At 40.1% G+C, this 54,418-nt stretch overlaps 1 protein-coding gene across 1 annotated transcript; it reads left to right on the top strand.

Moving 5' to 3' along the window:
• Window positions 1-7,343: 7,343 nt before the first annotated feature.
• TENM2 (teneurin transmembrane protein 2) lies at window positions 7,344-47,329 on the top strand (the record flags this gene model as incomplete). The annotated part of the gene is made up of 16 exons (XM_009573777.1): window positions 7,344-7,554; window positions 8,576-8,695; window positions 10,207-10,468; window positions 11,193-11,460; window positions 12,551-12,694; window positions 14,290-14,539; window positions 17,518-17,538; window positions 21,506-21,738; window positions 23,262-23,416; window positions 23,911-24,785; window positions 31,546-31,721; window positions 33,305-33,540; window positions 38,251-38,547; window positions 39,452-41,066; window positions 44,088-44,218; window positions 45,443-47,329. Coding segments are annotated over 16 exons (5,756 nt in total), but the record flags the coding sequence as incomplete, so codon positions are not given.
• Window positions 47,330-54,418: the final 7,089 nt, after the last annotated feature.

The following is a 54,418-nucleotide window of genomic DNA, read 5'->3' as shown; positions in this document are numbered from 1 at the left end:
TGATTCATTATGAACCTGTCTAGGGTCGCCATCGTGCGTAAGCTACTTTGCTGAAAAAGCTTGAAAGTCTCTTATTTAATTATTTATTTGTATATTTATTTATCTATCTGTTTATTTATTTTTAAGCCTAACTGAAAGGTAAGGGTTTTCTGGCATTGATTCACTTTTAAGATCTTTTTTAATTGGAAAATGCTTCTGTTTTCCAAAACGTGTTTGGATTACATAATTTACTTACTGTGGCCACTTCTAAATCTAATCCCTTTCCTTAATCAGTCCCTCAGTAGTCTAATAGTTATTAAGCATCTTTTGGAGGGATTAGAAATAGCTTTATTTTAAGACCTATACTTGTGATTACAATGTATAATCCCCCCAATAGACATGTATAACCCATTTAATTCACCATGGATTTATTTTAGGAAATTAAGGGATTAGAAATTATATTTTGAGGAATGGGAGAAGGTACATTACTTTTTAAGTTCATATTTCTTTTGACATATTGCATAAGGAAATTACTACAGGGGCTATTTATACCCATCTTTTTACAATAACTATTTTATAATAGTTTAGTTGTTCCTAAATTGCAAAATGCTTTTAATATCTTGGAACAGTCTTCATAAATTGTGTATGTTTAACTAGATTTCACCTTAGACCTTACAGTGCTTCCAAGTAAAATGGACAATGTAATGCATAGAAAACGTCATATTTCTTTTCTAAAGAATAGTTTCATTAGATGTTGGATGCAGTTGATACCAGCAGCTCATGTTTGAGGGGGCTTTGTCCTGAATTCTGTGGGATAATTTGGGAGAGATATTTAAGAACTCTGGCTTCTGCAGAAGCAGCCCTGACAGGAGTCCCGTATCACCCACTTGGGTTACTCTTTCTAGGCTTTTCTTTTCCTTCTTTCTCTCTTCTCTCACCTTTTGCATCCTTTCAAACTTACTCTACTCATGTTTATAATTTTTATTGACAAGACAGTTAAATGATGTAATCTCAGAGAAAGGAATATAGCCAAAATTTTGCTAAATTGATTTGTTTCAGATTTGATCAGGATGGAGAGGGCAGGTGCCGGCAGGTTAAAAAAAAAAAAAAAAGCTTAAATGCAGTCACTGCTTATATCACTTCACAGATCACATTTCTCCTCAAAATGTAATAATCTGGACTAAAATTGGGGGGGAAGGAAAGGAAGCAACCCATAGCAGTATAGAATACTAAGCTAAATAGAATGAGGAATTCCTTATCTGTTATGCAAAGTGGGACATTCTTTTTAAAATATATTTTAATTTCTTTCCACTTAACTTTCCAAAGAGAGTTGTACATATCTCAGAAGGCAAATTTTGCCCTTCAGTTTGTAACTATATAGCTGTAACCCCACCAAGAAGTACAGTTGGCGGTAATTCTGTTTGGCACAATACATTAAAGATAATGAATGAGAGAAAGCCAGCTATCTGCTCCAGTATGAATTCTCTTCAATTCATGAGAAAAATACATTTCTAGAGAAGTTCACTGTCAGGACAGTGCACTTGACTGATTGAAAGGCTGTTTATTTGAGTTGTCTTAGAAAACTCATCTCTGAAATTAGACAGAAAGAAAATAGAAAGAAAAGAGAAGTGTCTTCCTGCAATAAACATTTAGAAAAAAATTGCTTTTAGAAAATTACAAATCCTGTAACTTGATACTGCATCAGGCTCATGACATTTAAGATAATACAAGTATTTCACAGCACAAAAGCAAATCATGTAATTTAGCTTGCCTCAACAAGCATTGCCTCAGCAGGGGTCTCTAGTTCAGCAGAGACAAAAGATTTTATGAAGTTCTCAATACAAATACCCAGAATACTCTTGGTGCAGAAAATACCTTTCCAGAGCCTGTACAATAGTCAGTTTTAGAACATTAAATGTAATGAGTAGTTGAAATCTATTGTGGATGGGGGCCAGAGTGAGTCATGTAGGCTCGAGTACAAAATCTGTATCAAAACTAAACATTATGTAAGTTTGACAAAAGCTAATGAGTGTGCTTGTATGTGATTTTGTAAAAACTTCATGTCAGCCTCTAATTGCCTTTACACACATTAGCCAGCTTATCCTTACACTGTCCCTCATGGGATATGTTACTACAGTAACATGCTCTTATAACCTATGGAGAAGCGAAAGCAAGAAATTCAGTCACTGCAAATTCCATGATCTGAAAGGCACTGGTTGCTGCGGAGGTATCCATGTGTACCCTGGAACTGAACAAACATTTTTTTCAAGATTGTTTTCATCTTGAGCCCTCTAGGTCAACTCTGCTCTAAGCGATGTGTGGTTTGAAGTTGGAGCATCAATAATCCATCGGTATTCAAAGGTTCTCTAGGAGCACCACGCACTCAGTGCGTAGCTGGAGCTACACCTGCAGTAGCTTTTTCCAGCTGGTGCTCTTAGGGATGGGGCTTTTCCTGACTGCCAGAGCTCTGGGCAGCACAGGGATCCTGAGTGGGCAAGTGGGGCTGTTGCTCTACCAATGTCATATTCCAGGGTACTTTAAAACCTCATTAGGGAGTTTTTTGGGCATTCAGAGGCACACACAGCTTACACAGAAGCCACGTTTATTCTAATTTACCACAATTTGGGATTTACGATCCAGCTTTTCCTGAAAGGCAGCTTTGGTTTAGGTTTATCGTTCTGAAAATACTCTGTTGTGCTCACAGTTTGTTATAAAAGCCAGTGGTATGATGGATATCCTGACAGTTTACAGAGAGGCTTTCCAGTCTGGCTAATTGAGGAACAGGGCTGGAACAGGATTAGAAGCATTTCCTTTCTTGTTAGCACCAGGAACTTCTGAGGAATTATTTTGAATGATGTATGCTAATGTAGCTAACAATAATTAGATCAAGCTACAAAAGTGAAAATTTGAGTTAAATATTAGATAAAACCTCCTGGTAATAAGGTATACTGGGCTGTGGAATAGCCTGTCTGTGGAAACAGTTCTGCATGCAGTTTTAGAGTTCAATTAAAACATTTCTGTGTTGGCAGAGAGAAGGCCTACTCTTTTGATAATCTGGTAGAGCATCTCTAATTCTTTCACCTTGGGTATATTAATACTACACATAATTAAAATCGGATCATGATAAATTAACTAATTTGCCCTTAGAGTGATCAAAGGCCCTTTTGCCCTCAGGGTTCATAGCAGCTGCTGTCCCCCCCACCTCCCCGCCTCCATTTTAATCATCAGTCTGAAATGTTTATTGGAAAAAGAAAAATTTCCAGGGGTTATGCTCTGAAAGTCACCAGCTCCTGAAGCTAGTGAAGTGTAAGGATGCCCTCTACTGAGTGTGGGCTCAGAGGTTTTGTTTTGGAAACAAAATTGTCCCCTGCTGGGTACAGAAAGTATTTTCTCAAGCAGCTGGATGTCAGGTCAAAGTTGACTCATTCTAACGTGCATCATGAATTGAACCTGCAGTACAACCTGCAAGTATTTGATGAAGAGTGGAAACTAAAGATAATTTACTCGTAGGAGTTAAAAAAAAAACAACACAATAGCTCAAGTGTCAACTTTCCAAAGCACAATTCTGGAATCCAGTCACCTGAACGTGATGAGAAATATATTCAGTGGTGAAGGAAAACTGATGATGAGAGGTTCTAAATACATTAGCAGTAAAATATATCACTGTTTCTACTGAGAGCTTTCTAGGCCTTGTAACGATGTTTAGGAGGAACACGATAATAAGGCCATCTTAATATATGGCGTGCATGAGTAGATTATTCTACTTACTTGTAACACTTCAAAATTTTCTTTTTGCTGTATAGTTAAGTCTGCCAAAAAGCTTGTGGAACAGTTCACGGAAAGTCAAGAAATGTGTGTATCCATTAGCAGAACTGAAGTCTTCAAGACAAATACCATGTCACTTGATTTTCTGACAGATTTGGGAATTCAGAAGAACTACGAACAGCAATGGAGAGCTAATCCTGTGCTGCCAGTTTAAATCACATCAGAATTTCCTATTTCTTTCTTCTCAGTTAAGGCCAAGTCAGGACTTCTTTTGGTCTCGAATTGTTGGAGGAGGTTCAACGCCATCTTAACTCCCTCCGCAGTCTCTTCCCTTTAGCATACAGAGTCTCAGAGAGCTGCTAAATGACCACTTTAGACACAGATGTGTATGCTGTGAAAAGCAGCAATAACTTGGTGAGGCTAATGGTGAGGTTTTTGTCATTGAATTTACCATATAAATAATTCAGTGTGCCTGAGGAAATCTGGAAGACCACAAGCTCTGAAATATATATTAAAAAACAAAGTACTGAATTCTAATTAAAATTCATGCTTATGGCAGAGTTTTCTTTTACAGAAGGTACATTTTTTTCTAGCCCTTGTTTTAATCAACTGAGTCTAATGCAACTAAAGGATTCTGTAACAATTTACTTCAATTCATATGTAATGGTACAATATGGCTGGAGAAACGGGCTGATAGGAACCTCATGAAGTGCAAGGTCCTGCAGCTGGGGAGGAACAACCCCAGGCACAACTGTATGCTGGGAAAGACTTTTTTTGTCGTGAGGGTGACTGAGCACTGGAGCAGGTTGCCCAGAGAGGTTGTGGAGTCTCCATACTTGGAGACATTCAAAAGCTGTCTGGGCATGGTCCTGGGCAATCAGTTTTTGGTAGCCTTGCTTGAGCAGGGGGGTTTGGACCAGATGACCTCCAGAGGTCCCTGCCAATGTCAGCATTCTGTGATAATACGCCCGGACAGCAAATTAGGCAAACATGAACTAGAAACAAATATATTCTGACACTAATCAATACTCTTTCATACGTAGAATCAGAGATTTCAGAGCAACAAAGTAACTAATAGCTGCAATGCAACTATGAAGCAAACAGTATAGCGGTATATAAGCCTTTGACACCAAAGAGCAATGCCCAGGTTCTGGCTGTGAATGCCGAACAGATCCATACCTCAGTTCTGCAGTTGCAACAAGCTGGATCAACTAGCTGGCATAAGGTAGAAATATCCTAACTCCCGAATCCTGCCATCTGGGAATAAATTAGTACAGGGGAATATAGCCATATACTATAAGTGATAATGTTCCAAACAAGTAAATCTTGTATGTTTATGTTACAGTATGTGCCTGTCGTTTCTAAATATTCTGGTAAGCATCTGAAAGTGTGCAAGTCTGAACTCACATAACTGCATAAAAACCTTCCAACATGAAAGGAATCATACACAGGTTTCTCCCTGGCATTGAATGGAGATGTTTCTAGCCTCCCAGGTCCTGAGCTGGCAATTCAGAGCAGTTTGATTGCCTGCTTGATTGTTTGTGAGATAACGGTGAGATTGGCAGTGACAGGGTAATTTACTGAAGATTGCAATGTCAGACTATATCCAAGGGGGCTTGCGAGCATGAAGATGTGATTCGCATGACTGACAGGACGCTGAGAGATTGATATGCCAATTGAAAGTTCATGGTGTCATCAGAAGTGTTCGGACACAGCATCCCATAATCTGCTGCATGATGAGGTCATTACAGTCATAACATATGCTCACCTCTAATAACAGGTGTAGAAAAAATATGATGCAGCTTGAACAGGTAAATGTAAATTTGTCAAAGGGAGTAATTTATATCCTGTGTTTTGCTTCTGTTATTTCTATTGTGTTGATAGGATTCTCTTGACTGGTGGTCGTCTGAATAAAAGAACTGGGCGGACTAAACAGTGGGCAGCTCTAAGTTCGTAGTTGTAGAGGTGTCACAAACTGAGAAAGAACGCAGGATGCTGAGAAAAAGTTCTCAGAGCTTAATAGGAAAACTGCCTTGAGTTATCATCTGAAGCTAATGGCGTCCTTGCAATGATTCTATAAAGTGGGTGGAAAATGGACTGTAGCAAAAAAGAAAATTCCTACCGCCACGTTGGAAGGGATTTCAAGATGAATGGAGCTCTTAATGTGACTAGGCGACTGACCTTAAAGCAATGTATAGCTCTTGCAACAAGGTAGTTTGTCTAACTTAAATTTCCTTAGAGGGCTGAATGAAACATTGTCAGCATACTTTGGCAATTTTGTTTTTAAATGAGAAACAGGCATTTCAGGCGCACACAATCCGTTGGAAATACAAGGCTAATTGTAAATTAAGAAAGCTTTTTATAGGTTTGGGTTTGGGTTGGTTTTTCTTTTGTTATTGTTGTTTTTCCAATTATCACTGCGTAGGGTAATGGTGGTCTGTTGTACATTTGAAAATCTTGAAAATACATGAGTCATGATCTTACTCTAAGGTACTTTTGTCAACTAACCTACCGGAATGTTCTCTCTTGCGTATGATATTCAGTATGTGCCCAGGCCATATTTGTATTAAAAAATCAGATTAATATGCCTTGGGGAGTCTCTGAAAGTTTACAGACCTAAGTAGATTGCAGATTGAATGCCTGATTCTAGCCAGAGTAGATGAACAAAAGTTTCTAAATTGTTAGAGATTATAATATTTTAAAGTAAATGGTTATTAATTTCTAAATTGCAGTAGAACTCCATTGAGAGAACATATTTCAGTTAAATGATGATACCAAAGGAAAAGATGATGCTAGAAGTTGTTACCGTATGTGCTAAAAATAGTCAGTTGTGATTTATCTAAGTATACGGATCGATCTCCCCATTGAGGATTCCATTTTAATTTCTGGTGTTTAAATTCTAATTTTTCTTAAAAATACGTCTTAAGAAATATTCTTGATGGACAACCTAATATGTAATATGATGACTGAACCCACCAGCTTTGTGACTGATCCTTCCTTATCCAATTATGCAAACATGTTCTGATTCAGATATCTGTGGGAGGTGGGAGTCCAGCAGCACTTCCCTATGAATTGCCAAAATGGCTACAACGTAATTTTTATTTTACTTAGGTAATGGTAACTTACTCTGTCACCCCCATCTCCTTCCCTCATCTCCCCAAATAGAACAAATGAAATAAACCAGCACAATTCTCAAGACTCTTATAGCCCAGCAAGGAAATCTAAAAACTTTGTAAAATAAACTGTTGGAAAGTTTTAAAAAAAAAACACAAACCAACCAAACAAAAAACCTGAACAAAAAATCCTGTACTCCTTCCACTATTCCTTCTTTCTAATTTCAACCCTTAACAGATTTCTTTGGGATTGATTCTCATCTAACACTGGTTTAAATGAATTGTAGCAGTAATGGTGTTTAACCAGTGTACCTGAGAAAGTCTCATCCTCATTGCGTTATTGGTTCAATTCCCAGTTTTATGGCATAGAGATGTTATGAAGAATAAGCATCAACATTTTTGCCCAGTGCCTTAAGATGTCCATTAAATATTATTGCTTGATAGCACTGTGCAGCTGGCTGAATCTTGATGATTCTTACCTTTCAGATGGCTTGGTTGACTGCCTAGACCCAGACTGCTGCCTCCAGTCTACTTGTCAAAATAGCCTGCTGTGCAGGGGTTCACGTGATCCTCTTGACATCATACAACAGAGCCATTCTGGTTCACCAGCTGTGAAGTCATTCTATGATCGAATCAAGCTCTTAGTGGGGAAGGACAGCACTCATATCATCCCAGGAGAAAATCCCTTCAACAGCAGGTAGCAGCTATAAATATGACACTGTATCTGTGCAGTTGCATTGGATGGGAAAACTTCTCCTAGAGATTTTATTCATGTTTTAACATGAGATGCTGCTCACCAGTCTGCTTCTCTCAGGGTACAGGGAAGGTGGAAGGGAAAGGCGCCAGGACATGGAGACTCCTCTCCAGCTGTGAGAGGAGAAGGGCAGGAACAGACTGGCCATGCCAGAGAGCAGCAGAGCAGGGAGAAGTGGGGCTTGCGACTTCGCAGGAGTCTGAGAACGCAGCCAGGCGGGCAGCAGCAATTTCTGCCCGCTGTAGCAGCAGCAAAGCACTCCCAAAAGAGAAAAAGACTGACTGTGCCTCTTACAGGAATAACCTGTCTTCATCTCCTTTAGGTTAAGCAAAGTTGCTTAACCTGTTGGCTAAGAAAACTCTGTATTTTGCCTGTGCGTAAAGCTGGCCTTAAAATCAAATCCTTTCTCCTGTTGACAAAGTGAAAAGCAAGGGTTACAAATCAGGACCGAATGCAGTGTATAAACATCAGTCACTCCCTATGATGAAGGAACGTGAACCTTAATTTGGAAAATTGGTTTTATAAGAAAGAGGCATGGCATTACACCGTATTTTTCAAGTGTATTTGGCATCCACAGACATGCTATTGTACCTAGGGAGGTTTCTGAGAAGTGCCCAATCATCGTTTCAGTGGGACTTCAGGGTCACAGTTCTGGCTTGGCTGAACGTGAGGTAGCTTTCCACTCTGCAAAGCCTCGTTAGACAATGAGACAAAGCCTCATTAGACAAGGAAGGCACTAACTCAACAACATTATACTTTTATCACTGCAGAGATAAGCAGTTTCTTGATTTAAGTATATAGAGGGAGCTGGGCAATATTGTGGTATCTTCAGTATTCTACAAATCTTTGGAGTAAATTGGATTTAGCGTAACTGAGGTACAAGTGTTCCACTACTCAGTTTATAAACAATGTAACTTTGCTTTTGTAACTAACTTTAAAACCTTTAATTACCTTTCTTTTTCAGTCTTGTGTCTCTTATAAGAGGCCAAGTGGTGACTACAGATGGAACTCCTCTGGTTGGGGTCAACGTGTCATTTGCCAAGTATCCAAAGTACGGCTATACCATCACTCGTCAGGATGGCACGTGAGTTTGCTTGCTTCATTGAGTACCTATGTTGTATGTAGTATCCTTGCTGATTAACAAATGGTGATCTAATGGAACCCTGTGGTATCATGCATTGCATTCCTCCCAGGGCAAAGAGCTATTAAGTAAACACAAAAGTAACTTTTCACATGGCATTTTGAACACTAACTGCAAGTAAATATGAAAAGGCTGACTTCTGATAATAATGTGTTAGCAGGCAGACTCTTTTCAAATAAATTGCTTTGTATCTATGAAAACATTTGTGGACTACAGTAATATCCAGCTGAGACCAGAAATATTTTATTTTAAAATGCAAGGCAGGCTAACACTGCTAGGAAAAAAAAAAAAGTAGTCTCATTATAGAATAGTATATTTTGTTAAAAGTTCCCTTCTGCCTCTCTTTCCTTTTGAAGATCCACTGTCTTTTGAGTTTCTTCAGGGCAGAATGTAATCAAAAGATTCTAATTGAATATATTTAGACAATTTCCTGCTGTGCAAAAAAGTGCTTTTTCCCCCTCATATCAGCTGATTTGAAATGCACACAAATTCAGATAAACAAAAATCAATGTGTCATGTTTTATCTAGTTTACTGGCTATAGTAACTAAAACAGTGTATCTGTGACACGTGCATTGTAAACATTTGCCATTTTATCTTGATCTTGCATGCAAACAATTGAATTGAAATATGAGTCAACTGAACTATAGGGAGTATTTAATTTCCACATTTGCCAGAATATTATTCTGTTATAATAAAAGTATAATGTTGTTGATTTCAGTGGTTTAATACTACAGTGAACCGTGAGCTGAACTGTATTTAGATCTGAATAGATTATTGAAATCATTGAGTAATTTGTTACGTTGCCAGCATTTACATGAAACAACTGATATCTACTTCTGTTGTCAGAGCAACCTTAGAAGTATTTTACCCACTTAGGCCAGATTTCAAAACACTTGCAGAGCTCCACGTTACTGCTATGATTATGTAGGGGGTTGGGAGTAAATACTTAGTCTCACTGAAAAATGATAGATCAATTGTCTGGGGACAGGAATTCTTATCTTATGTAGATCTACATCTTGTGTAGAACACATACAGAAAAACTTTTCGTTACTGTTCTCTTACTGCCATGTTCCCATTCTGTGCTTGATGGACAGCATCTTTTAGGAAAGGGATAATTCAGTGTCCAGCTCAGTATGAACTTGGCTCCTCTGCTGATTTTATATATAAATATGACTTGTGGTAATAAATGTGGTGGTTTGTTTGTTGGGTATTTTTTAATTATTTAATGCAGATTTTATATAGGTTTTTCCAGGTGCCTTCAAATCATTGCTTGTCTTGGCTGGATTTCAGTTGTTTAGTTGCCAATGTTCACATCCCATTACTTATCATTTGAAGCATGACACTTAAAATATACCTATGGCTATAGGTATTGCTATATACCTATTTCATTAGTCTGGAATGCTATTACTGGAATTATTCAGTCTTGTCACTTCTAAAGCCCACGTTTTTCTAGATTTGACTTGGTTGCAAATGGCGGAGCATCCCTAACCTTGCACTTCGAACGGGCGCCATTTATGAGTCAGGAAAGGACAGTATGGTTGCCGTGGAATAGCTTCTATGCCATGGACACACTTGTGATGAAGACAGAGGAGAACTCCATTCCCAGCTGTGATCTAAGTGGTTTTGTCCGTCCTGATCCTGTCATCATTTCATCACCACTTTCAACTTTCTTCAGTGATGCTCCTGGCCGGAATCCCATTGTACCAGAAACCCAGGTAAGAACAGTGTGAGTGAAAAGGATATAGAAATCAGTGGTCAGATGCTAGTGCTGACCTGAGCACTTACCACAGGGTCACCATTTGTCCCCTGGAATTGCTGTAGCAATGCCTCTGTAGAGTTGCATTCACTCTGACAGATACCAGGTTTTCTAATGAGGTCTGCAGGAGATACCCTAGGTTTACGTCACCCAGACGCATTTATCTTTGACTACCTTGCACTTTCTCATTATCATATAATATATCAAGAATATCTCTGTATTTCATTTGACAGCTTAGGTGTTTCAAGAGAATTTTGCAAAGGCTTGGTGTGTGCTGCTAACTGCGGGCTGTTTTCTTGTATGTTATTTAGGACAAAGGAAAACTCTACTGGTATTACTGTTTCACTACTTTATTCAGTTAGTCTTTACTTTATGCTAAATGTTAGTGGAAGTTGCAGGTTCCTGTGACTGTTTTTCTTATGTTCCCCTTGCATATAACTTGCAATAAAACTGCTTGTACTTATTTGCACTTTTGCCAGCAGTGGGCTCTTAAAAACAAGTGTACACAGATGCCAAATAATTATTTGTTCAGAAATGTCAGCTGAACTGCATCATTTGAGGATAACCATTTCCAGTAGTAGAAAGTCATAAGTTCATAAGAATATGCAAGGCAATATTATTCTAAAAAAAACCAAACAAACCCAAAGCGCTAATGTAAAATGTTTGATCTTTTTGCTGTTCAGGTTCTTCATGAAGAAATTGAGATCCCAGGCTCTGGTATAAAGCTCAGCTACCTGAGTTCCCGTACTGCTGGATACAAATCCTTACTTAAGATCGCCATGACTCAGTCACTCGTGCCGCTAAACCTAATCAAAGTTCATTTGATGGTAGCAGTAGAAGGGCATCTGTTTCAAAAATCATTTCAGGCATCTCCCAACTTGGCATATACATTTATCTGGGACAAAACAGATGCATATGGTCAGAAGGTTTATGGGTTGTCAGATGCTGTAGGTAAGTCAGCATATACAAGCTCCAAAACTTTCCAAACACCACTTGTAATTCTTAGTAAGAAAACTGCTAAGATTTCTTATGGAGAAGCAAATACAGGCTAAACACTTCTTGTCTTCCTGACACAATTTATCTTTGAGTTATGTTTCTTTTACACATTAAAGATCACATTCAGAGGGTCTAAATTCCATCAACATGCTTGTGTTTCCTGATCGATAGCTGACTTAGAAGGTTTAGACCAGACAATGGGAAAAACTGGCCACAGGAACTTAGGTGAAACCTAGTCCATCACTATGTTTTTATTTTCTTTCAGTTAACAAATGAACCTCATGCTGGACTGGCTGGCATTCTTCAGTGCGTTTGGATTTTCATGCATGCTGTTATTGTAGCCTCTTGTGGTATAATACATTTGAAATGAAAATGGGGTTTTTCTAATGCTGTTCAGTCTTGTAGTTCTATAGCTGGTTTTAGTTCATATCAGAACAATTTTGATACAACAGTGCTAAAAACGGGCATCAGAGCTGTGCCAGTGTGGAAAGAAAAACTTACTTTAAAAATCTTATTTCTTTTCTATATTTTCTAAAATCTTCTTTGCTATAGCTTTTCTTTCTTACATTATTGCATAAGATATTGCTTTCCTGAGTCATCCTTACAGTGTGTGTGTGCTTAAAAGCACAAAAAATTTTCACTGCTCCTTGGTATATGGTATGTAAAATGAACACACTAAATGAATGCTGTGAACACCTGGCAAATTAAGAGTTTGATCTTGTCCTGTTATCTGATAGAATAATTTTATTATATTTTTAAAAATTGTATTTCTCACTCTTCTGTCACCAAACCAGTCACTTCCCTATGCCAGCTATTCAAAGAGAAGTGATCAGATCCCTGCAGAGTACATGTGAATGAAGTTTCAAATTTGTGTCTAGTCAAAAATCTGAATTTTAATATTGTAGAATAAAAGAGTGGAATAGAATCACTCCATCTTCTTGAGGGGCCTGGGGAACTGGGATGCTGAATTGTTTGAATGTTCTCTGGACATTTAATTCAGTGTTTGTTCAGCCAGTATATTAGATTTTATTTTATTTTATTTCAGTTTCTGTGGGGTTTGAATATGAGACTTGCCCCAGTCTCATTTTATGGGAGAAGAGGACAGCACTGCTGCAAGGATTTGAACTAGATCCTTCAAATTTAGGAGGATGGTCTTTGGATAAACATCATGTACTTAATGTCAAGAGTGGTGAGTTAGTTAATTCCATGTGGTTTCTGTGCTATATGGTGTTTTGTCTGTGAACACTTTTTATTTGCATTCTATTTACACTTTAAAAAATGCAATTTCTCCATTCTTTTTGTTTCGTCTTTATCTTAGTAAGGTATGGGACATGTTTCAGTTGACAGAAAATTTTTGTAGAATTTCAACAGATATTTTACTGTTCTGCACAGCATGACTTTCTTAAAGTCCAAATCTTTATCCTCTGGTCTGTTGTTCATTTATTCCCCTATAATGTCTTTCTGTCTTCCTTCCCTATTTTTCTCATCTGAACCATACCCGTTCCTGGTTCCTCTTGTTTGACCTTTTTCCCTCTAATGTGAGGGAATTAAAAAGAGTATGAGTCTGTGACGAGATACTGACTCTCATTTGTCTTTTTCTTTTGTCGCCTGTTTGTTTTTTCCTCACTTCTCTTTATCTTTACATATCCTAAGCTGGATGTTCCTATCTTCATATTTTACGAGAGACTCTTAGGGAGCTGAACGCTTAGCATATATTTCATTTTATCCCTGTAAAGTGTTTTCTACAGCCTCCGTGCTGATCCCTGCATTAACAAATTGCAAACTATATTGTTGCTCAAGAAGTCTAAAGTAGTATTCAGAATAGGCAAGATCAGGCTATTTGAACACAATTTAAGTGCTGTGAGTGGGTCAAACACTGTTGAGATAGCCATTCGGATAGTGCATGATATTCACTGTCGCCACCAGTGGGGAGCCAGTTGCTTTACATTAGGATCATACAACTGCATTTCCAAAAGAACACGAGGCTAAAAGTTTCCAGCCAGATATCTACGATCTTTGATACATTGAAAATGGTCGTTCTGTCAGAGAATCCACTCCCTTCTTGGAGCGGGGGTCTGCTCTTTGAACAAATATTTTGAAAAGGAATCCTATCTTAAAGGCATTTCTTGAAGCCTAATAAAAATCCTTACCACTAGCTTCCCTCTTGCCTTTCATCACTGATCCTTGGCAGCCCTTCTAGGAGTCATCTTTCTCCTATCTTTTCATTTTCTGTGCTATCCTCTTCTCTGGCATCTCCATTTCGCGTTTTTCATCTTCCGTTGAAAAAGTGTGAAAGACTTTATCTTTTTCAAAAGATAAAGAAAGAGAAGCAGTAAGGCTGGAAAGAGAACAGTAAGGCTGGCACAAAATTCCAAACAAAATGTAACATAGGAAACTGGAGTGAGAGGATCCAGCGACACAAATAAGGAATGTGACCTCTCCACTGTTTGCCTTCTCACTTCCCAATTAGTAAGACAGTCTAAACCATTGTGCCAGGCCAGGGGGTGTATGGCATGGCAGTGTTTTCTTTCATAATGAATACCAAAGGACTCTGGGTTTAGGTTTGGATCTGTAGTTGCGTACGTGTGTGGTTTTTAACAGAGAATCTTCATTACACCTTTATTTTTACTACTGCAAAGCTCTTTCACTCTTTTTGCACTGTTGAAGAACCAAGTGCTGGAGTCCTTTCAGTGTACAGTCCTTAACAGCAGCTGTTGAAAAGAGAACTACCTAAGTCCCCTGCAATGAATGATTGTAATAACCGCTTTTCCTCTTCGTTATTAGGTATATTGCACAAAGGCAATGGAGAAAATCAGTTTCTAACTCAGCAGCCGGCTGTGATAACCAGCATTATGGGGAATGGGCGCCGAAGAAGCATATCCTGTCCTAGCTGTAATGGTCTAGCAGAAGGAAATAAACTTTTGGCCCCTGTAGCACTGGCAGTGGGTATTGATGGAAGTCTCTTTGTTGGAGATTTTAACTATATTCGGCGTATCTTCCCATCCAGGAATGTGACTAGTATATTGGAGCTGAGGTAAGGTGTTAATCTTAGCACTTCATTTCTGTAGCCTGTGCTCAAATCAGCCTTTACCATTACTTTTTATAATTTTGTAAAACATTGTCGCTTTCAACCTATTTAAATTCCAGTGGAGAAATGGGGCACAGAAATGCATAGTTCAAAGTCTGTAGCTTATCAGAGCAATGACTATAGAGAAGGACTAAAGAGTACAAACCAGCTTGTACAAAAAGCACAAACCACCTTCTTCTGTCCTGTTGGTGATCATTTGATACAACCTTCACTCAGTACTATACATCATTTGGTTTTGTTTGAAAACTACAGAATTGACTGCCCTGAGGTATTCAGCCACAGTGATAAGCGAAGGTATAACAGTCTTATGAGGTTAGAAGGTCTTCCTATCAATGGTTTTGAGAGCCACTTTCCCACTTCTTTCCCATACTCGTAAGTCTATTTCTGTAGGTTGGCAAGTGCAGTTAAGATTGACATACAGAGTCACTTTGCATCATCAGAACTCCTTTCAAGATTGCATCTCTGTCCCCCCTGTCCCGTGCCTCCCCCTCCCAACATTAAGATTTAGTCTTAATAGGGAAGGCATGAGTGTAGAGTGTACCACTTCACCCATTTCTGTTCCATCTCCTTTTTTCATTCTTCTAGGAGAGGCAAGAGCTATTGCTTCAAACCGTAACTCATGTAACTGGACCTTGTAGTTACAACACTGTTGAGTATTCGCAGAAAAATGAGGAAAAATACCTTGCATTGGCTGTCTTCTGATACTTCTGCAGCCCACTCAGGCATTAGGATTAGTGCTCTTGTAAACTGAATATAGCTGCAAAATACATTGAATGAATTTAGGTCATTAGTCTTTTTTTTAATGATAGGGCCAATAATCAATTCCTCTGCTTCCACCGTACTTTTAGTTTTTAATTAGTGGGAAAAAGTGCAAAATGATTCGACTGTTAGAGAATAGGAGGCCTAGCTCTATTTTACACCTCTCTTCCATTCATGTCATTCTGTGGATGTCACTGTTGTGAATTCTGATTTATATAAGAGAAAAGAGATCCAATTCAGGCCAATTCTACTCTGAAATCACTCTCTGACACCTACCTCATACACCATAAGGCTGCCTGATTATATTTAAAAAAAAAAAAAGAGTCATAGATTATCCAGTGCTTTCTGCTAGCAGCTCAGTATAAACCACAGAAGGTAGCTGGTATGGATTGTGTGACCTGCTGTAAATACTTGTATCAATATACACTATAACCCTGCATTATATAGAATATGCTGATTTTTTTCTTCTAATTTGTTCAGTTCTGTTTAGCTTTCTAGTAAATAGGATTATAGCTTTATAGTGAAGAGAAGCATTTTCAAATTAGGATACTTAATATAAGGCATTTATATGCACCTCACTTCCTAATATCAGCCAGTGACAAAGTTTCCTAGCACACCTGATATTTGAAAATGTTGTCTCCAAGTTTACGACAGTATTAGTCTGAGCACTTCGCTTTCTTTCTATGCAAGAGAGAACTTGGGCTTTTCAGCAAGTGAGGGACAGTGGGAAAGGACATCAATAAAGAAACAGAAGATGGACTTCTTAATCTGTTTTTTTCCACTTTCTCTTTTCTTTTATGAACGTCTGTTTTCCATAGTGTGGTTTCTTTAGCTTCTGTTATAACTATTAGCAATTAACAATAAAGCTATTGTATTTTGAGTGCTGTTGGACAGCTGCAAATGACTTGACATACAGATTTTTAGGATTTGCAGTGATGTCTTTTGCCCCCTGTTCCTCTAAAGGGAATTAAGGTCCATTCTAGCAAACATCATCTATAGCAATAATTGTGATTCAGTGGTCATCTTAAAATCTGTATGAGTTACACGGGTAAGAGTTTGAAGATTTGAGTCGTTTAAATATGAACAAGAGCAGGGTCTTCAGCTAGTATCAAGTAGCTTGAATAACATTGCAAATAGTATGTCCATAAGTATTACAAACCAAATGCATCACTTTATTTAGATTTCACAATGGATGTAATTTTGGTTTTACGTAAGCCAATATAAATCTTGAGTAACTTTATAAGTCAGAATATCCCAGTGTGCATATTTACCTCACACTGTCCATTATGAAGGTGCCTGATCTGCGTGGCTAATAGGAATTTTGACTCAAGAGTGTTGCATGTCACATTTAACATTGGTATTGCAAGTTTGGGGCTGTGCATTGAGGGCTGCAGCTCAGGAGTCACGCAGCTCTTTGTTTCTTTCAGTGGATATTCCTAAATGGAAATGACATAAACACAGTGAAACACTGTGGTGTGGAGAATGTATTCATTTACTTCTGGGAAGTAGAGAATACTTGTCCTTCGACTTTGTGTCTAGACAGTAAACTAGGGATCAGTTAATGCTATATATCTCCCATTGTACAGTATCTTACTGCTCACTTAGAAGGTTTTTTTTTTACCCTAAGCTTTGCTTTGATGGACTTAAATAGATACCAAGTAGCATCCAAACTTGCTTTAAGCAGTTATTTTAGAGACCGGGGGGAGAGGAAAATAAACTGTGTAGTAGAAATGTGTTTAGAAATAGCCTGTTGGAAAACTGTTTTGATTAAAGAGGTTGCCTCCAACTGGAGGACAATATCCTAAGCCCAGTGCTTCCCCCTTCCCAGTTCTGCCAGTTACTTCCTAGAAAACTGCCAGTGTCTCTCGCTCCTAGCCCACAAGCTACACAGGTTTCCATGTGCAAACTCTTTCAATGGTCCGGAAAGTTTCCTGTAAAATATATGGGGGGTGGGGGTTGGGGGCAGGGGTATCCTACTAGGGAACTAGCTTGCAACTCTATCACTCCCAGTCGCTCTTCATCCGTAAACCAAGCTAAGGCTAGTGCTGAAAAGAGATATCTTCTCCTGTGTCCTTTTGTAAAATAAAACAAATACTATGTTTGCTTTACCATCTATTCTTCAGCTAACTGTTTGTTCTTTTTTCTTCTGTTCCCTTTCTATAAAGAAATAAAGAGTTTAAACATAGGTAAGACACGAGCTCTTTCCCATATAATTTGATATGGTTTGTTTGCTTCATTGTGTTTGCTTTTTGTGTTGTGCTTCTTGTGTAATGTTATGTTCTTCATGTACCATATATAGAAACATTTTTATGTGCTAATTGTGTGTTATGAATATGATAAGCGTTAGCAATTATGAAATGCAGTCAAAAAGCAACCAAATAAGTTCTGACAGTAATTAGAAATTTCTAGTAGAATGCAAGTATAATGAACCCCAAGCTAACTTCTATATAAGCACTTCTCCGTGCTGTCTATAATTGGTCTAAATGGTTAAGGTAAACTACAACAGCAGTTTTACAAATGCCAGAAAGGTTCACAAAAGCACTAATGACTGCAAATAGGTCAAAAACTCATTTTCCGGTCATTAATGATTTTCTGAACCCTCTGTCCTTTTTCATAATTTAGTTTCTGTTTTCTTTCATCAAATACATTTAACAGTCATTCAACCCATGGGGCTGGTTGTATGCAACGACTAGATGCAGTCATTCGACTATAAGATTCGTGAGGGAGGCATAACCTTTCCGAATGTTAGGAGAAAAGGTTTTTCGTCGTCTCAGCTGAGCACTAGGCCTTCTGGATGGCAGCAGCATAGGAAACACTTGTACCTTCTTCCGTGCCACACCTGGGATGGGGGGGATGTTTACCCTGGGGAATATCAAGGGCAAGAACAAGAAGAGCTGTTGTAAATATTCCATAGTGTCCTGTGCATCACCCCTTTAAAACCATACTTTCCATTTCTATAATACAAGTTAGATGCAAAAGATGTCTAGACTAAACAGTGTAATTTCCCCTTTACAATATATTTTGGTATAGCAAGTGTAACTCCACTAAATTTTCTTATCTGGATGAATTAATTCACAATTTGCTAATGATTATTGGTGATGCTGGAGGCTTCTCATTTGCAACTATAAGCTTAGTTAATTTTTCAGGTGCTTAGAGATTTGCTCTGGGCAGCTTCTCTTTTTGGTTAAATTTAAAGAAAAGCTATTGTTGCACTGTTGTGAATTTGATGCACGTATGAGAAGAATAGGGAGGACAAGCTGATCCTGCCTGTACTTGCTGTCAGGCAGCAGGCTCCCTCACAGACCAGAGCAAGGCTGCATGTGGTGGTAAGTTCCATCCACTGGGGAGGGCTAGAGGAGGAGACATTATTGGCAGAGGCCTCTGAGCAATACTGAATGTTATGGAAAACCTTTTAAAACAAGGTACATGCCTTGGCTTCCTGTAACTCGAATAAAAGATTACAATGGCACGGAGAAAAGAGAGGCAGAGGTCTTTAATTGCTCAGATGCCAGTCTGAGAAATATTTACTACTCATTTATAAAATACATCCCTGTTTGATGTAATAATCTTGTCGTTTCTTTGGGGACACTGTGAGTGCAGGTCGCCTTCCACCAGTCATTTTCTGCCAAAGTCCCTCAAATATTTCACATGGAGAGTCTTCCACGACCTGTTCCCTTACCGAGCTCAGGAAAGAGCAAAGGGGCGTACAGCAGGTCTGCAGCTCCAGTGAGTTGCTCCCTGATCTGAACAAAAGCTCATGACTGACTCCCTGGCAAAACTGCCCCGAGGGAGATTCCAGAGAAGAAAGACAGGGTGAGCTCCATGGACACACCAATGACTGCAGGAGAGGAGAGGGAAATAAGCCAGTGTTCTGCCATTGCTCTTTACCCTGACTCATACCTTACCCATCCTGGTAACAGTGGGACATCCCCAAGGCTAGCTGTGGGCAGAAGGGAAGCAGGGGTGTGCTCCCTCAGGAAGACAGGCACAGGCTGGCAAAAGCATGTCCGAAAAGAAGAGAAACCCTTCCAGTCTCACCGAGTGGCTGCTGCTCCGTGTCAGGGAGCAGAGCAGCTCCCCCAGGCACTGTTGTGAGCAGCCCCCATCACTGAGACCAAGCAAGGCCCCTGCCCCCGGCAGCAAGCAGCTATGTCTGTGCCCGGCTGCAGTTTGTACCTGCCTCAGGTCTCCCCGTTCGGCCGAGGTGGGGGTGCCACGTGCTTTGGAAGGGCCAGGCAAAAGGCACTCTGGGCCGGAGCCCAGCAGGGAGACAGCAGCAGCGAGCCTGCAGCAGCAGCAAAGCCTCGAGCTAAGTTTGGGTGTATTTGTGAAGTATGGCACAACACTAGCATCACAACAAAGTTTAGGGAAAAGCATGGTGGAAGGAGAGAGCAGAATTTCAAAACAGTGACAAATGTGCAGGTGTTTGTATGGCTCAGATACTCGAGAGACTGGAGAAATCTTGTGAATGGAAAGAAGTAATTTTATTTGTGGCAAAGAAGGCGGCGCTTTGTTTTGGAGGGATGAGAAGGAATGTGGCAAAAGTCTAGTGAAGAGGTGCAGAGTGCTGCTGAAGATAAGGAGAGGAACTTGGGGAATAAAGAGATTGTGCTCTAATCTCAAGCATGTCATTAGTCTCCCTGCATAACTTCGTCTATACCACTTAACCTCTCTGTGCCTCAGTTTCCTCCTCTGTAAAATGGGTATAATACCCATCTTTTTAAAGTACTTTGCGATCCATGCATGAAATAAACCTGCCAAGTTTTTTTCGTTTACTGTATTTTTTCATCTCTAATTTCTACACTCCTAGACTTCAGCAGATGGTATTACCTCTGCCTACTGAATTTTTTTATTCCTGCTTTCTGCAGTTTTAGAACAAACTGTTACTGACCTAAAGTCATGACACGTCCAAGACTGGCATAGAGGAAGATAACTGTAGAAAGTGGTATTTTTGGGCCTCCTCATTCCTCCAAATCTGGTCATGACCACATGAACGCAGTTGTCTTTGTGCTGCTGATAATCTATCTGCCAAAGTGGCCTTACCATAGTTTCAGCGAGTCTGATCAAGAAATGGCTTATGTCCATCATAACTTACCTCTGTGTACCCTCACTCTTGGAGATGGGCACTTTTGCCACATGAAACTAGGAGTGTGGATATTTGGAGGCAAATATCTCTGGTTACTGGTAAGTAACCTTCATTTTTTTTTCTTCCTGTCTTCATTTGTCTTCTATGCTTTGAAACCACCGTTGACCTTATTTACGCTCACCCATAGGCTCCAAAGGCTGGAAAATTCACATCATGCTTAAAATCCAACTAAATTGAGTTAAACTAGCCAGGCAAGATTTTGAAAATGTTTCTGCACTACAGTTCTGTGTGTGTGAATGTGTATATATCGTGAAGACTGACATTTCTCAATTTGCAGATGATTTGCTAAAGTAGTTCCAAAATGTGACAAGCTGTCAAAAAACATATATTTCAGAAGAGAAGTCACTTTCCATATGAGCACCCATTCTAATTGCAAACTGAGGACCAGTTTTTCAATAACAGAAGGTTTGGAGTTAAAGTCAGACACTTGGGGTCTCTGGTTTTAGTTACATAACCAACTTCATCTGCCGTAAATGAGATTCTTGATAAGAATGAATGAGAACAAATTTGCTTTAGAAATAAATTTGTTATGCCTCTGCCTCCTATTTACACAAGACCTCGCAAATCTTGTGGCGTAATATAAGTAACTCAGAAGCTGATTCTTTGATCTTACTCCTATGACTTCTTTCAAGGGAAGTTAAACAAGGCGGCAGGGAGGGGAGGCAACAGTTAGGGATAAGCCAAAGAGAATTGACCTGGAGCAGATCTAAAGGGCTAAAGAGATCAAGAGGAAAGTCTGCTGTGCAGTTTTGGCTTATTGGGCTCTGCTGTGCAAGGTTTGGTGTAGCAGGATGAATGAGTTTTAAATTACAATCCTTCTGAAACACTGACCAAGCCCTAATCAAGTCAGGTCCTCAGATGGCAGTCCTTCAGACCCACCTCTGTATGAAGGTGTCAGACTTTCTTTCCAGATATCTCTGTGCCTGATGACTATCTAAGCTCTGAAAACCTGTGAAGTTTCTAGACTGCTCAGCTGTTTCTGTTTTATGCTTTCTTTTTCTCTAAAGCAACAATCCTGCTCATAAATACTATCTGGCCGTGGACCCTGTTTCAGGCTCACTGTACGTATCGGACACCAATAGTCGACGGATATACAAAGTCAAGTCCCTCACTGGCACGAAAGACCTAGCTGGTAACTCTGAAGTGGTAGCAGGGACTGGAGAGCAATGCCTGCCCTTTGACGAAGCCAGATGCGGGGATGGAGGGAAGGCAGTGGACGCAACCCTAATGAGCCCTCGAGGTAAAGTAGGAAAAGAAGCTGGAGAAAATGACTGCGTGAGGCTAGGCTGGATGTGGAAATAATTATCTGGCAATTAAATCACTCCTTGCTTGGTAATTTTTATTCTGGGCTTTAATTACAGTGGATTGGCAAGTGTTCGTGCTTTGTTTAGTTAAAGCAAACTTTATTACCCCAACACTGAATGCTGCAAAAGGAGAACAGAACACAAATTAGCAGGGTACCGCTCACTCCAAGAAGCAAGCATGTAAACTGGGAAACAAATTACTGTTTGATATACAGTCTTCGGGGAGAAAAACTGCCTGCTGTGGCTTTTTTCTGAGTTTTTATTCTATGTATCCTGTTTTTCTTCAGAGGCAGAGGAAAAATAAAAGGATTTTTGCCCTTTCCAGTTTCTAATTTTTAACAAGAAGTTTTTAAGATGATGTAGAGATTTGGGGACGTGTTTCTTTTTAAGATTTTTTTTCCGTTGTTTCATCTTAATTGTAAGCTTGAATTAATCAGGTGTATTGGCAGGTGTTTCAAATATCTTTGGGTTTTATTTCAATGGTTGAAAATAGCTAGATGATCGTAAAAGCGAATAAAAGTGAAAGGTCCTATTTCTTTGTATAGGTAATAGTTTCAGTTAATACATACAGAGTATATTAACAGGACAGAGATGCTTGCATGTTTTAAGTTAAGCCTCTACATAGAAGTTAAGAAGATAAAGCTGTATCTTCTCTCACTGGCCAATAGGATGAGCACTGCAACCATTTGAAGACAAAATTTTTAGATCAATATTTTATTTTCAGCCCAAGAAAGGCAGCACGCCAAATCAAAGCAGGAAAGGCAAGTGAGAAAAAGCCTGCCCTCCTTCACAACAGGCAGCAGCATCCTTCTGTTCCTCCAAGAGAGCACCCTTTCATTCTGTGCTTTTCCTCTCTAAGGACTCCCAATGTGACAGCATTGAACCTTTCCTTTTTTCCTAGGCTGGAAACCCCTGTGTCTTCATCTGGAAACACCAGATGTTCTTCCCCTATTCCTTACTGCAACAGGTCAAAGAATTAAAAAATATCCTGAAAGAATATAATGTCCTCTTAATTTTCCAAGATTTTTAAAGCAATTGTAAAAGATTTCTAAAAATTCTTCATCCTTATTAGATCCTTCAGATGAAGAAAGCAACACCTCAAATTTCTGAGATATTAAAACTTAGGAGATAATTTTTTTTGTTGGGTTTATGTAGTATATCATACAGAGTTTGAATTTAGAAATAAGCTGATGTATTCTGATGGCTCTCTGGCATGTTTGGGGGATTTCTGTGTTTTTCTTTTCTTTAAAGCCCCAAAGGATAAACCTGCTTGATGCCATTTATTCAGCAGAACTACAGGTAGTTGGAGGGTTCCAGGACCCGTGCTCAGGTTGGAAGGGAGGAAAGAACAGGGGAAGTGAACAAACGTCACTGTCTTGTAAACTTGTTAATAAGATGAAGCCTGCCTTGAAGCTAGGAGCCTCGCTGCTTCACTGATGCCTGGTTTTTATATTTGCAGGAATTGCAGTGGATAAGTACGGACTCATGTATTTTGTTGATGCCACTATGATTAGAAAAGTGGATCAGAACGGAATTATATCAACCCTGCTGGGCTCCAATGACCTAACTGCTGTTCGACCTCTCAGCTGTGATTCCAGCATGGATGTCACCCAGGTAGACTCTTACCGCATTTATTTTCTTCTCTGCCTTAGAAGAGATGGGCATCTATTTTGGATGACTGCCTGGCCACTTAAGAAATACATTATGCAGCACAAGATGATAGCATATTTGATTCATTACTGAAATGAGTGAACCATCCTTTTACTGTGGCTAACACAGGTTATTTATGCAACTATAGAGAAATAAGGTTGAGATAATGGGAGTTATTGTGTTAATTGCCTGTTTTTCTGTAATTATTGTAGAGCTTTCACAATGTAGCATTCATTCTTTGCACAGAAACACAATTAGCCAAAGTTACCACTGCACGTAGCTTTAATATTTCCGAAAAACAAAATCATTGTTTGAAATAGTTGCCGTTCATGACTTGGTTTCATGATTTACGCTGATAAACCCCTCACTAATTTGCTATTGTTACACATGGAATTTTAAACACTAGAAGTGTACTTTTCAGTTATGAGTTTTACAGTAATAATTTGTGCAACTCATAGGTACGGCTGGAGTGGCCTACTGATCTCGCTGTCAATCCCATGGACAACTCACTTTATGTCCTAGAGAACAATGTTATTTTGCGGATCACAGAAAATCATCAAGTTAGCATTATTGCTGGACGCCCCATGCACTGCCAGGTTCCTGGTATAGACTACTCTCTTAGCAAACTGGCTATTCATTCTGCACTTGAATCAGCCAGTGCCATTGCCATCTCACACACAGGAGTTCTTTACATCAGTGAGACAGATGAAAAAAAAATTAATCGGCTACGCCAGGTAACTACCAATGGAGAAATATGCCTTCTTGCAGGGGCAGCGTCAGACTGTGATTGCAAAAATGATGTCAACTGTAATTGCTATTCTGGGGATGATGGGTATGCCACTGATGCCATCTTAAATTCACCATCTTCCTTAGCTGTGGCCCCAGATGGTACCATCTACATAGCTGATCTTGGAAATATCCGCATTAGGGCTGTCAGTAAAAACAGGCCCATTCTTAATTCTTTTAACCAATATGAAGCTGCATCTCCAGGAGAACAGGAGCTGTATGTCTTCAATGCTGATGGGATTCACCAGTACACTCTCAGCCTTGTTACCGGGGAGTACTTGTACAATTTCACCTATAGCAGCGATAACGATGTCACGGAGGTGATGGACAACAATGGCAACTCCTTGAAGGTCCGTCGGGATGCCAGTGGGATGCCCCGCCATTTACTGATGCCGGATAATCAGATTGTCACGCTGGCTGTTGGCACTAATGGTGGACTCAAGCTAGTCTCAACACAGACCCTGGAGCTCGGATTAATGACATATAACGGAAACAGTGGTCTCTTAGCAACGAAGAGTGATGAAACAGGATGGACAACATTTTATGAGTAAGAATGTTTTTGGATATATTAAGCGTACATTTATTTTCAAATGGTAGTGAGTAGGCCCTAAACTGACCCTGCTGAAATTTGTTGTAGGCTTTTCACTGATACTGAGTAAGGCCGTTACATCTCAGTCTGGTGTGATACTGGAAATGATTAAGTGGCTTCTTACTTCATCAGTTTTGCCGAGTCCTTTGGGTGGGTACCGAACCACCTAAATTCCTGCCCGCAGTTTGAGGCCAGTGGGGAAGCTCACCCACCTCCAGCACGAAGGACTGTGTACCACACTCAGGAACCGTGTTTGATTTACCAGATTGGGCCCCTGCTCTCAGTCGTCAGCAAGGCTGCAGATAGCTCACATCCAGACCAGTCCCCGGCAATCTATGGCTCCTACTGAGCTGCCTCGCTCTAGCAACCCCAATGCTGCGGTTCCTTTTGGAACTCAAATTATATATCTTGCTGTTCAGACTCATATATTACTCACGGTTGTTAAAATGTTGATTAACTTCACTGATTGTTCATTCTTGAGACAAGTGAGGAAATGAGATCCCCAGCTATCTGTCAGACCCCTGGTGTAACTTCCATAATTTGTAGGTAACCCAAAAGCACACTGGTGTTCATGAGCATATGGATTAAAACGACAGAACTTCCTCTTTAAAGGAAATTCATCAGAGACGAAGTTCAAAAGTATATTAAAAATCTAGAAAAACTAGTCAGATTTTTATTAATAGTAATGCTATTCTTAGTAGTCTTATTGCCATTTATTGATCAAAACAATTTTAAAAATAGAAGCTAAACGATATATTGAAAATATGTATAATTTTTAAGTATGGCAAGTCTGATGCCATATATTTTGTTTGAAATGGTTAGTTAATGATTACTAAATACCATTTCTCAAATTAGTGGGTAGAAAGTATGAATAGGGGTTTATATTTAATTTTACATTGTAGGCTTATTTTTAAGGTTACAGACTAGCAATGACGCACACCTATTTTAGTTTTTTAATGCATTCATCTTGGCCACCTCTTACTTTCTTTTTAGAGAAAACATAAGTAATGCAGGAATAAAAAGAACTGTGTTCAGACTGCTCAAAATATATCTAAATCAGCATTGCATATCAGTATTTTGTCCACTATGTGTTTCGTTTCTGTAAAAAGGAAAGCAGTGCCCTCTCGTGGTCCCCTTCTGATGTGGCCCTGGAAATTGAACCACTGCAATTTTTCATCTAGACTGTGGGTAGAGATGTGGAATTTTTTTCTCCTTAATATTTTGCAAAGAGTATTTCTTTACCACACATCAGTTACAAAAATAATCCAGTTATGTGAACGCATGAAGGTATTACCTGCTGATTACAAGATCAAGTAAAAGCTCACTGTGCTAGACGGTGGTAAAATCTCACATTATTGCTGATGAGATGTGGATGCCTTTCTAGGTAGGGGGTTTTGTTGTTGTTTTTTCCTTAATAGCTAGCTCAAGATTCAGATCAGAAGTCATATAAACTAGTTATTTCTAAAAACACCAGTAATTAATTGTAGAAAATGAAATGGCAAAGTAATTTAAAACTCTACATGAAAATCAATGAAACGTTAAAAAAGGTCATCAGAAAGTTACAAGTTACAAAACTGGTATAACCGGTGGCTAAGAATCACATGAAGTACTAAGTTAGCATGATTTATTAGAAAAATTGTACTACGATTCCTAAGTAAATATAGAAGGTAGGTGCTTTGATGTCTTACTGAGATGCATCTGAAAATATTATTTAGTGTGTATATAGTGCTGACATGTTACCTAGATTTTTTTCCAAGATCAGATAAGAGAAGATGTGCAACCCTTACCTCAAGTCAGTGGAAGTTAAGTACCATATGTAGGTCTAAGTAGTACAGCCTGAGGTACTGTCTTAGATGATTAGTAACTTTGATGAGGCGGTGGAAATAACTTACTTTCTCCCAGATTTGTACATACATTTTCATAAGCATAGATCCCACAGATGAGAGGACAGTATAGTCATTTTTTGCATTAAAAATGCATATGCTTTATAATGCATGTATAAAATGAACTATACATGGTGACTGTTATCTAGGTTAAAAAAAAAAAAGCCATAAAATGTGATTCACAAAGACATTAAAAGAAGATATGTATCTCTATATGTGCATGGAAAGCCCTATGCGAGGACTAGAAGTCAGCTACATGCACTGGAGATACTCATTACAAAATACCAGAAAAATAGAAGCAACTCCTTCAGGCTGATCCTAAGCAGCTGACTTGCAGTAACTCCTTAATATGCTTTTGTCATCTCACATACCCCCACAATTGAGGGGTTTATTAATAAGATTATAAGAATTATTTAAATCAAACTTACAAACCTAAACAATCACAGTGCACAGTCACTCAATACTGGTTTCTGGTTTCTACTTGTTCTTCGAAGCAGCTCCAAGGGGAAAATTCTGTATTCATCATTATGCAATTTATTTTGGTAGCTATAAGTTACTATGAATTGAAGATGAAATACTTAGCCAATGAGAGTTTGTAAGGACAACAAAATAGTTTTCTGTGCCATTACATTAATGCATTCATGCAGAGATAACCAATACCCAAAATTGTTAATATGGCAGCAGAACTGGAAAAGAACAAATGTCTTTTAAGTAGTAAAATACTACATGAACTAAAGTTCTTACGAAAAATTTATTTCAGTGCATTTATATCAACCAGATGTTGAAGTGCAGTGCTATCTTGTTGGGTATATTCCTTTCTTTTATCTGCAGCTGCACCCTGAAAATGCTCACAGAATTAAATTTGTACAGTATATCTAGGTGTGCATGTGTATACGCAGAGAAATGCATATACAAACTATTTTTGTGTGTGTGTATACACACTCCATATGTATATTTTATATATAGTGCGTGTGTATATGCACGCAGTTCATTTGCAGTAGGAACAGGCAAGGCTCTTAAATAATGTAACAGCTACCAGCAGGCTCACACAGGGTAATTTAAGCTTGGTTTTGGGCATGAAGCACAGATCTTTGAAGTGGTCCTCAGTGGTATTCCACTTGGTCTTGGGAGCATCCTAAGAGAATGCTGCAGTTTTCTTCTTGAATCAGCTTAGTTTTTACAAGGGAGAGAAAATAGGGATATATGTAAATGTATGTGGATCTGCACCTTGCCCTGCTCCATGTTAAGTCAAAAGCTGCTGTTACTCCTTTCTGCAGTACTGTGTGTGGCACTGTCCTAGCTACTCCTACCTACAAACTGTCGAGCAGTACACGTCTCAAACCTCAAAGACCAGAATGCTAGCAATAAAAATTGCATAAGATATAGAAGTGCCATAATGTTGTACAGGGAAGGACAGCCTTCAGTGCATTATCACAAGCCCACTGAAGGGTTGCACAGGCCAGATACTTGTAGCTATCTGAGAAGGTGCCAAACAAGTGCTCAGCTGTGTCTCACGGTTGAGCTACAGCTGTGTTGGGTGGCCCAGCCCAGGCGAGCTGGCTGTGGCCGGCTCAGAGCCGCCGGGCTGTCGGGCACCATCTCCAGGCTGCAGGCAGAACCGGCCGAGAGCTTTCGTGTCTGCCCGGGTGGCTGGTGTTAGCCAGAGTGTCCTGGGAACTACGGTCTTGGAAACCTTTGCCTGCTCGGGCAGGCTTGGTCGCAATTAGCAATATGTTAGCGAGTTAGTAGTGGGCACAGGGAGATACTGGTTTTTTAAGATACTGGGATTAAGAAAGGATCTCTCCCCTTGTAATCTTATTAGTAGAAAAATTGGATGAAACCATCCCAAATTGGGATGAAACCTTACTCTAACTGAAGTCAGTAGCAAAAGCTCAGGAATTTCAATGTAGCCAGAATCCACCTCATGTGAAGATATAAAATTGCCTTATCAGATCTGATTCATCTAGCCTGATGCTGTGTCATAGACTGTGATATGTAGTGGCTGCTTCTGAAGAAGATACCAAGAACTCCCAGGTCAATTAGTATATTTTCCATTGCAAAATTTTCTTTTTTTACTTCATTAGACCTGGGTTCATGTCATGAAGAAGAAAGGTATATAACCATTTAATTCCTATATAGCTTTATTCTTATTATTCAGGTAAATGTCTGGGTGTTGTATTCAACTAAGCACTTGCTTTCACATAATACAGAAATTTAAAAAAAAAACCCTCAATAATATGTCACTTCTAAATTTTGTAGTACGTAAAAGGTTTCTGTTTTATTAATTTTAAATTTTTTACCTTTAAGGTATTTTTTTAAAATAGGATTTTATTGATGCAATGAATAAAGTAGAAATGCCTTCTTTATACATTGGTATTGCAGTGTGTATATGTCATTTAAGTAGTGAAGTTTTTATATGTCTAGCTTGTAAACTAAATGGTCTGCAGGTCTTCATAGAGAGTACTTTTGTATGTATCACTTTAAGCGTGTCCATCCCTTGCTTATAAACCCTTTTAATCTCTGCCATTGCTGATTTCAAAAATTGTGACCAGCACTGGGAAACATGCCCCATGACGGGGGGCAAAACACTGATTTCTAGAAATAGCATTAGAATATTTTCATTTTTCTGTTTCAGTCCCTGTACATCCTCATCAATATTTACTTTTTAGACTGCCCTTGCACTTTGAACAGAGATTTTCAGTGAGTAGCCCACAGCAATCCCCAGGAATTTTTCCTGGGTTAATTAAAAACCCAGCAATGTGAATGAAGTGTTTAAATTAATGTCTCATTTGCATTGCCTAAAATATATTCGCTGATGGGGAATTTTGCCAACCAGTTTTCTGGATGTTCACCAAGCTCTGCATAGTCACACCGAAGCCACTCATAGACTTTTCTAGTTTGTCCTAAATAACATTGTCTCTTCTGTAATATTTGACACGTAACTATTCTCTTCATCACTCTGCTAATCGCTGACCATACCAAAGTAGTCCACATACAGACTCTTATCTCATTATTAATCTTTGAGATTTTTGAAACTGTCCATTTTTGGTACTTTTTGTTTTTCCTTGCTAGATGGATGCTTGACTGGATCAAGTTCTTCCCTCATCTATACTTTATGAATACTTTTCAATATTTTTTTGTGAAGACCTTTATATAGACTTAACTAAACCTCCTTTCATAGATAATCTCAACATACTACTTTCATCCAGAATCTTGTTGATATGGTAAAAAAAAATTATATAAATATATATATATGGGTAGAAACTTGTGACTTTTATTAAGAAAAATCATGCTGCTTAATCTTTATTTGGTCCTGAACTGCTTAAATGAACACAATATATTATTGGTCCCTTTTAGGTCGCATGATGCTTTGTTTTATTGATTTACTTCTTTGCCTAATGCTTCCATTGATTCTGGTAAGGCTTGTTGCTCCACAGGTGATTTTTTTCTTTCCTCCCCAATATTCAGTTGAATGGGTGCAACCCTTTGCAATGGATTTGAAAGACATGTTTTATATTTGTATTAACCAAGGAGCCAATTTGTGTATTAATTTTGGAGGTATGCTATACAGTTCAGGTGGCCTACTTTGAGGTTCCTGAATTATTTAATTGTAAAAAGCCATGTTGAAAGCACTGATTTTTTTTCATCTTTACAGCTAACCACAACGTACAAAGAACTCGGCTAGCTCCGTGATACTAAATGTGCTCCTCTTCTCTTCTGTTACTCTCAGGCAGTGCAATGGATTTACCAGTTCTCTTCCAGGCTTCCCGCTCCCTGGATTTCTACGTTCGAAGGATGACCAGTTGGTTTCAATCTCTACCTAAACTTTTCCCTTTTATCTACACAGGACATTTTTTCTTGCCTTTCTGCTGTTTAGAAGTATGTGCGCTTTGGTAGCGGCTGGGTGAGAGACTCTTGCTCAAGTAGAGAATTGCAGCAAGCAGAGTGTCAGACTGGAATACTGATTTTGTTTCAGGTCCCCATTTCTTGCCCTTAAGATCCAGGGGATTGCTTCTTTAGCATACGTATGCACACAAATATAGCATACTAAAGGAAAGGGAGAATCAGTATGATTTGATTTCAGGCAGCATTCCTTCTTTCCCCCCTCCTCAGGCTTTATACCTCTAAATAAATTTAACTCAATAAACTCATGGAGAGCCCTTTTTCTTTTATTTTTTTGTCTTTATGCCTCTGGAGCACTTAACTCATCTTCTAAGTTATATTCTGAGTGCTGACTGCTGCCCTTTGTGCAACTCCAACCTATCCTGTGCTTTAACTTCTCATCATTCATCTTTATCAGCCAAAATACTGACCCCAAAATGCAGTTCAATACCACAGAAAAGATCTAAATGAAATTATTATGTTCTCAAGCTGATATCTTTTTTAATCTCTTATGGCAAGTTTATTCCTTGATGTCACTTAAGACCATACTTAGTAGTTTCCACTAAGTATTCAATTGCAAATGTGCAGTGTATGCAATTGTACATTGTAGTATCCACCATATGTCCACTTCCTTAAAGTGAAATGCAACTATGAAAATACAGATAATTGTTTGAGCCAAATATCACTCGTTATATCCGTAATAATTTAATTTAATAATTTAAAAGATGCTATCCTGGATTTACATTCATGTAGTTGAGATTAGTATCTCTCAAAATTATTATTTCATCGTTACAGACTCTTTCAAGAACAGAGAAATAGGCATGGCCAGGATGTTCTTGAAAATCTGTTTAATTCTGGGGTTTTTGCACAAATGTGGTGAATTATTAATACATTGGGTATTGAAATGAACATATATCCTCATGCTTTTTTGCTCTCACTAACTTTTCTATTAGCTATGATCATGAAGGGCGTCTGACCAATGTAACACGTCCCACTGGAGTGGTAACTAGCCTTCATCGAGAAATGGAAAAGTCTATTACCATCGACATTGAGAATTCTAATCGGGATGACGATGTCACGGTCATCACAAATCTCTCCTCTGTGGAGGCTTCCTATACAGTTGTTCAAGGTACCAAAGCACACTTCTCAGCACATCTCCTAACCACACACACAACTTGAGAAAGCAATTCACAAAAGATTCGTGTCATTAGTACACTCATGAGCAGGGGAGAAATGTATAAGGTTTGCAAGAAAAACTCCCATAAAGCTCACTCCTAAAATGACAGGTCTTCAGGACAGGTAAGAGACATTTCACAATCATGCTTTGTGTCAAATATGGATGGTCATTATCTGCTGGTGTAAGTTAGTCCTGCCGTTACCTCTTGGGCCGGGTTCACTTTACCCACTCGCGTATTTCTCTGTACTTCACTGCAAAATTGGTTCTGACTTCAGTGCCAGAGAGATGCAGTCTGACTGCTGAATGTTGGCTGCCTGGGTAGAGATCCTTGTGGAGAGAGAGGCTCAGGTAGCCTCGTACTATTAGAAATGAAATCTTCCAAATTTATACGCTACCATTAAATAAAATGTAGAACAATCAGGGCAGTGGATGACTGCCATAGTTAGCACTTCTGAGAACAGTGTTACAGCCCAAGTACGGCCGGAGAGATCAGCAACAAAGTGGTTAAATGTTTGCACAGAGCTTTTCAGCACCGCCCAGACGTTGTATCTGATGAAGCGAAAACCGTCAGTTATCAAAGATAGACGGAAAGGAATTTGGTGAGTGATAGGGGTTTTTTTAATTAAGATATAATGTCACTGAATAAGAATATCATCATCGAACAATAGTCTCCTCCTGACATAAATGTCAACATTTATAGACTATTATACCATGACACGTCTGGTTACTAAGACTTTATTTCTCTTATACCAGATGATAAATTATGTAGATGCTGTCCTTCTGTCAGACAAATATTTATGTTTTGGTGACAGTGGCACACTGTAGCGCTCCATCCTGGCTGAGAATGGACTTGGCTGTGTCAAACAGCTGGAGAACTGCACGGCCATAAAAGTACGGGATTATTTTTATAACTGTTCTCCGACAGCCAGAAGGCCGGGTGTGCACATCAGGCTAGTGCACTTCCGGTGGGGTGGCAGGAAGGCAGGCAAGTAAAGGACTGTGGCTGCCAGCTTGCATTGCTGGAGCCTCACACTTTGAGGATTTAAAGCCAAACTGTAATTCTGTACAAAGCCTCTGCTTGGAGACAGTTTTTAAACAGAGGGAAAGGAAAAGAAGAGGCGCTTAACTTCTTCCCGCTCATAAAGAGTCCAGCAGTCTTTTTTTTTTTCTTTTTGTCCTGGAGTTTAATGGTTTGTTGTTTATTCAGCAGTTCAGTTTCAGGAGTTTTTGTTCATATTAGAAATAAATTACGTGGTTGAACACATATCACTGTGCATTTTGATTCACAATTAAGACTAAAGGGAAAACATAATGAAATAAACCCAGTATCTCTCTGCAGGCTCACTGTTACACTACTGTTCTTTACATAGAATCAGTAACATCTGTAATTTCCACCATAGTACCACGTAAATGGTAATTGCAGGCTGACTTCATTTAACATCAACAGGAGTGCAATAAAAACCCAATCAAATTAAGCTATATGTTTTCTTTATGACTGGAGTAGCTAAATTATTTTCTTTTCATTATTGCTGTAGATCAAGTGAGGAACAGCTACCAGCTCTGTAATAATGGTACTTTGAGAGTGATGTATGCCAATGGCATGAGCATTAGCTTTCACAGCGAACCTCATGTCCTGGCTGGGACTGTGACTCCCACCATAGGACGATGTAATATTTCTCTACCGATGGAAAACGGTTTAAACTCAATTGAATGGCGTCTGAGGAAGGAACAGATTAAAGGCAAAGTGACTGTGTTTGGAAGAAAGCTCAGGGTAAGTAGAATCTGTCATTACAATAATGATCTTTTCTTCTGTGGGCAGAAAATTAATTTTCCATTTTGAAGGACATGACTTTCCTGGTTTTACTTGTTAAAAATGTACAACTCTGGGATTGTCTGTGGTATGACAATCTTTTCTTTGTTTGAGAGGTCAGTTAACTGCATGGGATCATCTGCTGCAGTCAGCTACAGAAGCTTCATTACTAAAAGTATTCCAAAAGAGGTTGGTAAAAATACCCAGAATATTGCTGCAAGTCACTCTGCTTCTGAAGGTGGGGGGAAAAAAATCTGACCACTCACCATTTGTAAAAATGCTATGGCACACTTACCACAGTTAGTCCTGGGGAGCAAACACAATTACAGCTTGAGCGGTTACATTCTGCTGCAGTAAAATCCCCCTACAGATTCATTGAGACAGGCATATTGTGTTTATTCCCTTTCCCAAATGGCATGATTGGAAAATAATTGCCATAATTACAAAGTCATAAGCATAGGATAAGAAAGACACTCAGGTCATGTAATCCATCCCCTGCCAAATTAAAGATCTGCTGCAGCTGGATTAATCCCATTCTGTGCTTAGCTGGCCTGTTTTTCACCCCTTAAGTATCTAAACTTTCTCTGGCTGCTTCAGTGTATACAGTTTTGGAAGGGCTTTGAGATACTGGGCAGAAAACAAATGTAGCGCTGATCAAGTCCTGGTTCTTTTAATAATTCTTTCAACATCATTGGACGTGAGATACAGTTCTATGTGTTCAAGATGATATATCAAATGCAATATATGTAAACAATTATGTAGTAATTTACAAAAAAATAATAAGACTCGGATGTTAAATTTTGGTATTTTCCTATTGCTTAACATTTAATTCACAGTGTTGAATTAACAAGTCTTTCCTTATTCTCACAAATGCTCAGAATGCACCTATTGAGGAGAGGGGGAAGGTTAGACAAAAAGTGGAATGAGATTAGCAACTAATCCTTAATGACTAAATTTCATGGCTGTGTAATTGATTTTTGATGTGTTGACCTGCAGAAGTTGATTATAAGTAGAAAATAGATCAGCTCTGCATTTTGGCTAGGTGTTCAAAATAAAAATAAATAGGACCCTGAAATGAAATTGCTGTAATGCTAGCTCTCAATACTAAAAATTTAATAGAGGTACTTGTGGTAATTAGCTGAAGTTAAACATGTCTTAGAGCTGAAACCTTGCCTGAGATGCATTTTCTTGCATCATGTTTATGCAAATCAAAACACTGCTTTATCTAGCAACACCTCAACATTTAATTGTCTGGTGTTAGTTCCTGTAACAATAATCACATATCCATTTAGCTCTTTTAAATGAAAATCACTATGAGATTATAACAGGTTGAGTGGACTGAAAATGAAATTTGAAAATGAGGGAGAAAGCACAGAATTCATTTGCATCTCATTTATTCTAATTCACCTTTACAAATTGTTTAGTGAATGAAACAGAGCAAGTGTGTTGGAACACTGAGGGGAGCAGGTGGCAGGCAGGGTAGGCTGCGGCAGTGGGACAGCTGTGGCACGGAGCAGTACAGACGGGGGCACTGCTGCAGAACTAACGCAGCGCCGGGACGACCGGTGAGAGAGCGTGCGGAGCCATCTCCTGAATCCCCAATTCACAATCAAGTATTACTGAAAGGGATTGTTATTATATGGGATTCACCTCTTACGAGTACTTACCGGAGCCCATACCCCTTTTCTTCAATACTTGAAGGGGGCTTATAAGAAAGATGGGGACAGACTTTTTAGTAGGGCCTGTAGCGATAGCATAAGGGGGAATGGTTTTATGCTAAAAGACAGTAGATTTAGACTAGATATAAAGAAGACATTTTTCACAATGAGGGTGGTGAAACACTGGCACAGGTTGCCAAGAGAGGTGGTAGATGCCCCATCCCTGGAAACATTCAAGGTCAGGTTGGACGGGGCTCTGAGCAACCTGATCTAGTTGAATCAACTACGGATTGGATTCAATCCAGCTACAATCCCCACAGCAGGGGGCTTGGACTAGATGACCTTTAAAGGTCCCTTCCAACCCAAACCTCTCTATGATTCTGTGATTCTTCAGGCAGTGCTGCTACCTGTGCCCCCAGTTCTGCTCATCCGTGCTGTAGGCACGTCACAGCTGTACATGTCGGCCTCTGCAAACATGCCTGGGCAGACTTCATTAAGCTGAGAAAGGAAGACCTCCACTTCACCTTTATGTTATCCCACTTACTGTCCACTAGTATTTCATGCACCACACGTTCAGTGTCTTGTGGTAGTTTCAGATCAAGCCGTGATAAGATTCCCTTCTGAAGAGGTTTTTTTACAGTGCAGCATCACGTAAGTGATTTTTGTTGCAAGACCTTTACCCACGGCGCAAAGGGCTCGTCCCTACTGCCACTTGCTCAGCAGCAGCCAAGGGAAAACCAGATGTGCATGTAGGTAGTGGAACAAAAGAGAAAGAGCTTGTTAGGTAATCTTCAGTCATGATACTTGTAATAGTGTTATTAGTGTTCCCAGGAAGAGTGGGAGTTAGTCATTCTGTTTGGGTTTCTATATAATTAATATGACACTACAATTACACTCTCTGGTTTTACTTATTTTACAAATGAAACTGAAGTTACTGAATTATCCAAGCAGGTGCTTCTTTATTCTCCAAGTGATGTTTGTGTGTGTGCATAGCTCTTGTCTGTGTAATCATTAAAAAAACCTTAATCCTTTAGTTTTGTATGGCAAAAAACCTAATAACCTTTATAATATTTTTGAGAAAAGGGAGGATACCTGGAGTCAGACTTTCCTACATGCAGATTACAGTTGCAGTTACTGTAATGGAGGAAAGAAACCCCAGAAATCCCAACTGCTTTACGAAGCTTCAGAAATTAAAAAACAAAACAAAACAAAACAAAAAGAACAAAAACCCAAAAGCTAAAATTCGGTTCATAATCTTTCTGGAAGACTTTTTTTTTTTTGCTTTTTAGAAAAATCTGCCTGTCGTTAACAAATTGGGATCTTTCAGTCATACACTAACCCTTTAATGTTCTAGCTAAATGTTTTTGAGAAGTGAAAGCTCTCTTCTGCTTCCCCAAGAGCTCTGTGAAGGAAAGGGTTTTGATATGTCTCTGTCACCGGGATTGATCCTACACTTACAAAATTAGAGTAACCAGTTGAGAAAGTACTGATGTTGAGTTTGGCTTCCCTGGCTTTGTCTCCATTACAGTGGGAAAGCAGAATATGATTTATTTTGCCATGATGTTTTTAAAAAAATACCCTATCTTTTCTTTGAATCACAGAAGTTGTTGCTGGGATCACCTTCAGGAAAACCTACAGAAAACAGCTTTTTCTAATAATTGCCCACTGAGGAAATGCAAACTGTTAAAGAGCTAAATTTTATTAATGGAAAAAATTAGGATAATGAGCAATAATTTGAAATAATTATTTCTTTACAAACACAAAATTGTATTAATTTTAAATTTGCTTTCTGTATAACTGAATTCCTACAGAGTTGGTTGGGATGGGAATTGGGTTTACCCCTGCCAGTGAAAATATCTCAGAATAACTTTTATGTCTTCGAGAAAGGCTCGGGGTTAATTTACATATTGTTTGATGTGCAGTTTAATTTTGGATAAGAGAAAACGTTGCTTAATCAAAGCTTCTGTAAAATATAAGCTGAAGAACAAATTCCCAGAAACTGATGAATACTTTTTAAGTAGTCATTGCTCTCAAATTATATCTAATTTAAAGACTTTTACTTTATTAATGATGCATCTACAATTAAATTACTTAAGAAGCTTTATCAGATTACAGCATTAGCCTGAATTCTGTGGCTTAGTCTCCAGTGAATATATTTATGTATCTCTCATTATAGCGCTCTCACTAGAAGCCTCTCCATTTGGCATTCTTATGCTCCTTTTTTTCTGTTTTGCTCTTTTATTTAAAAAAAAAAAAAAAAAATCTGGAACTGAAACACTCCATGCTGTACTTTGATTTGAAAATTGTAACAGAAAAAAAAAGGAAAAAAAGAAAAATATTTAACCTAATTATTTAGCATTTTTGATTCTCAAAACTAGAAGTCCGTCTTTCCAAGCCCGATCAGGATTTCCAAGTGTGATCAGGATTTTTAATCAGAAGAAATGAAACCCATCCCAACCGATCAGGTTGCTGAGGGATCTACTGAATATTTGGAAAGTAAATGAAGAAAATATTAAATGAATGAATTCATAAGCAGGGTGTTGTAGCTACAGAACCTAAGTGGCTAAACCTTAATGAAGACACAAAATTGTAATTTCTTCTATTATTCTTGGAGTCGTTGTAAGGAAAAAAGCTAAGAACTACTGATGGCACAAGTAGAAAAAATACTTCCATGCAAAATAATTCGTTTCTCTGCTAAGTGCCAACACTCTGCGCTTTAAGATCTAGGTGTGCAGTATATCTGTCTGTTCTGACAATAAGGGAAGCCTTTCTCTGTAACATTACAGCTCCCATGTTGCAGGGAGATGGGAAATATCCCAGTAAAACACTCGAAGTTACATATTTGACTATACTGAGAAGTAAAAAGCAAAAGCCAGTTAACAGGAAGACATCCTACATTTTTCAAGAATGTGGGGAAATTGAGTTCTTCGTTGTGCATGCTGTTTTCACGCTGAAAATCCAGAGAGGCGTAGTGCCCACCGCTCACTGAAAGCAGCCCTCTTTCATTCAATAGGTGCATGGAAGGAATTTATTGTCCATTGATTACGACCGGAACATACGCACAGAAAAAATCTATGATGATCACCGGAAATTTACACTGAGGATAATTTACGATCAGCTAGGACGGCCTTTCCTTTGGCTACCTAGCAGCGGCCTGGCTGCTGTCAACGTGTCTTATTTCTTCAATGGGCGCCTGGCTGGGCTTCAGCGCGGTGCCATGAGTGAAAGAACAGACATCGACAAGCAAGGCAGGATCATATCGCGCATGTTTGCAGATGGGAAAGTCTGGAGCTACACCTATCTAGAAAAAGTAGGTGATGTTGTTTTACCTTCTGACATGAGCTATAAAGAGACAAAGTGCTATTTGGCTTCATTTTAAGCTCTGTACATAACATACACACAAATTATCTAAAATTTGACATATTCCAGCTGTTAAGAATCCCTTTGTACCTAGTCTCAAAATTCCTTATTTTTCAATTAGTCAACTGAATTTGACTAATTTTTAATGGGAAATACTTTGTTCATGGTTTGTGTCTTTTGATATTTTCCTGAAAGTGGTTAGGCTGCCATATAATGGCATAAACTAACACAATGAATTTTGCTTAATTAAGACCAAAAATGCATGACTAAACCTGACAAAAGGTTTTTGTAGAAACAGGTAATTCATCTCTAATCATTATTTATTAAATGAAAATATGGTAATGCATTTTTACTTAGCCTAATTAAGGCAATTCAATCATAAAAGTGTCTTAAATACTTCAAAATTCTGTATTATTTTCCCTTTCCCTTCTCTGAATCTCTTGTTTTAAGCAAACCAGAGCTGATGTTCTCTTCTTAGTTTCTCACATATTTCACAGTAAGAGTTGTGAATTAAAACTGCTAGCGGAAAGATAAATCAAGTCATTTATCTAACTCCTCCGCATCCCTCAGAAAAAAAGAGAAAAAAAAAGTCCTACTAAATGCAGGGTAGCTAATGGGTTGCTCACCTACGCTTTCTCTGGAGAGTCAGCATATTGATTTCCAAGTAGCAGATCCTCTCATCTGGCAATCTGACAATATTCCTGAGTAGCTATGTGCCCCTAACTAATGTATCTAATTTTTTTTTTATTCATTTAACATTAGTGCCTCTTCAGTAACCTTTTCTTTTCTTTAATGCCCTCTCAGAGGTCACATGCTGAAAGCTAGTAACTGTGTATTAATTTTTTTCCCTATAGTCGATGGTACTACTGCTTCAGAGTCAACGACAGTACATCTTCGAGTATGATTCTTCAGACCGACTTCATGCTGTTACCATGCCTAGCGTTGCGCGGCACAGCATGTCAACTCACACCTCTATTGGCTACATTAGAAACATCTATAATCCTCCTGAAAGCAATGCATCAGTGATTTTTGATTACAGTGATGATGGGAGGATTTTGAAAACATCATTTTTAGGTACTGGCCGACAAGTCTTCTACAAATATGGAAAGCTATCCAAATTATCTGAAATTGTTTATGACAGCACTGCAGTTACTTTTGGATATGATGAAACTACAGGTGTCCTAAAAATGGTGAATTTGCAAAGTGGAGGATTTTCTTGTACAATCCGCTATCGTAAAATTGGTCCTCTTGTTGACAAACAAATCTACAGATTCTCTGAAGAAGGTATGGTCAATGCAAGGTTCGATTATACATATCACGACAATAGCTTTCGAATTGCAAGCATCAAACCTATAATAAGTGAGACGCCTCTTCCAGTTGATCTCTACCGTTATGACGAGATTTCTGGCAAAGTAGAGCATTTTGGCAAATTTGGAGTTATTTACTACGATATAAATCAAATTATTACTACAGCAGTTATGACACTGAGTAAGCACTTTGATACCCATGGACGCATTAAAGAAGTTCAATATGAAATGTTCAGATCCCTGATGTACTGGATGACTGTACAATACGACAGCATGGGAAGGGTAACTAAAAGAGAACTGAAACTTGGTCCATATGCCAACACAACCAAGTATACCTATGATTACGATGGAGATGGGCAACTGCAAAGCGTAGCAGTAAATGACAGGCCAACCTGGCGCTACAGTTACGATCTGAATGGAAACCTTCATCTCTTGAATCCTGGAAATAGTGTCCGATTGATGCCTCTGCGCTATGACCTAAGAGACAGGATTACGCGCTTAGGTGACATACCATACAAAATTGATGATGATGGTTTCCTGTGTCAGCGAGGCTCGGATGTATTTGAGTACAACTCCAAAGGACTCTTAACAAGAGCTTACAACAAAGCAAATGGGTGGAGTGTTCAGTACCGTTATGATGGGCTCGGCCGAAGGGCTTCCTGTAAGACTAACCTGGGGCATCATCTGCAGTACTTCTATGCTGATCTTCACAATCCAACAAGGGTAACTCATGTCTACAATCATTCCAATTCAGAAATTACCTCTTTGTACTACGATCTGCAAGGCCACCTCTTTGCCATGGAGAGCAGCAGCGGGGAAGAATATTACGTCGCCTCTGATAACACAGGCACTCCATTAGCCGTGTTCAGCATCAACGGCCTCATGATCAAACAGCTTCAGTACACAGCATATGGGGAGATTTATTACGACTCCAACCCTGATTTCCAGCTGGTTATTGGGTTCCATGGAGGGCTGTATGATCCTTTAACCAAACTCGTCCATTTTACCCAAAGGGACTATGATGTCCTGGCTGGACGCTGGACATCTCCTGATTACACCATGTGGAAAAACATTGGTAAAGAACCCGCTCCTTTCAATCTGTACATGTTCAAGAGTAACAACCCTCTCAGCAATGAACTGGATCTAAAGAATTATGTAACAGGTGAGACTTCATTACATTTCTTATAAATAACACTACAGTTTGGAAGTTGATTTGGGAAAGAAATCAGGTTTTTCCATACTAGCCATTTGCTGAATCCTCCCATCAAGGTTGGGCCATTTTCCTTTTTGTGCTATGAAAAGGGCTGGCTAGTCCTGATTCTTCGATACTGCTCCTCCTCGAATGAAGGGCACTAAATGAGAAGCCACAATGAATTGGGGGGGGTGTGGGGGGGTGTGGAATTTGCCTAAATATTCAATTTCAGCACAGCCATACTGCTCCTGCTACTGAACTAGTACTGTATGAAGTTGTGTTCATTCTAATTTTCTATAAAGAAAAGTGAAGTTACCTACAAGAATCACTGGCAGGTTAGTTGCAGAATCGGGATCCAGAACTGCTCAGCATCTCTTCCCTTCAGGGCTACTTTCTAAATTAACTGCTGACTGAGCCCATGGGCACATTATGAATTAGCACCAAGAACGGATTTAATTAAACCTCTTTTTCCCATTTAACTTTTAATATGCAAACAGTCATTAGTCTTTAAAACAAAAGTCTCGATGTTTTTTAAAATTATTTCCTCCTGAAAGACTAAGAAATTTTATGGAATGTGTAGAGCTCAGAAAGAGAAACAATGAAGTAGTTTTGATCACGTATGTTAGAATTGCGTAAAACTTGTAACCTCTTCTTAATTAGTAATAATTTTTCACTTAGTAAGATCACACAGTACTTGAACTAGCTGCTGGCAATTTCTAAAAAGAAAGGTAATTAATATGTCTTCAGGAAAAGCTTTTTTCCAGAATTGAATATGCAGTATACAATAATTAGAGCAGTGATATCATTTTTAAAAAGGAGCTATCTTAATTTTAGCAGTAATTTGAATTTCAAGAAAAGTGTGCATTTCCTTCAAAGAAAATCATAGCAAGTTTCATTAGTACGTTGGGACCTAATTGTATGTGTAACACACCACAGGTTCTATTGTAGCTACTTTGCAATTTGAAAATAGTGCAATTTGTATCTGATAGTGTGAAAATATTGGTGACTAAAATTACCTTGGGATCAAATTCTATTGTCCTAAATTCAGCAAAATTCCTATTTTCATCCTCCACTGTTTGATTTAGATTTTCAGTGTCATCTTATGATATTTTGCTATGTTCTGAAATTGCATTAATTTAATTTATCCATCCACTGGATGAAATCTAGGAAGATATATTGCATTTTGGTATAACACACACCTTGCAGTCTGTAAAAATACTTCACTGGTGATGAAAATATTTGTTGCTGTATGGACTAAACAGATTGTCTTGCACGAGAAGTGATTATGGTGGCACCTTGGTTGTCATAGTTTAAAAAAAAACCAAACAGAAAACAAAAAAAATACTTCCCTGCCCCAATCCATTCTTACTGTTAACGCCTGACACTGCTTTATTCACAGGTTTTGCTGAAAAGGAATTCCTGTAGCAAGTGCAGAGCTGCAAAGCACATTAGCTAAGCAAAATAGTAACTACTTTGTATATAGGTCCTCCTCTTTTCTTGTGGAATTAGGGCAGCTGAAGTGAATTCTTTGGGAAATACTGTTATACCACAAAATAAATTGAAGCCTTAAAAAGGAGCAGTAACCCTGTGCTGTCCAAAGCTAGAGGAAAAATATGGTAGGCACTGGGTGATGGGAGATACATACAAGTATGTTCGTAGAAGCAGAGTATTTTACTACTTATTTTAGCATCAGAATGGCTAAGAAAAGAAGACTTTTGCTGTCAAATGTCCACAACCAGGAAGTATTACACTTTTCATGATGTAATATTACCTCTGCTAAAGATTTTGGGAAAACAGGCTTTGCAACAGCAAGCAGATGCCGTGTTGTGGCTGAGCACGTCCCGGAGGTCTGTATGCACAGGCGGGTGCTCTGCAGGCACTCTGCGTGCCTGTGGGCAGCAAGCAGAGCCCGCTGTGCACCCACCTGCTGCAGAGACCATGCTTGGAGTGGTCTGAATTCAGCCAGCGACCCTTGCATCGAGAGTGCCTTGCCACAGACATGCCTCTCTTCAAACACGGAGTTCGGCTCACACGAAGAAGTGGCAATAGCAGCATCAGGAGCCACTGTAGGCCAGCGAGGAGAGAAGGCCACTGGAAAAGACAGGAGAGATTTTTAAACAAAAATGGTCATGAACATAAGTCCAAATCAAATGAGAAGTGCCCCTGCTCCCTCTCTGCTGCTTATCTCCATGACAGCCAGAAAAGAGAGGCCGGAAACAGAAATGTAAAACAGGCTCATGGGCTTTTTTTTTGTTAAAAACATCATTTTGATAACTAAAATACATCATTAGTTCTTAATGCCTGCTGAGTGAGAATTACTGTTATTAACTTAGTTACTTAGCTTTTTCAACTAGATATGAAGACAGAGTTTCACCGGTTGCACCTGGAGCTGGAACTTCCCGAAGCTCACCCCAGAGCTGAGCTGTAACCCGCCCACGCAGCTCCTACTTTTCTGTACTGGGCCTGGAGGGACGGGAAGGATATTCATGGTAGCTAAATTTAGGCATCTGAATTACAAGTCTAGCTTCTCACTGCATTTAATGGAGCCTCCCGAGACCTGATGACAGCTGATAGAAGTAGGACATAGAAGAGAAGCCATGTATTTTCCCAAAGGACTTCGCAGGTGTTTTTAGGAGTACTAACCTAATAAAACATCATTTTACAGTTTATAGGCTACAGTAGCCACATCAGAAAATGTCAGAGATGGAACAAATATTGCATACAGTAAAATGTTTGGATAATCCATGTGCTGTAATGGAAAAAGAATGAAAGAGGTGGTATATCCCTGATGAACTATTTACGGTAAATTTAAAGTGTGCCTGTTCATGCTGGATTACTACAATTCTGTAAAGTGCCACACTTAATTTAAATTATGAGTTCCACTGCTGCTTGAAATTAAGGAGGTCAAGGATGGGTTTCCTAAATTTTTTTATTTCTTGTATTTATTACACACATTTATTTCTCACTTGCTTGCTTACTTTTGATTTTTAGATGTCAAAAGCTGGTTGGTGATGTTTGGATTTCAGCTTAGCAACATTATTCCTGGTTTCCCTAGAGCAAAAATGTACTTTGTGTCACCGCCATACGAGTTGTCTGAGAGTCAAGCATGTGAAAATGGACAGGTAGGCAGAAATATGAAGTTATTTTTCTTGATAAATTTGCTACACTCTATGAATAGAACTGCTGAGCCTTTCTGTAGTTACAGCAGAAGGCCAAGTATTTATTTCAGTGTAAAATGAAGTGAGTATAGCTAGACTTTATACTAATGAACATATGCCTTTCTTGCCAGCCTTCGTTGTTATCATAATTACAATGTCATTAGTTTGTCTTTTATTGAGTTCTTCATTGATTAACAAGTTGTAACTCGATTAACTTGATTAGCAATGACAAAGGGAGACTTTGTCAGGGTAATTTATCATCTGTTGTACCTTTGGTAAAACCATCCTAATAACATATGTGTTGCAAGAAACTGAGGTTGGTACTTCCTGTACTGCTAAGAAATGGTTCTACTTCTTACCCTGTAATAGGATTTCTCATCATTTTTTGTCTGACGCTTTTCATAGAGGCTTTGGTTTGCTGCTCCAGTTACTACAGTTAACTTCAGTTACAGCATTCATACTTACTTGTCAGGTTAAGGTGGAAAATGGTATATGCTTTCGACCTTTATAATAAATTCTAACCCATTTAATAAACTTAAAAAGAGTACTAGGCCAATTTCAAACTAAGTCTATGCTAGGCTCACTTCACATTTGTGGTAATACAACTGAAATGGTCATATAAACCTAACCACACTGCTTTCACAGGCTTCTAAGTCATTTGAGAATCTAAATCCCCTCTTCAGGAATTACGTTGGTATTTTGGAGCCCAAATCTCATCTCTTTTCAAAAAGGCTTAAATTCATAAGCATTTTAGTCATATATACTGGTTGAAATCTCTGGGCAAAAGTGTCCAGAAGTTAAGTGCCATCTTTTAATAAATTGATTCTGTTTGGTTTAAGCTCTGATTAAAATCGTGCTAGACTTGGGTCTTACTTATTGTTGTAACGGACATCATATAATTTGCCAAAATTGAGATTTGTGGTACATATATGCTACAAAGGGTGATTAATGAGAAGTATTTTATTTGGTATTACTGATAGCAAAATAATTTGCCAAATGAGTACCTGATTCTGAATGGGATGTGTATAGGGGCGGGTAACTGCAGGTGGTCTTCCCATAGTGTAGAATTTTTCACTGCATGGCTTTCCTTTAAAAAAGCAAAGCAAAGATTAGTATTGGTCTCTGAAATGAGTATTTTCAGATCTGTATCTTCTTTGGTATTTTTTTGTTCTGTTTTGTTTTCCCCAGCTGATTACAGGAGTTCAGCAGACGACAGAAAGACATAACCAAGCTTTCATGGCTCTTGAGGGACAGGTCATATCTAAAAGATTACATGCTAATATTAGAGAAAAAGCAGGTCACTGGTTTGCAACAACCACTCCTATCATTGGGAAAGGAATCATGTTTGCTGTGAAGGAAGGCCGTGTAACCACCGGCATTTCCAGCATAGCCACAGATGATAGCAGAAAGATTGCCTCTGTCCTTAACAGTGCTCACTACCTGGAAAAAATGCACTACAGCATCGAGGGGAAGGATACCCATTACTTTGTCAAGATAGGCTCGGCTGACAGCGACCTTGTCACTCTCGCAATGACCAGCGGGCGGAAGGTCCTGGAAAGCGGAGTCAATGTCACCGTCTCCCAGCCCACTCTCCTCGTCAATGGGAGGACTCGAAGGTTTACGAATATTGAGTTTCAGTATTCCACCCTGCTGATCAACATCCGCTACGGACTGACCCCCGACACGCTGGACGAGGAGAAGGCAAGAGTGTTAGACCAGGCTCGGCAGCGAGCCCTGGGATCAGCTTGGGCCAAAGAGCAGCAGAAGGCACGGGATGGCCGAGAGGGCAGCCGCGTATGGACAGACGGAGAGAAGCAGCAGCTTCTGAACACGGGAAGGGTTCAAGGTTACGAGGGATATTATGTCCTGCCCGTGGAGCAGTACCCAGAGCTAGCAGACAGTAGCAGCAACATCCAGTTTTTAAGACAGAATGAAATGGGAAAGAGGTAACAAATTAACCTGCTGTCATCCTTTGCTGGATGAATCAGTAGTCGTAACTGTTATCTCCTCTCCTAAGGAGATGAAGACCTAAATGGGGGCACTAGGCTGAGCTACTTTGGGATAGTAAGTGGCAAAAAAGCTCATATTTTTTGAGTTAAATGCTACTGTTCAAGTGATTAAAAACCACATCCTGAAGTGGACTAAAGCCAGACTGAAAACTCTAACCATACAAATTAAAAAGTACCCCTGAAATATTACCCACTTGTTCTGGGTCTAAAGGAAAACAAAAAGAAGGCCTCGTATTGTATTACCTCACTCCATTCACACGTGAGCAAACTAAGAAATCCAAGTGGGCCACTGTCACTAACCAGCTGATGAAACACAGATGATTCAGACTGCTTGTTTGATAAATATCCAAGAGGTTTTCATTTAAAGCAAAATACAGGTGCATTTAAAACATGACTTTGGGGTGATTTGTGTGTAGCAACTGGAGGACAATGAGAATGCAAGTGAGAGCGCACTGGAAATAGTAAAGAAAAATATATTTAAAAGTAACAAAACCACACTTGCACTCTGACCCTCCACTTGTCTGGCCTGAAGCTTAACTTATTCAAAGAGGGCAGAGTGTAAAGTTACATTCAAAATGGTGGCTATAAATCACTACAAATAAATTTCATACTCTGTTTGTCTTTGAAGATTTCCATTGTGGACAGTATAACACAGTTACAGGGTGTAGTCTGTTTAGATTCAGTAGTTTGTTGGTATCAGTTCCAGTAGAGCTGTGGGCATTGTGTTACACTATTGCAAATGGGCACCACGTCAGATCACCCTGTACATACATCAGCCAGAAGGCACAATCACTGTTTCAGATTTAAAAATTATTAGTGTGTTTGTTTGGTCGAGAAACTGAGACAATCACATTACAGTCACCACAAAAAAAAAAAAGAAAAAAAAAAGTCTAATAAGAACTTTGGTACAAGAACTTTTTTGTAATATACATGTATGAATTGTTCATTGAGTTTTTATATTAATTTTAATTTGCTGCTAAGCAAAGACTAGAGACAGGCAAAGATAATTTATGGCAAAGTGTTTAAATTGTTTATACATAAATAAAGTCTCTAAAACTCCTGTGAATTACTTGTCTTCCATTGTGAAATCTTTTAAAAATGAGAAAGTATTAGTGTCTCACTGTCACCTAATGCACACAGCATCTTACGTGTCGAAATGACTTGCTGTTGTTGTACTGTGCATTCTACAGAGGGCTGGTCCTTCGAGCTCTGGGTAAGCAAAGTCCTACGTACACATCACCCAAAACTCTGTTTAGGATACAGTGGAAAATTGGTAAATGCTTTAGAAATTCCCTCTCTGCACCTCACGACTAGCAACCCTCAAACTGCCATGTTTCAATCCTGGAATTAGTTTAATTGCACTAAAGTAACATCCAAGCAGTTTGAAAATGCAGTAACATAATATTAAATGGAACATGGAAGGCCGTGCTGTGAGCCAGGAAGTCTCCATGAAATCTGTCTTCTTTGGGAGATTGCTCATTTCTACCACATGTAAAAATTGGAGGTAAGATCAAAGACCCTCTCCTAAGCAAACAGTCACTCCTGGTGATGTTAAAAGGGAACCATCCATCAACCACAGCCCTGCTGCTTTTATCTCATTTAAGTATGTAGCTAGGGAGCTCTACTTAATTTTGAGAACAGTTTTGCTTTTGGGGTTGCAAATGAGGTTTTTAATGATTCATGATATCGACAGAGATGCTTGAGTTGATTATGGGCATTAATTCACTCCAGGGCATTTTTAAAGCAGAACAGTTCAGTGGCTGTGTTGTGTAACACCTATAGCACTCAGAAAGTGCATCTAATTTTTGCTATGCAAACGAGCCATCCCGTTCTGACCGCAGCGTTACACGTATGTCTGCCCTATGCAGCGCACGCACTGGAACCCCAAGCCCTGTTGCTCATCCTCTGAAGGACGAGTACCTCTGGGTACTTTTTGAGATGAAGTCCTGTATGTCCATCACTGCAGGTGTTTTTCTGTGCCGATGGACTTGAAGTGCTGTTACATTATCAGACTTCTTTACAAGTGAAATCTCTTAAAGAAGTATTGTTACTTTTTTTTTAATGGAGGCATAAAACATGAAATCACAAGGTGGAGACACTTTCCATTATCACAGTTTTTCTGGATTACCCTTGCCCTGTACTGGTAAGCTTTTTAGGTCGTTTTTTGGAATGGAATTTTTCTTGCAGTTGAGAGGGTTGAAATGAGAACCTGTTGCACAATCCCCGATGTCCTTTATTCTGTTACCATTCTCCTGAAGCTGAAACTCTTCAGCATTAGAGATTCTGGTACTTCAAAAGGAAACTTAGTTAAACTAAAAGTGAAGCACCCTTTTTAATATTAATTACTACGGGAGGAGATGTAACATATTTGCAGGGGATGTACTCCCTACCCAGCTCCTTTGCAAATAAAATATACATCATCAGGGTGTTCTTAAACATAACTTTTGAAAGTGGTCCAGTCACGCTGGCTAAACACTCACCCGAGACCATTTATCCAGGGCTATCTGTGGTTTCCAAAGCCTGCATGCAACTTGGCACAGGTCCCGTGGAAAGGCCCAGCGACACACTTGAGCTCTTAGAGCCGACTAACTATTCTGCTGGACCCGGCCGAGGTCATTCCCAACCTTACCTCTCAGCTCTGCCGCTACGCTTTCTTTGTGCTTCCATACAGACTCCTGGCCACATTTAACAGTGTGTTGCGTGGGCAAACTCTCCCAGCCTGTCCTTTTGGCAAGTAAACCATAGTATGTCCAGTTACTTAGAAAACCCTTGTGTGGTGCATCAAAGAGATTGGAAGAATTACTGTATTTTGTAATTATGACAAAGAGCTAGATGCTCTCATGTCTGGAAAAACAGCTGACTTTTAGAGGCCGTACTAAAGAGCTTTTCACTTCACGCATTGGGGAGATAACTGGACTGATGTGGCCATGGCCAGCCACTTATTGCCTCCTTTGCTGTGGTCCCATCTGAGTTTCTTGAGGTATCTTTTTCTCCCTCTTCCTTTCTACAACCCTCCCTTTCCTCACTCCCCTCAAATTGGTATCTCCTGTTCCTCTCAAAGCTCTTGCTTTTCCTCTCTCCTCCTTGCTACGCTTTTCTGTATGGACCAGGTGATAAACCTAAAGCAATGCCAAGGAGACATGAACTGGGATCCTTCTTACAGGAGAGTAGTTAAGTGGTGGCTTTAACAGTGACATTGTGGCTGTGTCCCCAACAGTGTTGCGACCAGGACAGCCGAGGGCAGCCGTGTAAGGACCTGGCCTGAGAAGTGCTCCTCGCTGTGGGAAGGCGCAGTGCACGAGCCCAGGCCAGCCCAAGAGATATGAACGTAGCTAACTCGAGCGTAAGCTGGGGTGTCTGCAGAGTGAACAGAAATCCAAGAACAGGCTTCTGCTTGAAGCTAAGACCAGATGGAGGATCAGCATCCTATTGGATTGCTGTAACTGAAGGAATTTGGTATTTATACCCTTGCATTTCAGCTTGAAAAAACTTTCGCTTCCTGACTTAGCCCAAAGCCTGGGACTTGGCTGTTGGTGTAGGCAGGTGTCTCAGCGCAGCCTGCTCCTCACCACCACTGGTGGTCTGCCTCTCGAGGTTGCGCTCCATGGCAGTTTGGCCGCATGATGGCAGTTCTGCCCACGAGACGCTCAGAGGTGCCGGCCCTTGCCTCCTTGCACTGCCTTGCCCACACCAGTCCCCCAGCAGTGCCGCGTTGGCCTTCCTTAGTGGCCTCGGGGTGTCCCAAATAAAGGCACCAACAGAAGCTCCTCCTAAAGCTGGGCCAGACCAATGGATCCACAATGCTGTCATGGGAACAAATGTGGGGAAGGAAGCACTTAGACCCTATTTTTTTTGTTTGCTACCTGGAGTGCAAGGGCTGACACAAGCACACGCACTGGGCTCTGAGAACGTGGAGAGCCAGTCTGAAACCTGCATGGGAGCCTGGCTCTGGTATTGTTAGTTTTCACCTCCCATCCCTTGGGTAATGTAGCCTCTCAGAAGTTTCCTGCCAGAAATGAATGTGCCAACAGCATTCTGCCTCTGTAATATTACCCCGTAAGCCCCTGATCTTCATGTAGACCAGGCTCATCATCACTGTAAGAGCAGAAGAGCTAGACATCCCTCATCTGCACTGGACGTGACCGTAGCACCTCCTCCCAAGGCGCTTTCATGTTTGTCGGTCAAGAGTTTCCTGTGTCAAACAAGCATCAGCCCTTCCCCAGGAATCCAAGAAAACCACATCAGAACTGAGTGCCATTGAATAATTTGCATTAACTGCTTTGTGCTATAATTTGTCAGGTTGACCCTTTTGCCAACAGTCTTGCAAACACTTCTAAAACCCTCAGTGATGATCAAACATGGGAATATGTTCGACATTCAGCTTTGAGGCTGCAGCCCTAGGAAACTCAAAAGGTAAAGTTTCTGTCACCCTATCGTACTGTCCTGTGTTCACCTGGTGATCCTGCGAGAGAACCACATGTTAAGGTCAGTCATATACTCAGGTGGCCTTTACTTTAACTGTGCATCTGTTCAAAGGTGAGATCATACCTTACAAACTAAAGTAGGATGGCCTTACAAGTTCTACACCATCCAAATGTTAAGCACAAGGCCCTTAATCTCAGGAAATACAGAGTTTATCTGGAAGACAAGACCTTCTATAGCTGTAATTTTTTCTCCGAAGAGAAACTAAGAGCAGATGTCCCTGGGCAATTTTGAATGCAGGAATGGGGAATGGGGCTTTCCTAGCCAGATGCAGAGTGTAACAGGCTCCCTGGCTTTAGCTAAGCGAGGTAATGAAGAGGTACCGGGACCCCTCTGCCTGTGAGCTGCCTCTGAGCTTTTCCACCAACAAGGAAAGTTCCTTCCCAACCTCTTCAGGTACAGCCTGCAGCATAAAGGTTTCTTATGTACAAGGATTACTTAGTTTAAACCTTATTCATTGCATTTGAAATCTGCCACTCCTCTGGAATCAAACTCACTTCTCCACCTCAGTGGCACCAAGTGCCGAGGGCTGCATGCTCACGGAAGAGTTTAAGACAGGGTTATTATCCGCCACAGTGCACTTGCTGAGGCAGCTGCAAAAGACATTTGACTTGCCAGATCTCTGAATTAGCGGAGAGAACTTACAGCCTTACAGTCACGTTCAGCCCATGGAAAACAGTGAAGGAGTGCTGGCTCTAGCAGGTGGCTCCATTGGGCAGAGGCTGACACAGAAGGCTCCTGGTGTTGGTAGGTACCAGTACACATACATTATATGCTGTAACTGCTTGTTTAGGTCCATAATATCTAAACAATTCTCTCTGCCTTGCTGTGTGTCTGTCATCTCCCTCATAAACATAGCTTTATGCAATGCTTGAACGTGACCAAGACCTCTAGAAAGGCAAATGCTATCGTCAGTGTCAAAGCACGAACTCCCCTGTGTTGATAAAGCCTTTTCTGTTTCTGTCTAACCTAACGCAGCAGTGCTGGACAGATCTAGAGCCATGGTCACGAACTGTGTGTGTCTACAGCAACACCTGATGGGTGATTATTTGAGCTACTAGGAAGAGCAAGAGGTATTTAACAAGCAGCTGAGACTGGGTCACACAACAGTTATCACAACATGCTTTGCAGAGCCCTCACAGCTGGACCCATCACACTAACGGGCTAAGCTGGTAATTTTAATCTCAGCTGACCAAGAGCTCACTATATTGGCTCAGCCTCCCCACCACCACCACCAAAAATAAATAAAACCTGAGAGGTGGAAGCACCGGTGTGATGTGCTCAGGTACCCAAGTCAGGCATTCAGCCAGATGACCCAGGCAAGGAAGCAGCTTGGCAGAGAGCGCAGGGACTCGACCCTGCCGGCCTCTCCCACACATTGTTTGGGTGGCTGCCTGCGAGCATCCCCATGCTGCAGGCCAGTCAACCTCTGCAACCACCAGCCCCAAGGGCCACTTCTTAACTGGGGAACACCAAGGGTGGGGTTCGCATCAAGGCAAGAGTCAGTGTCCCAACAGATACCTTGCACCCACCCATGTGCTTCAGTTCACCTGCAGCTCAGCAGGTGCCACCAGCCCTGCCCGCACTTCACCGCACCTCCTGCGGCAGGAGCAGGGCGTTCCTCTTTCCAGAAGTTCTGCAATGGCTCTTCAAAAATACGCATCTAATGTAACAAGTTAGGCTTTCCCTTCTTTCCTTGTTCGTGAAAATATTTGTGTAGCGTCTTAGCCTCTACTGAGGATTTAATGGTTCTGGGGTTAGAGTCAGGCTACTTCTGTGGTGCTTCTGAGCCAAGGAGAAAAAAAAAGCAAGCAATAAAGTAAAATGTGGTAAAAACACCATGGGAGAGAGCTGTGTGCCAACCTTCAGAGAGAAGCAAGTGAATGCAGCCAATTTATAAATCCTTAACAAATAGGATTTACAATGGAAGTGGCAGTTAAGCCATCATGAGTACAGAAGGTGGCAGGCAGTATACTGTAACTGTGTTAGAGCAGCTCAACAGCATTGCTATTGAAGAAATTATATTTACAGAAGTTTTATATCTTTAGATGACAGCTTCTGGCAGGCTTTAGTCTAATTTTGTGGTTGCATATAAAAAGAAAATCTGCCAGCAGAATTGTGTTGGCTGTACAACTGCCTATTCTGCTAAAGCCCAGGCCTTGCGACTGTTTCAAATACCTCTCCCTCCCCAAACTTCATTAACTGAAGCAATCATGTAAATGAAAGTAAAATATTAAGAAACATTACTCAGTGCTATAAATCAGTAATCCAACTGTCTTGTTTCTAGTGGTCAGCAATACTCAATGACTCAGTAGGCTCTTCTTGATGAATCAGACTATTTCATCTGTCAAAAGTTCTTCCTAGAGATAAAAATCAGATTCCTGTTTGCCTCTGTGGGCCGTAGTGATCTTTTTGAAGACATCCCCATCTTGATGCCTTGGCCTCTGCCCAGGTGGGGAAGGCAGGCCATTAAAAAGCCCGTGACAAAGCATCTGAGAGGAGGGTTTCCGCACCGGACACAGCACAGAGCCTTTATTAAAAAGGTGGTGTGGGTGGAGCCTTTATTAAAGGGTGGAGCCTTTATTAAAAAGGTGGTGTGGGTGGAGGCTGATGGAGGGCTTGGAGTCCAGCTCCTTTCCTTAGGTTTCACAGAGTCACAGGTCAGGTGAGGCCAACCCGCTGTTAAGAGCAGGGGCTCAGAACCATGTCCAGACGGGTTTTGAATATCTTAAGGATGGAGACCACAACCTCTCTGGGCAACCTGCTCCAGTGCTCAGTCACCCTCACAGTAAAACTAGTATTTCTTATGTGGAACCAGATTTTTCTGTATTTCCACCCATGCCTGTTGCCCCTTGTCCTGTCACTGGGCACCACTGAGACGACCCTCGCTCCTCCATCGTTACTCCTCCCGTCAGATGTTCGCACACACTGATAAGAATCCCCTGAGCCACCTCCTCTCCAGGTTGAACAGTCCCTGCTCCCTCAGCCTCTTCCCCTACATCAGATGCTCCAGTCCCTTCATCTTCTTCATGGTCCTTTGCTGGACTCTCTCCAGTATGTCCATGTCTGTTTTGTACAGGGTCACCCAGAACCAGATCCAGCGCTCCAGACGTGTCCCACTAGCGCTGAGCAGGCAGGAAGGATCACCTCCTCAACCTGCTGGTGATGCTCTGCCTAATGCAACCCAAGATGCTGTTGGCCTGCTTTGCCACAAAGGTACCTTGCTGGCTCATGATCAACTTGTGGTCCACCAGGTCCTTTTCTGGAAAGCTGCTTTCCAGCTGGGTGGCCCCCAGCTCGTACTGGTGCTTGGGGTTGTTCCTCCCCAGGTGCAGGACTCTGCACTTCCCTTTGCTGAACTTCATGAGGTTCCCGTCAGCCCCCTTCTCCAGCCTGTCCCCCTGGACAGTGGAAGACCCTCTAGTTTATCAGCCACTTTGCCCAGAACCTCCCCCAGTTGCCATGACCCTTCAAAAAGACAGCAGGGAATGGCCTGGCAGTGCCATCGGCCAGCTCCCTCAGCTCTCCTGGGTGCATCCCAGCAAGTCCCGGGGACTTGTCCATGTCCCATTTGTTGCTCCCTTACCAGATCCTGCTCCACTGAGGGTAAGTCTTCCTTGCTCCAGACTCTCTCCCTGGGCAAGCTGGAGGCAGATCATACCAGGGAAGACCA

The sequence above is a fragment of the Fulmarus glacialis genome, unplaced genomic scaffold (genome assembly GCF_000690835.1).
Source record: "Fulmarus glacialis isolate BGI_N327 unplaced genomic scaffold, ASM69083v1 scaffold9513, whole genome shotgun sequence".
In the NCBI taxonomy this organism is placed as follows: domain Eukaryota; kingdom Metazoa; phylum Chordata; class Aves; order Procellariiformes; family Procellariidae; genus Fulmarus; species Fulmarus glacialis.
This window is presented reverse-complemented; position numbering and strand designations above follow the sequence as displayed.